This window comes from Amblyomma mixtum, chromosome 10 (genome assembly GCF_055824585.1).
Source record: "Amblyomma mixtum isolate Tamu chromosome 10, ASM5582458v1, whole genome shotgun sequence".
Lineage (NCBI taxonomy): Eukaryota > Metazoa > Arthropoda > Arachnida > Ixodida > Ixodidae > Amblyomma > Amblyomma mixtum.
In genome coordinates, this window is record NC_143021.1 from 19,480,163 (window position 1) to 19,552,251 (window position 72,089).

Here is a 72,089-nt window from a genome sequence, read left to right on the forward strand (position 1 = left end):
TAAGACAGGACGGCATGCTTACTCGGCCCGTCACAGAGTAAACCTATAAGCGACATCAATTCCACTGACGTTGGATCAACATTGATAAGCGCACGTTAACTAGTTCTAATATTAGCGCTACTCACTTCTAATCACAGGGCTGAACTATTCGCTTTCGAGCTGATGCTTTTCGAAGTATGCACTGGAATGGTATGCCACGTAAGTACTCCTCATGATTTTCAAGGAGTACGTAAGGATGGAAGTTTAATGCGCGGTAGTGAAACAGTTATGGAATAAATGTCCGCTGTTAATTAATTCCTCCCTCCTTTATAAAAAATATCTTTTCTTCAAATACCTAGATCAGTATTATTTCAGTGTTCCCTTGTGGCGTGGTGCGTGGTGGCGTGGTCCGGGCATCGCCCTCGCCTCCCCCTGATGCGGACTCCGACCTCAATCCGGCTTTTACCTTCAAGGAAATCATGCAATATTACCAATTCGGCCATGCAATCTTTCCTAAGCCCTGCAAAGGCCTCACGAAGGTGGGGGAACGCTTACGCCTTCGCCTTTATATTAAAACACTGCTGTGCCCGGCAGTCATCAAACATTTCGACCCTGCGTGAACAGGCGAGTGCCCGCACTGTAGAGAAAAAACTTCGGACATATACCACATGGTGTGGGGATGCCAATCAACCCCGTACCTTCCCCCTATCCCCACCACTACCCGGGAGGATTGGGGGGTGGCTCTGCTCGGTTCCTCTGACCTGGTGAGCCAAAAGGCCCTGGTAGGTCGCGCCCGAGCAGCAGCTACAGCCAATAGCTCCTGTAATGAGCAGCCCGCCAGCGTTTGTAATGAACGGCCCCTTAAGAATCGCTCCACTCGATCCCTGTGCATATTTTTGGTATAAAGTTTTTCAGTCAGTCAGGCACAACGTTGACAATGCCAACGCATGCAGCGCACGTCTGTCACTACCTCCAATTAGCTTAAAGCACGGTTGATGCCTCCACTGTTCCAAGAGGGCAGTTGTTAGCCTTCCCTCTGGTTCAGGTGTCCACCGAGACTCGCCGTCACCTCACGCTACATAAATCCTGGCATAATAGAGCTAAGCCACTGGCAATTTTTTACGTGGCCGTAACTACTTTCCAACAATAAGCTCTTGCCAGCAATTAGCTGGTGGTCAGAACCCGTCGCCAATGTACCACTCGACATCTTCAAATCAAATCAAATCAAATCAATTTATTTAGCATTTCTTTCAATACAGAAATAAATGCAAGGATAAGAACAAAAAGATGCTTCTCGAGCAGCTTGACAACGGTTCTTACCCCTTGTTTTCTCTTGGCAACGGATAACAGCAGAAATAATACAAAGCTGCGATTAAAATTGTACGAAGATAAGAGCATGCAGTATACATAGAAACTGTAAACACAAAATATATAGTAAACACAAAATACATAATATACATAGTAATTCCAAACAAAAATGCTGCATATTAGTAAAAAGTAATAATACCGGTTCAATGTAACTGATAGACATGGATTCAATAAGACGAATACTAATACTTAATCACCAATATTTTGCACACTGAAGAACATCTAACGGCGAAATTGATATATGGCTATACAGGACTAAAAACATTTCCTGCTACATTTGCAGGCATAGAAGCACAGACCACAGTTTTACCACAGACAGTGTAATGCAGCCACCATTAAAAATACGTGCACAAAAGGCTGCAATAATAAAACAAGATTTCAAAACATTGACGTTACCTCCCTAAATTGTGAGTGAACAAACACTTAAGGCGTTGTTTCGATAGTGTGTGGATGTCCGTGTTTGAATTATGATGGTTGTTAAGTAAAGTAGGCATAATGTATTGTAGTCTGTTGTGACCATGATTCGTGCGGGAAAACGGCACCAACCATACTTCTCTTGTTCTTATATTGTACGGCACCTCGGGTGGTTTTGTTAAATTGCATAATCGTAGAAAAGGCATCCGATTAAATTTCAGGGAATATTTGTATTTTAATAGGGCATTCAGCTCGTACATATGTGTCACAGGAACAACACCAAGTAAGGGGAACAGGTCACTTGTGTGAGCGTCGTATGGAACATCTGCTATGTGACGGAGAGCTCTTTTTTGTAAAAGAAGGAGTTTGTTGATGTTCGTTAGTGATGTAGTTCCCCATACAAGATTACAATAGTTTAGGTGAGGATTGAAAATAGCATTATAAAGTAGCAGCTTTATTTTGAGTGGAAGAACTTGTCTAAATCGGCAAAGTATCCCGCAAGCCCTGGCCAGACATTTAATCACACAGCCTACATGGATATCCCAGATCAAGTTCTCGTGAAAGGTGACACCGAGCGTTTTCACTTCCTTTGTTATTTCTATCTTCTCAGATCCTAAATAGAGATTAAGATTACGGTCAACAAATTTTTGTGATGGCGAGAAAATGACAGCCTTTGTTTTTTTATTGTTTATTGCTAAAGAATTAATTTTGCTCCATTCTGACAATTTATTCAGGGTAATATTTCCTAATTTCTCGAGTTCCGTCGTATCGTCACATTGAATGAAAAAGCTCGTGTCATCTGCATAAATTACCAAAGAGGCTTCTGGGGATACCCGTGTTATATCATTAATGTATATATTGAAGAGTACCGGTCCGAGGACACTGCCCTGTGGTACTCCGCATGTTATGCTTCGTAATGTGGACTGCTCTTCTCCGATAGAAACGCATTGTTTTCTGTTTTCTAAATAAGATCTTAGGAGAGCAAGGACAATGCCACGAAAACCGTAGTGCTCTAATTTAGCGAAAAGAGTTTGATGATTAATTCTGTCGAAAGCCTTTGAAAAGTCAACGTAAACACCTAATGTTATTTTTCTTTCTTCGAATCCTTTGATAATGAAATCTTTTTGGGTTAGAAGAGCCAGTTCCGTAGACATATTTTGGCGGAAACCAAACTGGCGCTCCGACAAAACATTATGCTTATTACAAAATGACATAATCCTTTTACAGATGACTTTTTCAAATCCCTTTGAGATAACTGGCAGCACCGAAACTGGGCGGTAGTTCGAAAGCTCATTTTTGTTTCCAGATTTGTACAGGACAGTCACTTTGGCCCTCTGCATGTTCAGTGGAAAGACACCAGTGGCTAGACACACATTGAAAATATGGGCAATAACGTCTACCAGGAGGTCGACAACAAACTTAATAGGCCTGATTTCCAGCCCGTCTATATCTCGTGCTTTGCTGTTTTTGCAGGACATAAAAACTGAGTGAATTTCCTGTGGTGTAATAGGTTCAAAAAAAAGCAGAGTTTGCAGAGTCATAGTAGAATGAAGGAAGGAAGGGAAAACTTTATTTACACTAATGGTTTTTCCTGCGGTTTGGGGGCATCTTCAGAGACGTCTTGGTTCTACCCCCAGGAGCCTTCTCTGTCGAAGTCGTCCGCCTCTAATCAGTGGTCGGTTGCCCTCAGTCCAAGGCTCCGCTGGCCACTGCCGCCCGTTGAGCTCGCTGTACCAGACCTTGTTGGTCTTCACAGCGGTCGCTGGACAGCAGAGTCTCCCACTGCTCCGCACTCGGGTTTTGTATTTTGGGGACCACGTCTATGTTTTGGCAGGCCCATGTGATGTGGTATAGAGTAGGTTTTTCGTCGCACCAGGGACATTTTTTCATGTATATCGTAGGGTGCATTTTGTTTAGTATATGTAGGTTTGGGAAAGAGCCTGTTAGTAATTGTCTCCAAGTGACAGCTTCCTCTCTGCTGAGAGATTTGTGCAGTGGGGGATATCGCATTCTTCTGCCTCTATAGTTTTGTGGTATGGCCGAGTATTCCCTGGGTGCTGGCGCGAGTTCCACGGTCTCGTCGGATGCTCGGAAAGTAATGTATCGTCGAGCTATCCTGTCGGCCTCTCAGTTCCCTGCCACCCCCGTGTGCCCCGGTACCCACACAATTTTGTGTCGGATCTTGTCGTTTTGTTCTTCCTGGTTTTTAATTCTGTCGCTCGCTGCGAGGAGTATACAGAGCGCGTGACGACCTATCCTGCCATTCATGTAATTTCAGCAGGCTGTTTGAGAGTCCGTGAGTATTGTTAGTGACCGCCGGGTTCTATAGCCCTCTGCCACCTCTAGAGCAACGGCTACTTCCTCGGACTCTGCAGCTGTGCAACCTCGGAGAGACGCGCTGGTCATTTCGCGTAAAGACGAATCGACCACCGCCGCTACAACGATTTTGGTATCTCCTCCTCTCCAAGACGCGTCTGTATACACGGTCGTGGCTTGAGGAGCGTATGTTTTCTCGATGAATTCGGCCCTCGCTTCTCTTCTGCCTCGATGGAGGTTGGGATCCATGTTTTTTGGTATTGGCGCTACCTTGAGGGTCTTGCGAAGCTCGTCGGGGATCGTTACCGTCCTCGACATTTCTCGCATCTGCTCGGGTATCCGAGCCTATGCAGGTGCGCTCTTCCTGTCGTTGCTTGCAACAGCCTGAGTTTTTGCGACTCAAGCTGCGCCTCTCGTAGCTCCTCAAAGGTGCTAAGTAATCCCAGGGCCATGAGTTTTTCTGTAGACATGTTGTGTAGTAGTCGGAGCGCTGTCTTATACGCTTTGCATAGCAGGGCATCCACTTGTTGTATTTAATTTTTGTTGAGGCACTGGTAGGGTAGTCTGTACGTGATTCGACTAACTACTAGGCTTCTGGCTAGTTTTAGTGTGTCCTCTTCACGCATGCCTTGTCGCCTGTTGGTGATGCGGGTGATCATGCGTGCGACTTGTAGCGTTGTTGCTTTCAGTAGGGTAAAAATGCGAGTACTGCGCTGGTTGGATTGAACCCACATGCCCAAAATTCTTATTGTTGTCTTTTCGGGTATGGGCGTCCCTTCTAGGTAGACGTTGAGTTTTAGGTTCTCGTTGGTTGGCACGGTCCGGTTTTGCTTGCCTCTCCAGACTCTAAGTAGTTCCGATTTCTAGGTCGAGCATGCGAGTCCTCTTTCTGCAAGGTATTGCTCTACACAAGAGGCCACTTGTTGTAGCCTTTCTTCCTTCTCTCCGAGACAGCCCGTGTTCGTCCAGACTGTTATATCGTCAGCATACATTGCATGGCTGATGCCTTCGATGTTCTCTAGTTTTCGAGCTAGGCCTATCATAGCTATATTGAAGAGTAGGGGTGAGATAACTGACCCTTGGGGTGTTCCCTTGTTTGGAGTGCGAATTTTGTCCGATCGAAGGTCTCCTATGCCGATGGTGGCAGTTCTATCGGACAGGAAGGCTTTGACGAAGCCGTGGATTCTGCGTCCGCAATCCAGGTTGTCTAGGCCCTAAAACTAAAGATAGGAGAAAGCGTCATACTAGAGAAAAATCTTTGTGGTCGCACTATACCGATGACAACGCCAGCTGTACCAACGGCCGGGTATAACCGTATAGTCAAAGGCTATCTAGCCAACGAATAGATCGCGGCCGATCGTCTCGGGAGCAAAAACCTCGCGCCGATCGACAACTAGAGTATCTCTCCTTCTCTTTTCCTATCCACATGAAAAATAAGCGATGAAAACGACGTACTGTACCCCATATTTTCGAACATGGACACTTACCAGCGGTAAACCCTTACCAGGTTTAAAATCAAAGTCGACACCGCCCCCTTCCTCGACGACGAGTAGGCATAGCCTGTCCGTAGTGTTCGTGAGTGCAACGTCGGCGATTGTAGACCGCGAATTCACAAATTTACCCAGACGAAACCAGTCAAATTTGACTTGGGAATGAAATTTGACGAAATGGCAGGCCAAACTGGGCGCCCGTCGTTTTGTGAAGGTCCGAAGCAGCAGCATTTACTTAGTGCCCCCGCCGCGATGGTAAATAAATTGAATATAACTGAATCGCACGTAGTTTGGGCAGGAGTGACCGGAAATCGACAGCAGCTAATATCGCAGATCGCACATATATTGTGTGTAGGGGTGCGTTTATTAGGCGTCCTCAAGAGACCGAACCGCCGTGCAGGATCTGGCAGCGTAGACGGGCGTAGCCAGCACCAAGAGAGCGGGGCCACTTCGTCGTCGTCAGGCGCAGCGTAGTGTCGGCGCATAACTTCGTCGTCGTCAGGTGCAGCGTAGTGTCGGCGCATGGCGGTAGCAGAACCTGTCACAGTTGGCATACTACATGTGTGAGGTTCGCCGAGCAGCAGTTGACATCGGTTATGGACAATAAATCATCTCATTTTCATTAAGACGAAGAGTTGACATAGAGACATGTAGATAAATCGATTCAAACTTGTGTAGCAGTAAGATAGGACAATGCGCACTACGTTCCACGCAAAAGCGAACAAGCAATGGGTGCCTAGATCTGCGCAATCAACAGTAGCGAAGAAGTGCAGTTGTCGTCATTGGCGCATTCTTGGTAGGCATCTCCCGATAGCATGGTAAATCTTTATTCGTGTAGTGGTACCGTTAGAAACGAATTCAGCGCATACACAAGCTGCTTCCTAACCAACAACGGGCAAAAAGCGAGCAGCTGATATAGAATTTAGCAGCTTCGCGCCGTCGATCCAGCTGGCGATCGTGGACGCGTCCTGTAAGTCCCTTTTGCAATGCAGCAGACAAAAATTCAAATGATTATTCGATCGCTCAGAAGAATTCATCAGCGAAAATTCATCATCTAATTCCGAAGACCCTTGTGTCTGTGCCCCTTAATGCACATCAGGCTTCCACACGCCGCCAGCCTCCCCAAATTCTGTGTTTTGTGGCGATATAGAGGGTTGTAAGAGAGGATCTGCAATATTTGGTTTTTATATGGCCGCGCATCTTTGTACTGTTTTCCTCTTTCACGCTCAAAGCCGCCGGCAGACAGCTTTAACATTTTGATTGCGACGTGATATTTTTTATCTGTTTCTCATTTCTTACCTAGAAGAATCCTTGCCAGCTTTAAACTGAGTGCGGCCAAGAACTGCGGAACATACTTGTTGCAATGCCGCCGGCGAGTCATTAAGTTCTTTCAGGGTGCAGCTTGGACCAATGAACCCCTTCCTTTTAGAATCCCTTTCCGCTGTCTTTCTGACTGCTGTCACCATTATGTGATATTTGGTGGAGGTACTAACGAATGTCCTTGTCACCCCCATCCACTAGGAGCCGCCAAAGCAGCCCGAGCCGTCTCGAAGAAGCATATCACGAGGAAGGAAAAGAAGCCGTCCCAACAGAAGACGAACTGCGAAGCAGGCGTCGTCTCCAAAGGCGTTCACATGAAAACGACTACCCGACTACACGTGAGTAAAGAAGGTCCTCTTCATCGGCGCCAACCATCGCGACTACACCAGCCTCCATTATTTTGCAGCAGCCCGCACAGCTGCCCCCGGTCAACGGTTCACTGGGCAAGGATCCTGAACAATGGGTGGACCAGCTTGAGCGTGCTAGCGTCTTCAACATTTGGGATAACCAGACGGAAGTGAGGCACGTTTTCTTTGCCCTGGAAGGGCCAGAATGAATATGGTTCGAAAACCACGAAGCTTCTTTGCTGATGTGGGAATTATTCAAGCGAAAGTTCCTCAAGGCATTCATAAGCTTCCTCAGGAAAGAAAGAGCTCAGCAGATTCTACACTACCGCATCCAGCACCCGAATGAGACAGTGACCGAGAGAGAGAGAGAGCTCTTTAATTAAAACCACAGATTTTAGCCGTCGTGAATATTCGTTGATATGCTCTGCATAGAGGAGTGCATAGGGTAGTAAAGAGGGCAGAAGGGCGGTAGAAAAGAGCGCGGTCATTGCAGAGCTCTGAAACACAATAGTTCACTGCCTGATGGCTTCTTTGGATGAGAAAGAAATCAAGTTCTGTGCATGTACAGCGTGTTGATCAAGTGTTCGGGCAATTTAGAGTTTATATAAAACATCCATAGCGTGTAATAGTCAAATAAGAGTATCATTGCACGTAGCTGCTGTCCGTAGCAGACTAAAGGACCTAGTATAGAGTCCACTGTGAATGCACTTCGGTGATGGACCGCATGCATTGTTCATAGTGCGCACGTTCGTTAGCGTACGCTGTACATTCGAAGAGAATATGAAGTGCAGTCTCCATTGAGCCGCACTTTTCACTATAGGGACTGTCTGCTTGCTTGAAACGGTATCGTAAACTCTTCGTAAATGCTACATTAAGACGAAGGCGATGATAAGTTGTTTCTAGCTGGCACGGAAGGCCGATTGGCAGTCTTGGTTGGACCTGTGGGTCGTTGGATGGAGAAAGGGTAATGATGAGTTCGAGAGTTTCAGAGGCTGATCTTTTCATCCTGGGTGTATCGTTTGGCGTGTTGGGACGCATCTGATTTTGTGAAGAAGATGCGCTTGTAGTTACGGTGCTGTAACCTTTACGGCCGCTTCGTCTGCTCTCGCGTTGGCCAGAATGACCCGGTGAGCTGGAATCCATTGAAAATTATACAGTGGCCTTCAGCAACAGCAAATTGGTGCAGGTATCCAATGTTATGAGAAATTGGCTGCTGATTTGTTGTCTTCACTACGCTGAACAAGGTTTGTAGCGCTCATTTACCCAGCGTCAAAGATTACCCAGCGTCCTGGGTTATGGCATAGGATATAGGGGACAGCTTCTTTTATTCAGTACATCTTTTCTGCGGAGAGGGATGTCATACGCTGTAGTCGCCATGAAAGCATTTGGCCTGATGAGATCACATCAAGGCCACGTGATGAGGAGACGTGAGAAGTTGAGCGATCAGTGAAGATGTGTGTGTCTTGGGAATACTGCTAAGCTATGTAGCTCAGAGCAGCTTGTAGCAGCGCATCTTGCGGCATGCTGTTCTTCGCAGGACACCCGGTAGGAACTGTTTGGTTTTAATAGGAAGGACAGGGGCTTGCGACAGCTATTGATGTTTGCCGCCTTTTGACCATTATATGCGACGTTACGCTCACTATCGTGCGCCGCCTCCTCCTTTATAAGTCATATGAATTGCCACGTGCCTGCACGTATGACATTTATTTATCTATTTTTATTTGAACGTAGCGCTGGTCCCATTCAGACTGTTACAGGAGTGCATTTACAGGCAAGGAAGATGCAAATTAACAAATTATAATACAAAAGCCAGCGATAAGGTTTAAAAAGACAAGAAAACAAAGTATTCTTAAGTGGGCACATCGTGTGCGGAACTTAGAAGACAGGACATAATCACAACCCTGTTCTTCAAAGCATGCGTTCAGCACGTCTCAAAACATTCCTTCATTCAGCCATACACCGGGTACACATTGAGCAAGCAACAACATAAAACCAATGCAAACTGAGAGTGGTCATCAAGTCTGGCTTGTTGACAGGACTGATGAGGTTGCGAGATCAACAAACTTTTCCAAGGAATTCTGTGAAGATATAGATTTATATAGGGCGTGCCATTCCCCTACTGCTCGGAGGAAGAAGCGAAAATAATGTGTTGTTAGCGCAAGAGTATTCGTTAACCGTAAAGTCATGCTTGTGACGTGTTTCTATAGAACAGTTAAAACTAATGTAAGTAGCAGGATCCATATTGAATGCTTTACGAATTAATTTATATAAAAACTTGAGTCTATGCAGTGTTACGGGGCTTGATAATGTGCCGAAGCCTGCACTGGAAAGCACCTCCTCGGGACAGTCAGTGCGCCGGTATCTGTAGTGGATAAAGCGAACCACTTTTCACTGAACTGATTCGAGCGGTTACCTGAAGCAGCACACTTCGTAGCATGCTTGCCTCTGTGTTTCTACTTGAGATAGCCCCAGCTCTCACCCGTGTTAGCGTCGAATAGTTGGAGCTCAGTCTGTGAAGGCTTACTGCAAGCGTTTCGGCCATCTCAGAAGGACGGGTGCCCAATACAGCGTAGCATGGTGGCCGCTTCAATGCCGCCGCCGTTTGAATCCCGTAACAGTTCGCTAATCCGCGCCTGCATGACAAAGCGCCTGTCATATAATTCGATCAAGTGCCAAAGCAGCTGCGTGCCAGCAGGGATGGCTGCGAAGCACATATAACGGTAAAAGGCACGCCACTGCCGCTCTTTTGCAACTACAGGTCCGTCACAAACAACCTGAAGCGTATGCAGCACTCTTCCGTTTCTATGGCAATGGATTTGTGTTCACGAAGGTTGCCAGTTTTGTACAGCAGCGAAGCGCTCAGTTAGTCAAAGCTACACGATCCCGATGATTCTTTCGGGCTTTCCTTCAACGGAATGCGCGGAGCTTAGGGAGAACGTTTGCAAACAAACTGGCATACCGTACACGATTAATTTATTATACTTTTCTTGTAAAGAAACTTCACCAGCTTCGTATGACCACCTTCTCGTCGTTGTGCTCTTGAGAAGAACTTCAAGCCGTCCACGAGCTTCTTACTTAAGAGCCGCTCCCAGCTCTCTCTAAAGACCGAGGAACTTTTGGACAGCGATTAACATAGCTGTCAAGGGCCAACATGAGCGGCGGCCCGCTTGGGAGACCAGATGCACCAAGAGAGCTTTCGTCGCCGTTCACTGATATCCCCGAAGAACCAAGGGAAACCAAAGAAAAAACCATGACGGCGACAAACCTGGAACCTGAGGACAGCTCAGCAGACCTATCAGACGACACTGCCGATGAAAAGGACCTCTTGACTAGTTTTGTTCCGTTACTCATCAGCATGAAGATATTTGGTATCGGACTGTCGCTGCCTGAGGACTACTTTCCACTCGACATGAAGAAACATAAGCCTTGCTCATTCACACTGTACCGCGTTTGGAAGCTATTGATAGCTTCGGTGAGGCTCACCTACGTGGGTCACTTCGCCGTCAAAGAGGTGGTGTCGAGCAGCAACGACCGTCAGTGGGTTTTGTCGCTGGACACAGCCAGCAACGTGATCACCATGGCGTCGGCACTTGTCGTATACACCTCGATGCACAGGGCCTACAACACCTTGGGCCGCATGCTTCGAAAGCTGACCGAAGACACGGAGGAGTTTTTCGCAGCACACGCTCGCGAGACAAAGGATTCTCCGCCACCACCGAGGATACCAAGCAGGAGTGGTTCGAAAATTTTTTTCTTGACCTTCGGCACCTGGGCGATGCAGGGTCTCACGGTCATCTCCAAGCTGGCCCGGTGCTACTCGGATCATTCAGCGGGGCACAGCGACAGCGTGATCGACGATGGTGCCGACTCAATGGCGGCTGCAGACTGTCTCCGTGGTAACGGAACTCTCTGTTCCAACCCTGCAGCCGTAGTGAACTTCACCCAGGTTGCCGTACGGTACGGGCTGCTTCGAGGCAGCGTCTGGATGAGCATGCTGCTGGCCCACTACTCGCTGGTCAGCATCGAAGCCAAGTTGAAAAGCATCAACGCCAACCTATTTCTGCTTCCGCCTCCGAAACTCAGCAGCGAGGCTCTCCGGACGTTCCGCAGAGCGCACAGCGTCCTTTGCCGAGCTCTAAAAGTGGTGGACGCCTCTTTCAGCGTCTGCAGCGTCGCTTGGTACGCGCACTGCATGGTGGAGACCCTGGCGAGCGTCGACCAGTTCATCGTCTTCGCCCCCGGGGTTCTGTGGTGCCCGCCTTCCCGCGTGAGCGTCGCCCTCAACGCGGTGTGCCTGTTGGCACTCGTGCTGGGCACATCCGAAGTGGCGCACTCCGCCAGCAAGAAGGCTCGGGACTCGGTCGTCGTGCTGGCGCAGAGGTCGGCCGAGATGCCCATCCACCAGCCGGACATGTACGAGGAGATCAACGCGACGCTGAACTCATTCCGAAAGAGAAATGGAGCGAAGTCAAAAAGACAACGCAAAATTAAACAATGAACAAATAGCGCTAATATCAGCCGAAATAGAAGAAGTAATCGAGAAACGCCCCATGGAAAAGTGGGATTATAATCAATTAGAACTGCTCATCGCTACAAAAATGAAACAAGTGAAAGGAGTAAACCGCTGGAGAGGAAAGAGGAAGCCACGAAGCTGGTGGAATATGGAAATTAAGGAGGCCATCGAACAACGACGGGTGGCTTCAAGGGAACACAGAGAAGCAAAAAAGGCGCAGTTATCTGAAGACGAAATAGGCGAAAAAATGGGAATCATATTGACAAAGGAAACAGCAACTTCAGGTCCTAGTCCAGGCTAAAATGAAGCAGTCCTCTGATAAATGGCTGGCTGAAGTTCGCGAGGCAAATAAAGGGGGGACAAGAAAATTCTGGAACCATATAAGCTGGTTGGGAAAAACAAATCAAAGAACGCAGGAACAGATTATAGATGCTGAGGGAAAATATTTAGAGGGAGACGATGCTGTGAACTACATTACGGCATTTATAGCTGCGTCTTTTAGCAACGATAATGGGGTAATCTCCCCAAGTGAGGCGGCAACACAGGACAGCACAATAGAGAACAGCTTAGAACTGACTAGTCTTAACTGGGAAAAGGCGGAAGCGAATATTCCTAACACTACATCCGCAGGGATAGACGAAATTCCAATTAAGCTGATTAATGAACTTGGCCCAAGAAGCAAGGAAGCGCTGATAAAAGCATTGGAGACAATCATAACAAATCAGCAAATTCCACACAGCTGGAGACAGAGTAAAATGAATTTGATTTATAAAGAGAAAGGAGATAAGATGACCATCAAATCCTTCTGTCCGATTACGATAACGTCTGTTATGTACAGGCTGGCAATGCAGGCGGTGAAATTAAAAATGCAGTCATGGGTAGAAGGTAATCGGATACTCGGAGAACTTCAGAATGGGTTCAGAAGGGGTAGGCGTTTAGATGATAGCCTGTTCGTGCTTACCCAATGCATAGAAATAGCTAAGGCGGAAAACAGACCTCTGTTTTTAGCCTTTCTGGACATAAGCGATGCATAGGATAACGTCAACAGGGAACTCCTGTGGAGCATATTGAAAGATTTAGGTATCGGGCATGAGGTAATTGATTTTCTACAGGAAATCTACCGAGATAATGAATTAGAAATTACATGGGGAGGGAAAAAAGTACCACAACTGTGGGGGTGCACAAAGGATTAAGGCAAGGTTGTCCTCTATCACCGCTGCTGTTCATGCTTTACGTGATAAATATGGAAAAAAGGCTAGAAGAAAGTAATCTAGGTTATAATCTGTCGTACAGATTAGGCGGAAATGTAGCTGAGCAGCGAATCCCGGGTTTAATGTATGCGGACGATATTGTACTGTTAGCAGATAGCCAGGAAGATTTACAAATTTTGGTTTACAACGAAGCAGACGCTCTAGGATTCAGTTTTAGCGCAACTAAATCAGGTGTGATGATTTTTAACAATGTAACTGACCAGGTGCTTACAATACAAGGCCACGAAATACCCAAAGTGGCCGAATACAAATACCTCGGGATGTGGCTAAACGAAGGGCAGATATACACGGAAAAGCACGAACAGGCTCTTAGGGCAAAAGGACGAAGAGTCGCCGGGATAATGAAACATAGGGCATTATGGGGGTACAACAAATATGAAGTACTAAGAGGTATTTGGAAAGGAATAATGGTGCCGGGACTTACTTTCGGCAATGCGGTTCTGTGCTTAAGGGCAGAAGTTCAGTCGATATTAGACTGAAGATTAACACTAGGTGCCCACGGCAAAACCACAAGCGAGGCAGTATCAGGGGATATGGGCTGGGCATCGTTCGAAGCACGGGAAGCTAAGAGTAAAATACTATATGAAGAACGCCCGGGGAAATTGGACGATAACAGGTGGACAGCTAAGGTATTCAAATATTTATACAGAAAGAGCGTTGACTCACAGTGGCGGAAAAGAACTTGAAAACTAACCAGTAAGTATCCCGGTCATGAGGACGGAGAAAGAAAGAGCATTAAACGACAGGTTAAAAACGCGGAAGTTAAAAATTGGATGAATTCAATGTAAAAGAAACATAGTGTAGAACTATATCGATACTGGAAAAGGAAGATCAGGAAGAATTTTTCGATGATAACTGAAGAGGCAGTGCCCTACTTTTTGAAGCTAGGTCAGGGTGTCTTAGAACGCGCAGCTACAAAAAAAAATTTAACGAAGAAGATGACACATGTGCAGCGTGTGGTAGATCTGTGGAAACAATTGAACACCTCATAGTAAAATGTGATGGTATCCATCCGGGTGTCGATGCAGGCGCAGTCACTCTTCCTGCGGCCCTAGGGTTTAAAGATAACATTGGTCATGTAAATAAATCTGCAGTGGAAGTTAGCAAAAAGCGATTGGAGGATTGGTGGCTGAAAAGCAGAGATGTGGCATAAGGTTAGAATTGTAGGAAACCGTAGGTAAATATGATGGCAATTCTTAATGAGAATTGCCAACAGTGTAAACAAAAAATAATAAAGAAAGAAAAGCTCAGCATGGTGGAAATTGCCACCACCCCGTTTCAAAGGGGGCGATGCCATCCATCCATCCATCCATCCATCCATCCATCCATCCATCCATCCATCCATCCATCCATCCATCCATCCATCCATCCATCCATCCATCCACCCACCCACCCACCCACCCACCCACCCATCCATCCATCCATCCATCCATCCACCCACCCACCCACCCGCCCACCCACCCACCCACCCACCCACCCATCCATCCATCCATCCATCCATCCATCCATCCATCCATCCATCCATCCATCCATCCATCCATCCATCCATCCATCCATCCACCCCCCCCCCCCCACACACACACACACAAATACATACATACATACATACGTCCGTCTCCGTCCCTCCGTCCGTCCGTCCATCCATCCATCCATCCATCCATCCATCCAGTTATTTCGAATGAATAGGATCTACGTAAAGCACCGAAACCACATACATCACGAAGGATCGCCTGCAGCAAAGGCAAGTAAAAGCAACGCTGTATATCAAAGAGGCCTGTACTCCCTTTGGACGGTGGAAGCGCCACCTTCCTTTTCTTTCTATCTTTTTGCGATGATGTAGCTGTTGATTCAAATAAAGAAACTGTGGACACCATTTCCGAAGAGAAAAGCCGCCCATCATCACTGTCATCATCATACGCAATATCCCGCACTGTGGGTTTCACGCATCCTCCCACGCGTCGGTCAGCCATAAAAAAGAAGAGGAAAAGCGAAGAAGCGGCTTATATGAGACCAACCCTGCCCAATTCCCCGCCGTTGATATGTGTCATTAAGCCTGACGACATCAACATCATCATCAATTCTGGATTACGGTTGCGTCCTGTTCTCTAGTAGCGCAAACTACAAGCTGCTGCCCTTAGCCTTACTGGAAAGGCGTGCCCTACGACCATGCCTCGGGCTTTCAAAATCAGCTACAAATGCTCTCCTTTATCTGAAAGCCCGTATCCCCGATATATATTCCCGCTTCCAACTACTGACGGTGATTGCTTTCCTCAGGTCCTTTGACCCAGCCCCTGGTGTTAATACTCCCATTTTTCTATCCCATCCACACCTTTTTTTCTCTAATCATTGGCCACGTTATCAGCTTCCGCAAGTTAAGTTCACGCAGAACCTGTTAGCGCCGCTACAGGTCGATCTGACCTACTTCCAACAAGTTGCTGACACGCAGGCTGATCCCGTCTTCTTTTATGAGCATATCTTTCCGTCCCATGCAAAACACATGCCCGCAATTATAGTAAATGCTCTTCTTGCTGAACACTTAAAGCATTTTCCTCATCATGCTGTCCTCTCTACTGATGCTTCCGGGAACTGTGAGAAGGCGGCGACGGGAATATATTCACGTGATCTTGCTGTCAGCTATTCCTTTCGTATCCCTGATTATACCCCTGTATTCTTTGCAGGGTTTGCTAGGGGTGTGCGAATATAAAATTTTTCGAATACGAATCGATTACGAATACTTTGTTCCAAATATCGAATCGAATATCGAATAATCAATGGGAGACGCATTAACCACTGCAAAGTATTTATTTAAGCCTCGAAGATAAGGTTAGGACTGCCTTTGTCTCTAACAGTTCTTCTGTCGTTTGGTGCGAGCGCCACGGTATTCTCGTTATGCACTATTTGCGGCCACATTCATGATTACATTATTGCAACTGGTCGCTTGCCCTGTTAACTCCGTATAAATTTCCACCGCATGTCCAAAAAGTGTATTTTATTTTATTCCTGGTATTTCAATTTGTTTAATTTACTTAAAATTTCAACAATTAATATATTCTTGTAGTTTCAGTCGTTTCATTATTCTACATACTTTTTTTGTGCGTGTTTTTCTCGCAAAAATCATTCCTTGGCCCTCATCGCCGTACCAAGGCAAATCCCCCCGCGTGGGTATACATATGCCATGTTTACTGAGGATGGGATTACTGTGTGTATGTTGAAGATTCGTTAACGCGTCATTGGAAAAAAATGTGGATTCCTGAGAGTTTTAAGATTGCGAAAACAATTTTGCTTTTGAAGAATGCAGAGAATGGATTTCAATTAGACAATATACGAGCAATTGCTTTAACCTCAAATTTAGTCAATTTGATCGAAAGAGTAGTACACAGTCGCCTCACAAAGCATGTTAATGCCATAAACGGCCTCAGCTCTGCGCAGATTGGCTTTCATCGCGGTTGTTCCATATAGACCGGGCATGCGGATCTAGAAAGTCGAATCAGACTTTCAATGCGCAAGAGGGAAGTATCGGCCTTGGTGACACTTGAGGTTGCTAAGGCTTATGGCAGCGTAGAACACACGGTACTTCTTAACAAACTTGCACAGCTACATCTACCGCACTACATTTATGCCTGGATGTGTGAATTTTTAAAAGACAGATTGTTCTTCTGTACAGACGGATCTTTCTGTTCTAATACCTATGTCCAATCCAGAGGTGTGCCACTAGGATCTGTTCTGTCACCGCAGCTTTTTAACATATTGGTTCGGGATGTCCCCATTCTTCCCAACATTACAGTTTTTGTATACGCAGATGATATAGCTTTTTCTCCTCAGAAAAGAATAGTCATGCTCTTTACAAGTGTTTGCAGGCATACGTGACTGCTCTTGAAGATTGGGTGGATGAAATTAATTTATCACTTAATGTCAGCAAGTGTGACGTGCTGGTATTTCCTCAGACACCCCTTTGTACATCTCGCTAGTCTACGGTTCCACCCCAATTCCGCAGGTGGAGTCGGTTAAATAAATAGGTGTTATTTACGACCTTAGTTTGGACTGGCACCGGCTTATAAGAATAATGTTATTAAAGGCGAACGTGCTCTAGGCCGGCTGACACGGGTAGGCAATAAAAATTTTGGCATGCGTCGCGACACCTTACTCTTTCTTTATAAGGTTTATATGAGACCAATTCTGGAATTCGGTTGCGTCCTGTTCTCTAGTAGCGCAAACTACAAGCTGCAGCCCTTAGCCTTACTCGAAAGGCGTGCCCTACGGCCATGCCTCGGGCTCTCAAAATCAGCTACAAATGCTCTCCTTTATCTGAAAGCCCGTATCCCCGATATATATTCCCGCTTCCAACTACTGACGGTGATTGCTTTCCTCAGGTCCTTTGACCCGGCCCCTGGTGTTAATACTCCCATTTTTCTATCCCATCCCCACCTGTTTTTCTTTAATCATTGGCCACGTTATCAGCTTCCGCAAGTTAGGTTCACGCAGAACCTGTTAGCCCCGCTACAGGTCGATCTGACCTACTTCCAACAAGTTGCTGACACGCAGGCTGATCCCGTCTCCTTTTATGAGCATATCTTTCCGTCCCATGCAAAACACATGCCCGCAATTATATAAAATGCTCTTCTTGCTGAACACTTAAAGCATTTTCCTCAGCATGCTGTTCTCTCCACTGATGCTTCCGGGAGCTGTGAGAAGGCGGCGATTGGGATATATTCACAGGATCTGGCTTTCAGCTATTCTGTTCGTATCCCGGATTACACTCCCGTATTCTTTGCAGAGGTTTTGGCTCTTGGTTTGGCTCTTCTTAAAATTCTGACGCATGTAGCAGGGGTAGTAATCCTTGCAACTGGTCGCTTACCTTGTTAAATTCACATAAAGTTCCACCGCACGTCCAAAAAGCAAATTTTATTTTTTTCCTGGTATATCTAATTTGCTTATTTATTGAAGAATTATAACAATTCATACATATTTTATAATTTCAATAATTCTACTATTCTACTGTTTTTTTCCCCCGCACATATACCTCCTTGGCATTCACCACCATACCTTGGCCAATCCCCCCGCGTGGGTATGTGCCATTTTCATGGGGAGAAGGAGAAGAAGAAGAAGAAGAAGAAGAAGAAGAAGAAGAAGAAGAAGACGTCTGCCTGTGAAGGCGGCTCAGAGCTTCTCCATTGGCCCAGCGTCCGGGAGCTCTAGCCCACGGCCTCTCAATGATGGAACTCAGGCTGGCCAGTGAAGTGAGCCAAGCGCACAAAGCCCTCGACTTGCAGTGGCACCCTGACAAGAATGAGCGCAACGAAAGGCCTGAGGGCATATTCCGCTTTGTCTCAGAAGCTCACAACGCCGCGAGTAACAAGTCGTCGTGCCAGTGGTGCTACGTCCTCGACTTGCAGTGGCACCCTGACAAGAACGAGCGCAACGAGAAGACCAAGGGCATATTCCGCTGTGTCTCAGAAGCTCACAACGCCGCGAGTAACAAGTCGTCGTGCCAGTGGTGCTACGCCCTCGACTTGCAGTGGCACCCTGACAAGAACGAGCGCAACGAGAAGACCAAGGGCATATTCCACTGTGTCTCAGAAGCTCACAACGCCGCGAGTAACAAGTCGTCGTGCCAGTGGTGCTACGCCCTCGACTTGCAGTGGCACCCTGACAAGAACGAGCGCAACGAGAAGACCAAGGGCATATTCCGCTGTGTCTCAGAAGCTCACAACGCCGCGAGTAACAAGTCGTCGTGCCAGTCGTATTATGCCCAGATCGGAAGAACATCAGTTCAGTGGCGCACAACGACCAGGCTTCGAGCCTTTTGTTACATCCTGCCCTCTCATCACAGGGAGAGCAGCGAGGAGCCATCGTCTGCGTACATGCACTACGGTGCTTACTCATCCACAGTGCTCTATGATCACCACCTTGGACCCGATGCAGAGCACCTGCGATCGACCGAGCCATCCGACATGCTCAGTCCCGGGACACCTGCCCTGAGTACCCCACGAACAACACCTACCGTCTGACGTCATGTACTCACCTTTAATTTCCCCAGTGTAGCGCGAGTCCCGTGATCATCTACCCCTAAAACTCAGTGAGGATCCTGTGCCGCACAACGTCGTCCGTCCGCCATTCGGAAAAAGATACATCTTTACTTGAAGTCAGCAAACCTCCGTACTCTTACACCTTGGTACTCCTACACCGTACCGCTCTCTGACTAACCTAGCGAAATTAACTGCGTCGTTTAAAACATACGTGCCCACCGTTTTCGTGCGCTGATGCCTGCATCGAAGTATTCTTGTCATATACTATAGACCTCTAAGATGTTCAGAACACGAACTGGTTCTCTGTGTACCTGCGCACTTGAAGAGACACGACTCCACCTTGGCGTCAACGGGCAAGGGGTACAGAACAGAAAATCAGGTTGAATGCGCTTTTTCTCTAGCGTGGCCTCAATCAAACGCGCAGATGGGCACACTGGGAAGATTATGTCCAATCGATGTTCCCGTGGTGATCGTCTTGGTGCTGCACACCGCTCTTTTGCCGCACGAATATGTACGTCTCTTATTGCAGAAGGGGTTGCAGGCGGTTCTTTCGCCTACACTTTAACACGCGCCGTTATATTTGTTTGGTTGAGTCGTTATAAAAGGCCTGCTATTACTGAATGCCACTATTGCGTGCTTTGTCTACTGTGTTTGAGAAGGCATTAATCTTTAGATTTACGACTGCTACTTTGGGCAATGAAATGCAACCGTATATCTAGTACGCGTAAGAAATCTTGGTTATGAGCTTCGTTGTGTCGTAATTAGCATGAAACATTTGTTAACTATAAATATTTAATATGTGATATATTTAACGGATCTCTAGTTGAGCAATGTTACACCTATTGACTTTCAAAAGTACCTCGCTTGGCTACACATGCTTTGCAAGGTGTAGCCTTCTAATTTCGCTGACCGAATCTCATCTGTTGTGAAGAAGTGAAGCACGCCGGGCGTATACTATGTCTGACAACTTGGACATGGTGAACCACTACTGTGTGGTCGGCCGACTAGTGCGATAAGTGCAACGCCTTTATGAGAAGCGCTACCCAGAAACAGTAGCATTCAGATAACAGCGCAACATATAGATAAGCGCTAATTCCAACACCCAAGCTTCACTTTAACTGTATGAAGTGAGAGCGTTGACAGTTTTTTGCTGCTTTCTTAATTAGTGCCTCTATAATTACACGCACTCACTCCAACACATCAACAGGCATAATTGACCACATGATACACCTCAAGGCGCACAACGCCTCCGTGGAACCAAGTCTAAAGAATGTGCGACAATGATCCAGAGGTAGAGTGTGGGAAGGGTAGCCTGTAACTTACAGCGCGAAAGAGAAGAACCGAAGTAGAGCCGAAAAACTGCGGCGATAATAAAGTGGCTCGAGCGCGCAAGCGAGAGCAACCAACGTGTGCCTGTACTAATGTATGCGCTACTTCTTCGTCTACAATGGCTTGTATCAATATTAACAGGGCTTTTTCGAACACAAACTGCGAGCAGAGAACGTCAGTGTGCCTGCAAGTTTGTGGGTTAACAAAAAACTGTGTACTCTTTGCTACAAGTGGCATGATGACAATTACAGGGTGCAATAGTCATGTAAATAAGTCTGTATTTGATTTTCCTACTCAAATCGAAACACTCCTAACATATCTTGCGCTTTAAATAGTAACCGGTTACCGCAGTTTAAAGGTTGTTTGCAGTGCAGTTCATATTAGCACGACAAAAGTATGCGGGCCATAATCGGCTTCGTGTATTTTCACCCTGTCCACTATCAAAACACCAGATTTCCCCTTTAACAAGGCGTACATGGATTGAAAAAGTTGGGAACCCTGAAAAACTGTCCATTATTCGAGTTGTCATATTACAGGGTGGATAATAGCGAGGCATGACTGTATACACAAAAATTTGACAAAGTTTTTAGTTCTGATAATGTTACAAGCATCATATCATTGTTGCTTAACTACCTGAGACAGGTAATAAATTAATTTTTGGCAAAATATGCGAACTGATTAGAATTAAGGTTTTTATGGCAAAGAAGTTTAGTGGTTAAAATTAATCGTCTGCTTTAGCTGACACCATCATTTTAAAACAGCAGGTTGAAATATGAGCCCTCTCGGGCTTGTAAGACGGCGCAAGGGAAGAACGACCTGGTCCTTAGATTTTCAGATTTAGTGGTGCAGTATGATTGGCCAGTTGATGATCACGTGGCGTTGATGACGTCATGACCCTGTCGACCAATCATTGAATTTCGTGGCAGAGAAGCCGGGAATTTGTTGCTAGACGACAATATAAATGCTTTCGCATTAAAATATTAGAGGCGCAATAGACGGTGAGCCGTCAAGCCCTGCAGCTTCATAAACATACGGCCGCTGCAGCATTGCCTTTCTTTATTGAATAGCAACTCAGCGCTACTTATTTCAGAGAGCGCATCACCAGCTAGCCTCACAACGTGTTTTGTGAGGCGAACTGTCGTTATTCGCTGATCAGTCAGTTTTTTTATCTAGCAGAAATTTATTTGTTTAGTATACACGGCAACCCCTGATGAGGGACCAAGCAGGACAAGCATATGTCGATAAGAGCATTAGAAAGGCGCAGAAAATAATCAAACGAAATGTGTGTAAAAATGTTCTAAGTGTTACTAAACTAAGACAACGGCATAACGTGATTCCAGTCTGATAATGTCCGCTGGAAAAAGCGAATATTTAAAGCAGTCAGTTATCGAAAAATACAGCAGCAGTGACTAAATTACAGAGGTCGAGTATGTCGGCAGGATAGAGGGAATAAGTAAACAGAAGGATCCAAAGTCAACTATTGGTTAAGCAAAAATTAAAGTCAAGACAGTATTTCCTTCGTTGCGTTTGAAGTAATTCAGTATTATTAGCCGCTATAAAGGCCATAAAGCCGTAGAAGGCAGGTGCTGATTGCCTCACACTGTGGCGATTCCGTACGCTTGGCGCGCCAATACAGTGGGTACGTAGGCATCAGTGTAGTGTACGGTGACACCGGAAAAACCGGCCGCTTCTATCAGCTTCGCAGAGTCCCTGTTGAGGTGGCAATTGCAACAAGTGAGTCTCCAGAGCGGAGTCATGAGGTCTTGGAGGAGCCGCTGCCAAGTTCCTTTCGGGTAAGCCACGTGCTCTAGGAAGATAAGGTGCCCGCCCTGAAAAAAGAAACGCGCTCGTGTCAACGAAAGCCGGTTTTGTACGCACATCTCTAAGAAAAGAAAACCGGCGAAAATAAAGACGCAGGACAAGAAGGCACACGCACACACTGTCGCGAGACTTACAACCGATTTATTTCTATTTCATCGACCTATTTAAAACCATTTTCTTGCGCAAGGGCACATGCAAAGATCAAATGCGTAAGGGAGACTGAAAACACCAAGTAAAAATCAAATTTTTGGGAAACTCTTTTCATCCCGTGGGAAATTTTGTGGAAGTATGGCACCACGTCAATGTTTTTTTGTCGCTTCTCTTGGCCTGGCGAAATTGGCTGCGAGCTTCATTTTTCTTCGGTGTGCCAAATTCGAAATTAGGCCACTTTGCAGAAATATCGAAATGGGCGTTATTCCCTATTTGGCATATCGAATACTTCAGCATAGCAATTATCTAGAAGCTGCCGCGTCCCGTATGAACTCCCGCCCACACGGGTCTCGAGGGCAACGAAGCGGCCGGCGCCGCTGCCAGCGCGCTCACTCTCCGGACATCACCGTCGCCTCCCCCCGATGCGGTCTTCGACCACAAGCCGGCTGTTACCTTCAAGGAAATCATCGAATATTACCAATTCTCCCATGCAATCTTTCCGAAGCCCTGCAAGGGCCTCACGAATGCGGAGGAACGCCTACTCCTTCGCCTTTACACTAAAACACTGCTGTGCCCGGCAGTCATCAAACATTTCGACCCTGCGTGCATAGGGCAATGCCTGCACTGTAGGGAAAAGTCTTCGGACATTTACCACATGGTGTGGGCATGCCAATCAACCCCAAAATTTCCCCCTGTCCCCAACCCTACCCGGGAGGACTGGGAGGCTGCCCTGCTCGGCTGCTCTGACCAGGCGAGCCAAAAGGCCCTGATCGGGCGCACCTGAGCAGCAGCTACAGCCAATGGGCTCGAGTAATGAGCAGCCAACCTAATGCTTGTAAGTAACGGCCCCTTAAGGACCGCTCCACTCGCTCCCTGTACAGGAAGTAAAGAATGGTGGTACATTCTTAAAACAGCTAGCGAATCTACAAAACAACACCCCAAGTCATGCCACTCGTTACAGCGAATACTGGACGGTAAGAACATACCGCACAACATATGGTCATCAAACATTGCAAATTCAGTTGCCTAGGTTATTGAATAGATTAAATAAAGAAAATGTACAATTACAAATATATCCATTTAAAGAAATCAGAAAATACTACATGTCCAAATGATCATGCCTGATTGTCCCTGACAATCCGCAGTTAGACTTCTTTTTCTGTTTCTTAATACTTGAGTTTGTTTCTACACCCTATCCATTTCAACTGAATAATTTCTCCTTACACTAAGTGACCATGTTTACCTACCGCATTTTTATTTTATTTTTATCGTATTGTATCCATGCTATTTGCTCCTGTCGAGTGAACTGTAATCTTGACTATCTTTTCTTGCCTACAACCGCCTGTGTATTTTGTTCTTATGAGTTCATAGAACTGATCTGTCATTGTTTCATGCCTTAAGCCACGGTAATTTTATGTTCTATCCATCATGTTGTATGTTCTATTCTATGTTCTTTCTATTAATTTATGCCGTATATCACAAAATTTTGTGTTGTATTCTGTAAAGAAAATAGAATTTATTTATCAGGGTGTACTGTGAGCTGTACTGTGTATAGCATCTTTTTTTTGCATATAAGCATTCCCACTGTACTGCTGCCAAGTGCATGGGGGCCTGCGGCTCTGTCAAGCTGTCGTTTCTGACAGCTTTTACTGCCGGCCTCCAGTGTCGACTGTGTACCCTACGACACAAATAAAGAGATTATTATTATTATTATTATTATTATTATTATTATTATTATTATTATTATTATTATATTTTCAACACAAAGTTTTTCAGTCAGTCAGTCAGTCAGTTGCCAAAGTTTCAGCAGCGGCCAACAAGAAAGAGGACGAGAAACCGCAAGTTTTTGGCGGAGCATCAGCTCTACATGGCTTTGCTGCATAACATGTGGGCTGTTTCTTTTCGAGCATTCGCGAAAAACAGGTATGCAATGCTGCGTTTAACCAATTCAGAGCGTACTGATTCGTGAGACAACAGTGCCTTTTGAGACCTTGGAGCATAGTTTCAACGCACGTGTCCGTCAGATAAAAACTGTAGTTTGGATTCAAGGAACATTATAGATTTGGCAGAGGGAAACTATTTGGAAAAGGGCTTGTTTTAGAACAAGCGCTAAATCCTTTAATTCTAATCTACTGGATACATTTTTCCTGAGGGATATTGGTAAACTGCAATTCATGTTCGGAGAGAACCTGCCATATGCGCTTTATCCCGTTCTTATTCTTCTAGTTATTTCCCGCTCATGATCCGGATCAGCGGCAACTACCCTCCCTAAGTCGACATATTTCCTTACCACTTCCAGCATCTCGCTACCAAATGTGAACTGCTGTTCCCTTGGTCGACTGCTGAAGATTACTTATGGTTTTCTGCAGGTTAATTTTAAGACCTACTGTTCTGCTCGACCTCTCCAACTCATTAATCAAGCTTTGCAGTTCACTTCATGAATGGCTTAACAAGGCAGTGTCATCAACGAATCGCAAATTGCTCATGTATGCTCCATTAGCGGTTATTCCCAACTGTGCCCAGTCCAGGCCTCGGTACACCTCGTGTAGTGCATAGCATTTGCGAGATCCTATCTCCCTGACTGAGTCCTTTCCTCATTGGAATTTTATTGCTGACTTTATGAAGGACCATGATAGCTGCGCAGTCGTTATGATATATTGCAGTATTTTGATATCAGATCCTTTTACACCCTGATTCCACAATGCCTGCATGTCTGCTGAGATTTCCACTTAGTGAAATGCTTTCTCGTAAACAATGAACGCTATATTGTCACGCGTGGTTCAGTACGGTTGGCACGGTTTGGTACGTCCAAAATATGCGGCTGCAGCGGACGCCGGTACCAGCCCAAAAGCGGAGCATTCGCTTGCCCCCACACTTCGGCTTCTTTTCGCAAGGCGAGCTCGCGCGCATTCCATGAGAACGATGACGATGAATGGCGGTGTCATTACTCCCCGGCAAAAAGAAGCATCGTCCCGATGCTGGGAGTGAGTGGAGTGGTCGGAAGAAAGAATGAACGGGATTAGCGGGCGAGGCTACCGCTCGTGATAAGGCTTCAGGTGGACCACGTGAACCACTTCAGGGCACGGAGACCGTCAGGACTTTTGAAATCCATCGGGAATGACCTCGTAGTTGAGGTCGCCCAATGAACTGACCACGCGGTATGGTCCGAAGCAGCGATGGAGGAGTTTTTCGCTCAGTCCTCGTCGCCGAATGGGGAACCACACCCACACACGGTCGCCAGGCGCATAATGGACATCATGACGGCGCCGATTGTAGCGATCTGCATCTCGAAGTTGTTGGTCCTGAATTCGAATTTTGGCCAGTTGGCGAGCCTCTCCGGCGCGTTCCAGGAACGTGTAAGTATCAGTGTGAAGGCTAGAGTCGCCCAGATGTGGTAACATTGCGTCGAGCATCGTCGTCACTGCACGGCCGTAAACGAGGTGGAATGGGGACATCTGCGTTGTTTCTTGCATGGCCGTATTGTAGGCGAAGGTGACATAAGGAAGCACTTCGTCCCACGTTTTGTGTTCAATATCGACGTACATGGAAATCATGTCAGGAAGGGTTCGGTTCAGTCTTTCAGTCAACCCGTTTGTTTGAGGGTGGTACGACGTTCGGCGGTGGTCGGTATGACTGTAAAACAAGATCTCCTGCAGCAGCTCAGCCATGAACGCAGGGCCTCTGTCAGTGATCAGCACTTCAGGTGTCCCATGGCGGAGTACGATATGATGCACGAAGAAATTGGCGACTTCTAAAGCGGTGCCGCTGGGTAGAGCTGACGTTTCTGCATAGCGGGTAAGGTAGTCCGTCCCGACAATTATCCATTTGTTGCCAGAGTTCGAACGTGGGAACGGACCCAGCATGTCCATTCCTATTTGTTGGAAGGGCCTTGTGGGTGGTCTAATGGGCCTCAAGAACCCAGCTTGTTTGGTTGACGGCGCCTTGCGACGCTGACAGGCTCGGCACGTTCTGACGTAGTGAGTGACATAAGCACGGAGACGAGGCCAGTAGTAATTCTCTTGGATTCGGGCTAGCGTACGGGCTATGCCCAAATGTCCAGAAGTGGGTTCGTCATGGGAGGCTTGGAGGATTTCATTGCGCAGGCTAGCCGGCAGGACGATTAGGTATTGCGTATTGTTTAGAGCGAAATTTTTCGTGACTAGAATACCATTGCGGATGCATAAAGATGGCAACACGCGCCTGAAATCGCGCGGGGCCGTCTTGTTGCTGCCGTTGAGAAATTCCATTACATCTCGAAGTTCGAGGTCGGCGCATTGTTGGTCAGCGAGGCAGGAGGCGCCGAGAGCACTCAGTAAGATGTCGTCATCATCACAGGCGTCGGTAGAAGGATCTACTGTGGCGCGGGACAGACAATCGGCGTCAGAGTGCTTGCGCCCGGATTTGTACACGACAGTCATGTCGTATTCCTGGAGCCGCAGACTCCATCGGACGAGGCGAGCGGACGGGTCTTTGAGGCTTGGGAGCCAGCATAAGGCGTGATGATCGGTCACCACCTTGAAAGTTTTGGCGTAGAGGTACGGTCGGAATTTCGAAGTGGCCCATACAATGGCAAAGCATTCTTTCTCGGTAGCAGAATAGTTTGATTCGGCTGGTGACAAACACCGACTTGCGTAAGCGATGACCGGTTCTTGACCTGCTTGGATCTGGACCAGGACAGCACCTAAGCCGATGTTGCTAGCATCAGTATGGAGCTCCGTGTCGGCGTTTACGTCGAAGTGAGCCAGAACGGGAGGCGCCTGGAGGAGGCTTTCAAGGCTACGGAATGCATTTTCTTGCGCTGCTTCCCATCTGAAAGGTGTGCCTGTCCTTGTTAGGCGCGTCAGCGGCTCGGCAATGCGAGAAAAATCTTTCACGAAGCGACGGTAATATGCGCACAATCCAAGAAAACGGCGGACAGCTTTCAGGTCTTGCGGCGGTGGAAAATGGGCAATAGCTGTTGTTTTTTCAGGATCAGGCTGAACACCGGCTTGATTCACAACGTGCCGTAAGAACTTCAGCTCTGTATACGCAAAGTGGCATTTCTCATTTTTGAGCGTGAGTCCAGAAGACCTTATTGCTTGTAGGACCGATTCGAGGCGGTGAAGATGCTCCTGGAAAGTCGAGGCGAAGAGGACAACATCGTCAAGATAGACGAGACACGTCTGCCATTTTAAATCGGCAAGGACGGTATCCATGAGGCGTTGGAAAGTTGCCGGTGCAGAGCACAGTCCAAAGGGCACGGCCGTAAATTCATACAGGCTGTATCGAAGTCATGACACGTCGAATGCCAGGGGGCAAAAAGACCCAGCTTTATTGAGCAGCGCGTATTTATACCCCGAGTAGAGTGAGGGGGCAAGCGCAGCGCTTCGGTTCATAACGCTTATCAGTTGCCCGTTTCAGCCGGCCTTGCGCACGCTGCCCGTCACACATACGATACATCTTTCTTCTTTCATAACAAAGAACAACGGACGAAGGGAAGTTCGTAAGCACAGGATCAGCTCACTGCGCAAGGAATAGCTCAAGACACTTGTTCAAAGTTCCCGCCGTATGCCAAACGACGCGGGGGTACCCGCTGTCTCTGCGATCGTCTTAACACCGGGGCGCTTGAAACTGCACCACCATCAGACGTTACTGGTTGCAGCGGCGGTTGCTGTTGGTGGTGGTGGTGGTAGTGCGGCTGCTGCTGCTGCTGCCGCTGCTGCGATGCGCTGTTTCACAAGGTGTCCTCGCTGTCGTCATCAAGGTCACGCTGAAAGATTTCTTTCGTAGGCACCAAATGCTTTCGGTTGCGACGCAGGAGTCTTCCGTCCTCTGTGACAACATTGTATGAGCTGGGTTCTGCACAGCGCTGCACGACCATTGCCTTTTTGTCCCAGAATAACTTCTTCACACGCACGATGTCCCCTTGGTGCAGAGGTGGTAGTGCTTGCCGTTTGTTCGTTGTCTGACGATGCTTGACAACATGTAGACCAGGACCATCTTGAATGCTTGGAAGCGTTGTACGGAGCTTTCTGCCCTCAAGGATCTCTGCTGGTGACTCGGCTCCTTCCAGCGGAGTTGTCCTGTATGCCAGCAAACCGAGCCAGAAATCTTGATTGGTTTCAGTGGTCTTCTTTAATATTCGTTTTACCACTTGCACCCTCTTTTCTGCGAGGCCATTTGAATGAAGGTACCTAGGGCTTGAAGTAATGTGGTGAAAATCGTAATGTTTTGCAAATGTGGCAAACTGGTGGCTTGAAAATGGCGGTCCATTGTCTGAACACACTTTTCTTTTTGAAGTTTGAAAAGTATTTATTTCAAGTGTTTCATACACTTCAGGAAGGAGGCCAAAAGGCCGTAGGTATGCCGTACCTCGCGAAGATGGCGCTAGTTACTTGAATGACAGTGTCAGCAGAAGCACCTTGAAGAAGTTCCACCTCTGGAAAGTTGGACAGCGCGTCGTAAACGCAGAGGTAAGGCCTGCTGCCGTAGTGGAGGTGGAGGTCCCTAGGTGGAGGTCCCTAGTTCGGGACCCCAGTGGCATCGGCCGCCGCCCAGGCTCGCGCGACCAAGGCCCGTTGGGCCTGCAGGTCAGAGCAGCCGAGCAGGGTCGCCTCCCAGTCCTCCCGGGTTGGGTTGGGGTGAGGGGGGATAGCAGGGTTGGATGGGCAGGCCCACACCATGTGGTAGATGTCCGAAGACTTCTCCGCACAGTGCAGACAGCTGCCCGAGAAAGAAGGGTCGAAGTGTTTCAGAGCTGTCGGGCAGAGCAAAGTATTAGTATACAGGCGGAGCAGAAACCGCTCCTCCGCCTTTGAGAGACCTTTACACGGGCGGGGATAAAGACCGTAGCCAGATTGATAGAGTGAAACGATGTCTTTGAAGGTGTAAGCTGGAATAAATTCGAGTTCCTGATCGTCAGGTTCGGAGGGGAATGTCCGGTGAGAGAGCGCGCGGGCGGCGGCGTCAGGTGCCTCATTTCCCTCAAGGCCCATGTGAGCGGGAGCCCAAACGATACGCGGGTCGCGGGGTCACCGGTGTAGACGCTGTTTTGAAGAATGCGGTAGGCTAGATACGGTACCCAGCCCTGCTCGACGTTCCGACATGCCCCTCGCGAGTCGGAAATAATTGTTTTTGAATTGGAATCAGATGCAGCCAACGCAATGGCGACCTCCTCCGCGTGTGTTATATCATGGGCTCGGAAAGTAAGGCCGTTCACTGTTTTGGATTGGTGGACGACTGCGGCTGTGTACCATCCCCCATGGTGGGGGCCTGAGGCATCCACGTTGAATACGCCGGGTTTCGATCCATAGTGGCGGGCCACGGCTTCCGCCCGCGCCAGGCGCCGGCCATTATGGTCTTCACGGTTCATGTTCGCGGGAAGAGGGCGCACGTGGAGGGCGCATCTCCACTGGGATGGAATACGTACGCGCTCTTCCATGAGAGTGGTGTGTTGGATGTGTAGTCGGGCAAGGAGGCGGCGACCCGACGATGTCTTCGAGAGACGTGTGTATTGGTTAGTCAAGTGGGCTTCCCGGAGCTCCCGAAATGTGTTCACCATGCCTAGCCCCAGGAGGCGCTTGTTGAAGTTGGTCACGGGGAGGCCTAGAGCCCGCTTAATAATTTTGCGGAGGATGACTTCGAGTGAATCCTCGTCTTGCTTACGCAGGTGGAGGTATATGGAGTCGAGTTTGGAATTCGACTGGTTACAAATGCATGCGCCAGCCGCAAGGCGTCCTTACATCGTAAGCCCCCGCGCTTGTTAGAAACCCGGCGGACCAAGCCGCCCACCTGGTCCCCCACCTGACGGAGTTTGGCCAATGTTGTTTCTGACCGTCTGTCTTGATGTATAAAGAGCCCCAGTACCCGGACTTCGATATTTTCAGGGATTGGACCTGTCTCGAGAGACAATGAAATTTTGGCTGTGCACTTTGGTGAGGGGCGTATGTGCACAAATTCAGACTTTTGGGTGGAGCATTGGAGGCCGCAGCGGCGAGCATAACGGTCCACTATGGTCGCCGCCTCCTGCAGGTTAGCCTCAATGTCTGCAAGGGAACCCTGCGTGGCCCACAGGGTGATGTCATCAGCGCACAGCGCATGCTGCACACCGGCGACAGCGCCCAGCTGGGCCGGTAGGCGTATCATAGCCAAATTGAATAAGAGGGGAGAGAGCACCGCGCCCTGGGGTGTACCCCTGGTTCCTAAATGAAGAGGGCCATGTTATTTATCCTGTATCCGAATGTAAGATTGTCTGTCGGTTAAAAATTGCCGAATGTATTGAAAGGCATTTCTGCCGCAGTTAGTTTGAGAGAGGTGGGTGAGAATGATCTCGTGGGTAACGTTGTCGAATGCACCCTTCAAATCCAAGGCGAGTACGACCTTGTCATTGTGAGGGCATTTCACGGGGTCGAGGACAGCCCGATTGAGTTGTAGCAGGACATCTTGTGCAGATCTGTGTGGGCGAAACCCGAACATGGTGTCTGCGAAAAGGTGTTTGGATTCCATGAACTCGGACAACCTGTCACGTACCATCGTCTCCATCAGTTTGCCCACACAGGAAGTCAGAGAGATGGGGCGGAGGTTGTCAGTGTTGATGGCCTTGCCAGCTTTAGGAATGAAGGTGACTAGGGCGGTCTTCCACTCGATGGGTAGTGGCACTTCCCCATGCCAGATTGAGTTAATGTAATTCAATAAAGACAGGTATGCTGGGTCGGGGAGGTTGGCTAACAATTTGACTGTAATTTTGTCCCGACCCGGAGAGGTGCCGCGTTTCATTTTTGCCACGGCCGCCTTCAGGTCGTGGAGCTGGAACGGTTGATCCAGCTCAACGTTCTCAGAACCTGCATAAGAGTACGCCGGCCCGCGGTAGTCCTGGGTGGTGCATAAGTACTGGTCCCGGAGCTTGTGCGCCAATTCATTTGTGTTGCCCTGAAAGCTGTGTATTGCTCTTTGGAGGTGTTTTTGAGTTTCCGTGCGTGTTTGGGTTGGGTCAATTAGGGCGCGAAAGAGTCGCCACGTGTTCCGGCTGGACATTTGCCGCGCGGCCGTATTGCATCGGGCCACCCAGTTGGAGTCGGCGAGTTGGGCCGCATACTCAGTCGCTCGTTGAGTGAGCTCGGCGATGCGAGCTTTAAGTTTCCGGTTGTGCTTTTGCCGGCGCCACCGACGGACGAGGCAATGCCGTGCCTCCCAGAGATGGAGCAGGTGGTTGTCCACATCCGAGACCGCCTCTGAGAGCTGAATCTGAGTTTCGGAGGAGCGAAGGCCAGAGACCAATTGTTGTGACCAAGGCTGGTAGCCCTGCTCATGTATGGGTGTGACATTGTTATAATTCTGCCTGAACTTGGTCCAATCTGAGAGTCGGGCTTGTGTTGTTGGTCGCGCGAAAGGATGGGTCCTAATCGGAGTATTCAGGAGGCAGTGGTCGCTGCCGAGGGTTTCCTCGGTGTTGACCCAGTCTGCATATTGAATGTTGCGGGTGAAGGTCAAGTCCGGACATGTATCTCTAGTCACGGAGTTGCCTATACGAGTTGGGTGGACTGGGTCAGTGTGAAGAGTGAGGCCCAGCTTTGACGCAAGCTCCGCCAACTTGCGTCCCTGCTTCTCTTCACGGCAGTAACCCCACATCCGAGCGGGAGCGTTGAAATCGCCCACAATCAGGAGGAGGTCTCGACCCGCAACTCTCAGTGCGCGGCTAAAGAGGTCAGCAAATGATACATTCGGCAATTTCGGATTGCAGTATACATTGAGTATGTGTAGCGGTGGGTCCTGTTTGCGGAGTGGGAGGAGGGTCACCATCACATAGGAGTATTCAAGCTGCATGTCTAAGTCGACCTGGTTGGCTGTATAATTTCTATGGAGTAATAGACAAGACGAGGGGTCCTGCTGGAACGTCGTATAATTTGTTAGTACGGCGCCTTTCCCTGGCTCTTGGAGGGCAACTACGGCAGGCGAATGCTAAAAAGTTGATAGGAAAAGTCGGAGGTCGGCCCGCTTGGAACGGGACCGGAGCCCCCGACAGTTTCATTTCATTTCATTTCATTTCGCTTTATTTTTCGAGAATGTAAGTTACATCCTAGAGAGATGCAAGGGCTAAAAGCTGCTAAAAAGCAGCTTGACGGGGCCCAAGCACCTCAAATGGCAGTACACGACAGAACGCAAAAAAAAGGTTTACAAAGATATATAGGTTAGAACAAACAAACACAACGAAACAAGTGACATATTGATTCAATACAATGAAAACAATGGCAGTTTACAGACGCATGAAAACAAAGAGAGGACCCCCCCCCCCCAAAAAAAAAAAAACACTCATTGTGCATACATGGCACCGGCAGACAAACAGAGGCACATAAAATGCAACCTGGCTATATATTAACAAAATACATTTTTAACTCACTTTGTTTAACACCAGCCAAAACTTTGTACTTATTAAGAGTGGTCGGTAAATTGTGTTCAAGCGTTTGAAGTTTATAATTATTTCGAAAATATGGAATATACCAGGGATCGGTGTTTCGGGTGTGGGTTCGATTCGAAGCGGTCCTTAAATGGGCAATATGTACGAGGAAATTTCTATAAGCAGGAGAAGAATGATAAAAAAACCTCAAAATGCGAAAAACATACATATGTTCAAAACGAATTATTTTATAATTAATAAAGGCACTTCGTGATGGAGAGAGATAAGGAAGGTTTGCAATGTAGCGGATCATTTTCTTCTGCAGAACCTGTATTTTTATCACATTTGTTTTTGTGGTGGTTGCCCAAACAGAGTTACAGTAATTCAAAACGGAACCGAAAAGAGCATGATAAATTTGAATTTTCACATGAGTGGGAAGAAGCCATCGACATCGTGATAGAACACCTGCTACTGAAGAGAGCTTTTTACAAATATTTTCCACATGCTGATCCCAGCTGAGATGCGACGAGAAAGTAACTCCAAGGATTTTGTGGTTGTCAACAATTTTAATTTCTTGACCTGCGTATATAGGAGCGCGTTGTAGTTCGAATGGCTTGTTCCTTGCACGGAAAATTATTATTTTAGTCTTTGTAGGGTTTATTTGGAGGCAATTAGAAGAGGACCAGTTTTCTAGTTTCGTAAGGATTACATTGCACTCTTCTATTCCATTGAGTAATCGTAATGAGGCAAGCCGATTTGGAAAGAGGGGAGCGCCTACACCGGTGGTGTCCCGCCATGCTCAGATTTAGAGGTGAGAGGTGGAAGTGAGGCTGCCCCCGAGCCAGATACCAGGGGCTGAAGCTCAGCAACTGGAAGGGGGCAGCTGTCTTCGTCATCGTCAAGGTCATTTACTCGGCGGGACAATCTGGAGGGCCGACCAGACACGTCCTTAAGAGGACCGGTTCTGCGAGAAAGGCGGGTGTTAGTCGCGACGTGTTTGGCGATCATAGAGGGGATGGCCTCCATGACTCTAGCGATGAGGCGTTCCATCGCAGTTTCCAACAGGGTGTCAAATTTGGCATTAAGACGGGCTTCGAGTTCGGCAAGGGAAGGTTCCATAGTCGGCGTCGCCGCCGTCTCGCTCGCCATAGCGTCCGTATCGGAGGGACTAGGGGGAGGGGGAGTTGTTTTAGCCTCTAAGGCTTCAATTTTTGCAAGTAGCATCTCGTTTTGTGCACGGAGAGAAGCTGCAAGGTTGTTGAGCTCAGCGTTAGCCGCCGAGCGAGAGGGAGGGGAGAGGGGGTGGGAGGAGGAGGCAACCCTGCCTGAACCGCTCACCTGTTTGCCATTTTTCACGGCGTTGGCCCAGGAACCGGCAGCGCCATTGTTGTCTTGGGAGCGGGCTTGCTTCTTCTGGCCGCCGTGTGGGGGCGGTGGTTGCACTGGACAGCTCTTGACGTCCTTCCCGCTAGTAGGCGTCTGTCGTTTTGAAGCATCGCTGCTTGGGTGACGTGGCTGCCTGCCCGTCCCGCTGGATTTCCCGCCCTTAGGGGCAGCTGGCTTGGTATGCCGATATTTAGCACTGCAGTCCCGTGAGTTCGTGGCATGGCCACCACCACAAACCGCACATTTTGGCATACACTGGTGAGGGGCCCGCACCCCCTCTTGTATGGGTGCCTGCTGTCCACACAGGCCACACTTCTCTTGTGTTGGGTTGCGACAAGAGTCCGCCCGATGGCCGACAGTTCCACACAAACTGCAGGCCGGAATAGTGCGCTAATATTGGTGCACTGTGACAATCTCAGAGTTGTAGTGTACGTATCGAGGCCTCACCGTGCCGGCAAAAGTGAGCCGAGCCTTGTTTGAGGTGCCGAATTTGCGGATATCGAGTAAAGTGCCGCTCCTCAACTGCACGCAAGGTTTGAGAGACTCAGACGTCTCTTGGTTGGCCACCGTAATGACCCCATAGCAGACGTCCGCTTCGTGTTCTTTGAGATGGCCGGCGAGAGGCACATCTCCTTTGGTCGATTTGATAGAAAAGTCGCCTAGCAGGCGGTCTGCGACGTGAGCGTTCCGGGTGGTGGCGAGGATCAAATTTTGTTCCTTGCTTAAAAGGAGGCTCAACTCGGCTGCCTGAGGCGCCCCGAGAAAAGCGCCGAACGCGGCACCGAGCTCGCCGTGTTCAAAGGCGTCCCGGATGGCCAACGATTTCCGGGGCTTGATCACGATGACAAAGTCGTCCTTTTGAAACTTCGGTAAAGGCTTGGGCCTCCACTTGGTCACTGGGTTGCGGCCCTTACCGCCGGAGTCCTTCGCCGCTTGCGAGGCGGGAGCTTGGCGGGTAGCATTTTCGGCGGTTGCCGAGGCGTCCGCCGCTATTTTGGCCTCTCGTCTGGAGCGACGCTCAAGTAGACGGAGGAGAGATTCATTGCGGATCGGGTCCGCGGGTGCCACAGTGACGGGAACGGTCGACCAAGACATGGCGTCCGGGCTGTCTGAACGGGAGACCCTCAATATGACAAATGCACTAATCATTAGCCGCATTATATACCACCTCCCATTCCACATACTCACTCAGCGGCAAACACAACAGGCAGACATCCTAATACGCACGGCTGTCACCTCCGCCCTACGTCTTCCACGGACGGTTAGCACGAAGCGTCTCCTGGCCACTGGTACCCACAATACAGTGACCGAATTAATAGAGGCTCAACGCACCAGCCAGTTATTCCGCCTGAGTCGCACAGAAACAGGACAACGCATACTGCGACAGCTACGTCTCAATCCACCCATTTCCACCCCAACAAGTCCTACACCTTACATGATCTCTCTGCACACTCAGGATCACATATATCAGAAGCCCCTACCGCGCAATATGAGCGCTAGTCTCCATCAGGGTAGGCGGCAGGCACGAGCGAGCTATTACAAGAAAACATACAGCGACCGCTCCGATATCCTTTATGTCGACGCGGCACAAAATTCGAAAGCAGGATATTTCACGGCAGTCGCAGCCTATGAAGACGGCACAGTGGGGGCCGCCGCCACTATCCGGACTAATTCGCCTGCAGAAGCGGAAGGAGCCGCCATCGCACTTGCTCTGGCCCACTCCACCATTGACAAAAACGTAACCGAAATTTGCACAGATTCCCAGGCCGCGTGCCGCCACTACCTAAAGGGCGTGGCGACGCCGGCAACATATTGTATTCTTGCCACAGTCACCTCTTTGCACCGAATGGTTACTCTGTCGTGGGTCCCTGGGCGTGCCTCGATCCCCGGTAATGAGCGCGTTCATGCGCTGGCCCGAGAACTCTCCTCCCGGACCCCGGATGATCAGGCACCCAACCCTGCGAAAGAGGCTACATCGGTCCTGTATACATATAATCAAATTACAACATTCTACAAACTCAGCCGCATGACACTGCCACCACCCCACAGTACCTTGTCGCCCTCATCCAGCGCTACATGGCGACAATTACAGACAGGCTGTTTTATTTCCCCCCCACCGTCTCTGATGCTTTCACCCCACCTTTCCTCCTGATTGTACCACCTGTGGCGTGCCCAGATCTACACTTTTCCACTACCTTTGGGAATGTCCTTCCCCAAAGGCAGTACCCCCCATCCCCAATCCCACTCATTCTTCCTGGGAGGCTGCTTTACGGACCGCTCAGCCCGCCGGCCAGAAATGGCTAGTGGATCGGGCTTTACGTGAAGCGCAAGCCCGTGGAGTCCTGAACCAGTAGGGGACCACCCTGGAAGATTTTTTTTTTGGTGTAATAAAGTTGTTTCCATCCATCCATCCCTAGCAGCCGAACGTCGGCGCAGCCGTTAGGCTTAGCGTCGGCGCCGGAGGTGGGAAGGAAAACCCGCTTTAAAATATGAAAAACTGGGCCCGCCTGAATGAAATTGGTGTCCTCGGATGCCGATCAGCTTGCCGAATCCAAAGTGAGCAAAATTGATGAGGTCCGACGACTTGAGTCGTGGCTCCTGTCAAAAAATGACGGAGACGAAGCGCCACACGTCTAACAGACGCGATACGCTGCAGCGTTCCTCCACCACCCGTTCGGCGCGATGCGTTGCCCTTTGAACGCAACGCTTTTTAAGGAAGGGAAATGGCGCTGTAATTCTCTCTGATCGCGGTGGACAGCTGAACCACACCGTACAGGAGGGGAAGTAGTGCAGTGAAAGAAGAAAGATAAAGAGTGGCCGTAATGAGGAAAATAAAAATTTTATTTGAGGAAAGGAAATTAAGTAGTGACTGTCTCACATATCTCGGTGGATATCAGTCGAAAATTGTATTTGAGGAAAGGAAATTGCGCAGTAAGTGTCTCACATATTTCGGTGGACACCTCTCAAAATTCGCGCGCAGTGACGTCACGACCATTTCGACCAATCTGAAACGCGGACAAATTTTCTAACACGTCTTGGCCACGACAGTATGAGCAATTAAAGGCTTTCGCCTTAAGTATAGGAAGACGCTTAAGCTTCGCCTTTAGGAGTTGAACTCGACAGCGTGTTACAGTGCTGCCAGGGAGTTCACCGATCGCCATCGCCCGTTCAGCGCGGCGGTTTGCCTGTTGGAAACAACCTTGAACGCACCGCATTTTTGAGGAAGGGAGAGATCAGTAATTGGCCCACATCTCGGTGGACACCTGAACCCCGCCATAAGGAAAGGGAGATAGACGGGAATGAAAGAACAGAAATAGAGAAAGAGGAGCCGTAATGAAGGAAACGAAAATTGGATTGAGGAAAAGAAGTTGCAGTAACTGTCTCACACATCTCGGTGGACACCCGCAGCCCCGATTATAGGTCGCTGGTTGTTGTTGTGACTGAGAGAAGGATGAAAAGGAAATTGCACGGGCCTGCCTACTGGCTCGAGCCAAGCCACCACCGCTGCCACTTGCAGAGAGAGGAGAGTTTAAAAGATCAGAGGAAAGAGAAAAAGGAAAGAAAAGACGCGCGTCGCAGCAACAACTACGTCCGCCGGATTGGACGCTGCTGAAAAAACAGATAAGCGGTCGAAGCCGCGCTCGCCGAAGCGAGAACAGATACGCTTTGGAATTCCTGCCGGAAGCTCTCTAACTTTAGGGAGTTTAGGCTGCTCGAAACGCTGAATTGTATTGCACCATCTGGAACTTTCTGCGGCAAACGGTTGGCCTGACACACTTTTTTCCGATGCGCGGAGCCGTAACTACAACTACAAGGCCGCCGACTTTCCGACCGAAAGAGCTGTATCCGCTGGTGCGTAAACGACTATGTGCGGGATACTACTGCAAAGAGCGGCACATAACTACACAGATAAGAGGTCACGCTCATATTTTCTACCACAACATATCGCATTAACAGCTGTCGCTGAATATCGTGTTGACACGTGGTGACCGTCATGTCATTTGTTGTTTTTCTAACTTGAACCCCAGAGTATGAGATGTGCGGGTTGTGAGGCATCACACAGGAGCGTGGGGTGTTAGCCTTCCGTCGCAAGGATGCAGATGAGCAGTGGAAGAAGAAATTAAACCATGGCCGGGGTACTCACGTGTGTTCTACATCATGGCTCAGGGGCGCGAGTGTATAGAAGCAACTGGTTGAAGCACCAGTGCGAAGTTTGTACGGTTAGAAACTTCCTTCTGTCAATAGGTATGCTATCCTGTTGTACATCGCCCGCGAGCAATTCCTGTTTTTGGTACCTCTTTAATTGGCACGCCCTACATGCTTACTGTCATGTGTTCTTGTAAATGTCAATGTATCTGGTAACCTTGGCATGTGTACATATCTAAATAAAAATTTTTCTAAACAACGGAAGGTTGCGCCCGGCGAACGTGGCAGCCACATGACAAGTTTTGTATACGGCAGAGCGTCCTGGTAGTCAGGGCACTAGATCAGGTAAAATCTTGTAGACTAATCCAAACTATGACCCGAAATACTTTTATTTATTAATGCTTTTGGGATTTTTCGCTCACGGTTAGCGTCGCCGACGCCGGCGACGACACCGGCTTTTCTGCCACTAGGGGCCCTTGACGCTATCGCGTTGAAATATACGTACCTGACGCCGGCAATCACGGTTTAGAGAGCGTATCAAGCATTTATATCAACCATGGAAGCTCTTTCTCTAGTCAAGCACACTATTCATGGCGGTAGGGAATGTAGGCACAAATTGCAAGATGAAGTGAAAAAACTGTGTCGTTGCTTCTAATATTTTTAACATCATACGTCTGTTTTCATGTTGTTATGATCGAGTGTTAACTGTGCATTATCCCCCGCGTATCTTTTTGCCGGCTTGTTGAAAGGCGGTGCTAGAAGTCTAAAAAGTGAAAATAATCGCTGACAACTGCGCCTTGGGTTTGTAGCGCTGGCATAAAAAACATGTATGTGCATCCTACATTCAGTTTAAAGGAATGACATTACACAGCTGGCCGAGGGTCGCATGTGACTGACTGCACTGTAGCGCACGCAGCTGCTAATAACTCTGTTTACGAAAGTTTTCAGTGCCACAGAAGTTGCTCCAGTTCAAAGCACACCTGCACGAAGTACAAAATAACCGCTCACTACCGTTCCAGGTGAAATTTCGTCCACGTGAAAATAAAACACCGAAGATAAATCGATGCTTGAACGATGCTAAAATGCGAGGATCAAAAAGAAAAGGGCCCAGAGTTCTACTTTCCGGCTCACTGCATAGTGCCTATTCTCATCTTCAGCGCCAATCCCGAGAAAGATCAAGCAAAGCCGAGGACACGATAGAAGAATACCACTGCGACTAAAGGATAATAAAGGATCTACATTTCATAAACGAGGAACGGTACAGTGAGCGCAACGCTTGTAACTTGTTTTTTTCTCCATTCTGGCCTCGAGATTCCAAACAGCGTCCCCATCAGAAAGCAAGCACGGCAAACGATGCACCATCTAGACCACACCAAAATGGCGACCTGAAGCTGTGGTCGCGGTGTTGCCAAACGGCCATGCAGTATCGTATATGGTCTGTTCTGCGAAAGCAATTCGAGTTACTCTCGATGATTACTTTGATGCTTTCATTGTAATGAGGGGGTTTTGCTCCATGGCAACGCTTCGCAGATACGACACAATTTTTCTGGAGGGCGAAGTTGAATCCCTCTAGATAAACGTGCGGGGTGCGGAGGTGGCTGATGCTCTGGAGGGCAGTTCGCTATCCCACTGCGTGACTGAAATGCCTGCTCCGCCGGTTTTTCGCTCCGGTGCTGCGTGACCTTCTAGTGGGTGAAGTTATGGAGGGGGTGGGGGGGCGCTTCTGAAGTGGACATTAAGGTGATGCGAGGTGTACGACGCTTGTAGGTGTGGGGAAGTGGGTCGAGTATGGTGGTTGGGGAGAACGCTTAGGTTTCGAAAGGCAGTGTGAACTTTGTAGGCGTTCTTTTCTCACTTAAGTTAGATTTGCTTTCCAAACCAGACAGTCCTCTGTCGAATGCTTTCTGTTAAACAGAAATGTCAACATGAAACGGAACCTACTTTGACGAGCACTCGCTTGGCTTCTTCAAGGACCTTCTTCCCGCTGTTGGCTGAACACAACAGGTAGGTGAAAATAACTACGTCGTAGTGGCCGTTCTGAAGCTTCCTCATGTCTTCGCCATATGCGTGTAGCCAGCGCTCCAATTCAACCTGAAGAGAACAAAATAAACAAAAAAACAAAACTTAGTGTAAATACAGTGACCATAAAGAAAATACACTGAAACCAGGTTTTTCTTCTAATTTCCTGCGGTACGCCACGAAGTCCTACTTAGTCCCCTCTATCAGGAATGAAATGCATGACGACCTCAACTCTGACAGCATGCACGTAGAAAGTAAGGAGGCACTGGAATCGGCAGCATCTAATTTTGTCTCTGAAACTAGCTTTGTGTAAAATTTTACCTTTCCGCACCTCCAAGAGAGTAACTTAAGGTTAATGAGCACCTCATAAGAGTAGTTAGAGGCTAATTTTGCTTCAGATCTTTGTTCTACTTATTGCACTATGTCATAGTTGATTCTGGATAAAAAGTTTGTCTACCTAACGAAAATCTATTTCTTGTCGTCTATGCCTACGCTGCTGATGCAAATACTGTATCGCTAGGTAATAAAAGAATTCGTCATCGCTTCGTTGATCTTTAATTTCTTCTGCCGCATGATACTCGATTAAATTTAAGTTATACCGCTATCTGCAGCTGATTTCAGAATGGTGGCTGCCTTTAATGAAACATGTCCTTACACCAGTGCCATGCGCAGCCATCTATATAAGCTTCTTGTTAGTTTTTGCTCCTACTCGCGAAACCGCCAAAGTAAGAAACAGCAACTTTTATTATGCAGATACCTGTACCAATCAACACTCAGGTTAGCCATCAAAAATTACACTAGAAACCACACACTTGAAGCAAAATTAGGAATTTAGATCAATTGAACAAGAAGGGCGTTCGGCTCGAGTGCATCTGTGGTCTGGCAACGCATTTGCTTTCAACACCTCACCTATTAACCCGATTTTGAAGTTTTAATCCTGGTACGAATAAGAAAGAAAAAATTAGCAGATGCACAGTGGCAAGGCTTGGATCTCAGTGCAGACATGCATCTGGAAGGAGTTCCCACTGCAGCACCTATATATAATCTACCGAGACTATTCTCTTCGTAAGCCGCAAATCATCTTCTTCATGTTCGACCTCTTTGAAAGTCGTATGGATAACACGAATGACGCTTCCTACTATGCAGGAAGGTACGGATATAGCCCAAGATTACACAGACAGACGCACTTTAGTGTATACAAAGTGAGCTCCGCACAGCCAGTGATAAACTGCCACCATATACGCTGGCGCGAGAGTTCTGTTTCAAATTACAAACGTTAAAGAGAGTGAAAAATTTACAACGAATCCCTCTTATGATGATGTATTTTGATGCATTTTCGAGTGTAATCTTCATTACAATATGGCGAACAGGTACAGCGGGATGTTTACGCTATTGATTCATGCAGTTGCGATCTGTACAAAGCATGGTTCCACCCTTATAAAAATTTCTATAGAAAGTCCATAGACTGTCTATAGACTTTAGTCCATGAAGTCTATAGACTGTCTATAGACAAATCCTTTAGACTGGTCTATAGACAGTCTATAGATTTATGGCCATACACTTTTAGTAGACTTTTGTCTATAGACAGTCTATAGACAAATGTCTACTGAAAGTCTATAGGTCTATAGGAAGTCTATAGACACATGTCTATAGACAGTCTATAGACGATCTATAGACTTATGGTCATACATTTCCTATAGAGTTGTCTATAGACCGTCTATAGACACTTGTCTATAGACGGACTATAGACGACCTATAGACTTATGGCCATGGACTTCCTGTAGATTACTGTCTATAGACAGTCTACAGACAAAAGTCTACTGGTCCAGTAGACATATGTCTATAGACTGTCTATAGACATTCCATAGGTGTGTGGCCTGGCAGTGCTATAGACCTTTGTCTATAGACAGTCTATAGACCTCTGTCTACTAAACTATTAGTAGACCATTATCTATAAACTGCCTATAGACAGTCTACAACCACTGAAAAAAGTCACCAGAGTTCACAAATGACACAATCAATATACTTACAAATTTAGTTTTATTTCCAAGCTATCCAGGCCGGGAATATGCAATACATGGACCATAAGAATGCACAATAACATAAATGTTGAAAGTAACAGTCCCGCTAGTTTCCTCAGAAGCATTCTTGCGGCCTGTTGTCTGCAGTCAATCATCCGGGAATGTTCACCTGTACAGCACAAAGGAAAAAAATAACAGAGGAACTGAAAAAAAAATTCCCGTACCATCTCTACACATGTGCTTTACAATGAAAGGCATATCCTGGCTATGCCATTCTAGAAAAACAATCTTGATCTTATGGTTTGGTTTTATGGGGTTCAAAGACCCAAGGCGACACAAGCTACAAGACGCTGAAGTGAAAGGCTGCGGAATAATTTCGGCCAACTCTGCAGAGTACACAAGCCTTTAGCATTTTGCCTCTATTAAAATGCGACCGCATAGGCCGGAATCGAACCTGCATCTTTCAGGTCGCCAGACGAACATGATAGCCACTGAGCTATCACGCCGGCGCAATCATTTCAGTAAATACACGACAGATTATAAGTGTCGTCGTAAAACATTGTAACAAAGACACGTAATCCCTGGAGCACTCTACTCTGAATCCAGTACTGATACTGATTTCTGTATGGCAATCCTTTTACATTATTTGTAACCGAAGACATTGAACAATTGTGCCACATATCTGCATTGACTCGCAAGGAGGTGTTAAGAATGCCACCTCCATAAAATACAGATTCAGGGCACCTTACACAGGGATCCAAAAAGAAGAATATTGCAGCATTTATTCTTATAACCGCTATAGAAGAAGCGCTTCAAAATACCCTGCGTGAAGCCTGGTATACCCGGCCAAATTTTTAACTGGCTCTGGTGTTGCATCGCTAAATGCACCTTGTAAAAAAGGTGCCTTTTAGCTACACTGCTGGCATATTCATGCTGTAATTTGACGAGTGAAATGTCATTTCGTGGTTCCTTTTTGTTCATATATTGTTTGAGTGCAGCACTTTCGTGTTTAGATCAACGTTATCAGAAATATTCGTCTGCCACTACAACAGCTGAAACAAGCGGCAGACGCAGCAATGAATCTGGTCCATATGGCCTCATCCTCTGGGTAAACTACCACTCCTTTCATGGCGGACAAGTCGTTTACCTAGAGTAAGTGCAAATGCGCCACGAGAACCATTGGTGCGTATTCCGCTTGTTTCGGCTGTTCGTAGCAGCAGACGATGAATATTTCTGATAACTTTGATCGAAACACGCAAGTACTCCACTCAAACGTTATATTAACAAAAAGAAACTATGAAATGCCATCTCACGTGTCAAATTACAACATGAATATGCCAGCAGTGTAGCCAAAAGGCACCTTTTCTACAAGGTTCATTTATCGATGCAACACCAGAGCCAGTTAAAGATTTGGCCGGGTGTACGTAAGTCGATACACAAACGGGCACAAGCTATACAAAACCGGCAGGCAGAAGCGACCAGTTCACCACAGATTTGCGCCTATAACTTGAAGCACAAAGATGGAACAGCATACTCATACATCTGCGCGCGCTCTTAGAAACAAGCGGGTTGCAGCGCTTCCATGCCGCGCTCATTATTCAGAAAACCCATACTGCACACAGAGGCTGCAGCTGCGTCGTTTCAAAAGCAGTCGCGAGTTTAAGACGAATTACTGTCACGATAAAATACCGTCTGAAATTCAATTAGTCTTTCCTTCAAGTGCAGCCCCAACAGCGCCGTAAGGAGGTGTGTTTCTTGCATGGAGGTAGCCTAACCCAACGCTGCTAGAAAAATCAACGAAAGCATTGAACGCGCTCAAAGTACGAAGTATTTAAATGAAGCAATTAACGCTTTCAAGAGGTGCAGCTATAGTAACACGAGAGCTTAATTTAATTTTAGGCGCAAATAAGCGGCGAATTACATCGGCGTTTTCGTAAGTTAGCAGTCTGAAATCAGTAACACATACTTTGCCTCTCGCGCAAATGGTATTAGAGAAATCTGTGCACGCGTGAGCGGGATTCATGAACGAACCACTCGGAAAGAAATGTAAGCCACCTCTTGTCGAGCCGACCTTTACCCCGCTTTCAAAATGAAGTGCCCGCAGGCGAGCGGGGGCGGCCAACGGCTCTGATGACAGACATGGAGGAATCCGTACGTGTGCAACGACGGGGAGACGGGATGGAGCTCGTGCGTTCTTCGCGGTGTTTGAGCACGCCGGCCAATCGCGCGGGCAATGAATTTTATACCATCACACTAAAAGAATTCCTTCAGCGCTGCTTAACTACAACTTTGACAAACGTCTCGCGCTCCAGTCTGTGGCGTTACAAGACACCTTTGCTGAAACGTCGGCGCCCACGACGCGCACCGAGCGAGCGTCCATATACGTAGGAAGGAAATGCACACCTCAAAAAGAACAGCACTCCAAGGTCCAGACAAGCGATAACACAAAGATTAGAAAATAAATGTAATCCACCACAGAACGAGAGTGTATGTAAGTACGTTTTCGGAGGTGCAAAGTAAATTGAGCTCACACGGCGCTAACTACCGCACAGTTCCATTTCGGCCGTCATTCACAGGCTAAACGACATTTCTGGCCGCGCGTCTAACTTGAAACACGAAAACTCTAGTAGACAGCTCGCAAGGAGCGGCTTATCATCAAGGGCATCGCACAGACTGCCTTTCCGCGCGTTAGTAAAGACAGCGGCACAGAGATAAGCGGCATTAGTCGAGAACCCGATGGCTTCCGCCTTAGAAACGAAGATAGGACGTTTGTCACTGCGCACATAATCTGTTCTGCACACACAGCTCTGCTTAGAGTGGTTTAGGAGACCAAATGAATAAAATATAAACGTATAGACTTACCGTAAGCGGACGATGCAGCTGGATTTTGAAGAAAACGTAATCCGCGAAAAAAACGCCGACTCCACCGATGCAGCCACGCACAGGGTTGTTTGCAGCCCGAATGATTTTCCGCCGTCTCGTGGTAAAACGGTAAAACGTGAAACAGAAACCCGTTTCACGGTCGTATCTTTATCGCTCGCACTCTTTCCGTGTGGAGCTTGATCTGATATCCAAGACCACAGAAGGTAACTGGTTTATAAGCGTGAATTCTTCGCATACCCTCTAAAAACCTTATTGTTTTCGTGAAAAGAGAACCGAAATCTAACTGCTTGACTGTATACGCGCCGCATCTCCCACCGAATAGTATGTGGTACAATTCGCAAATAATAATTATAATGTTGCATAGCATAACGTCTTTTTTGCGTGTGTTCGTGTTTAGAAAACTGATATGCTCGACATCAGCGTGTCATCGGCTCCGAAGCAACAGGTTCAAGGGTACGAACGAAAAAATAATGGCTTTCTGATTGTTGCGTCGGTGAACTTATTCACGTGAATACAAACTGCAAAGGTATAAATGGGAGATGTTAATCGCACAGAGGACCAGGCTCTTTGAGACTATTCTGAGGTGTTTCTAAGCGATGGGCGCTTCCTTGAATTCTCACACCCGTCTTTCCCCCTTTATTTTCAGGACGTTTTAAAGAGAAATGTAGAAGCGTTGATGAAATGTGTCTGATTTCAGCGCGTTGGACAGTAACGATCGAAAGATGGAATGGAACTGTGTCGAGCGATTCCTTTAAGGGACAGCGTATTCATTCGATGTAGTACAGTTTGCGGCGCCTTTACTTCAAGAACGGCTGCCTTTCCGCGGCTTACTTGTTAGCATTAAATATTTAACTGTATTGACAATATACGTCACGATATAACGAAAAGGAGCTTGTCAAGGCTCCTGAAAATATACAGGTGGGTGTTGTAATGTCCTCACGCAATACTTTTTTAATTTCCGTAATAGCGAAGGAGGTGGAGGACTCCCGACATAGTTGCGGTCACCAGATGCAGGTCCCCGCAGCATGCAGTGCAAAAATAAATTGGCATTGTTCTATACTTAGTCGAAAGTCAGTGTATCGAACATTGTTAGATAAAATTAGGATTGTTATAGACTGGTCTATAGACAGCAGACTATCTATAGTGTACAGTGCATAGACGAAAGGAAATTGAGGTATTTGTAGACTGTAGTCTATAGAGAGTCTATAGACCGACTATAGGCGAAAGGAAATCGAAGCAGCTATAGACCGTAGTCTATAGAGAGTCTATAGACTGTCTACAGACGAAAGCAAATTGAGGCTGTAGACCTTAGTCGATAGACAGTCTATAGACCATCTATAGACGAAAGAAAATTGAGCCAGCTATAGACTTTAGTCTATAGAACGTCTATAGACAAAAATAAATTGAGGCAACTACAGACCTTGGTCTATAGAGAGTCTATAGACCGTCTATAGACAAAAGGAGATTGTGACAGCTATAGACCTTAGTCTATATCGAGTCTATAGACCGTCTATAGACAAAAGGAAATTGAAGCAATTATAGACTTTAGTCTATAGAGAGTCTATAGACAAAAGGAAATTGAGGCAGCTATAGACCTTAGGCTATAGCGAGTCTATAGACTGTCTATAGACGAAAGGAAATTGAGGTAGTTATAGACCTAAGTCTATAGGGAGTCTATAGACCGTCTATAGACGAAAGGAAATTGAGACAGCTATAGACCTTAGTCTATAGGGAGTCTATAGACCGTCTATAGACGAAAGGAAATTAAGACAGCTATAGACCTTAGTCTATAGATAGTCTATAGACCGTCTATAGACAAAGGGAAATTGAGGTAGTTATAGACTTAAGTCTATAGAGAATCTATAGACCGTCTATAGACTAAAGGAAATTGAGGCTGCTATAGACTTTAGTCTATAGAGAGTCTATAGATAGTCTATGGACAAAAGGAAATTGAGACAGCTATAGACTTTAGTCTATAGATTTTCTATAGACTGTCTATAGACAAAAGTAAAAGTCTATAGGGTGTCTATAGAGTCTATAAAAAGTCTATAGAAAGTCTATAGACCATTTTTATAAGGGCAGGGTGAAGGAAAGAAGGAAGGTAGGTAGTTCAGTAGTTAAGTAGTAGGTATGTAGTTAGGTGGGTAGGTACGTGGACAGGTAGGTGCGTAGGTAGGTAGGTGGGTAGGTGGTAGGTGCGTACGTAGGTAGGTGGCTAGGTGGGTAGGCAGGTAGGTATAGTGAGCCCAACGAACCCTGCACACTGTTTGCCACAGCACTGCAAAAAAGATGGCGCAAGTCATTTGGCTGGACGCTCTCGCCATAACTCGAACAAGATAACCTAAATGTTCCTTTTTAACCTTACGCGTACTTTTGGCCAGTTTAGCACACAGACGAGGCGGAAAATATTCCTTGTGCTTGAATTCAATGCATCAACCATGGTCGACCTATCGCCCCAGGCGATCTTATTGCACCGACCGAAACTGATTAGAAGCCTAACCTTCGGGAATCTGAGGGCCTTCATCTAAAGCTGCGAACGAACGGTGTATTCGGAGCTTGCACGGCCGTCGAAGTGGCCGCCAATTTATGCTGTATAGAGCATGGCGAAGGGCGTCGCGCATGTCTAATTGGTTTGTACCCAGCGCCTCCAACCTGCACCACTGACGCTGCTCGGTTTGCCACAAATTGACGCCTGTGACATCACGTGAATACTTTTTGATGATGATTAACATATTTATCGCGCAAGGGATCGACGGGAAAAGAGCACCATGACACAAGTGGCTCAAACAAACATGCATTTGGCTTACATTTTGATAGCTTGTTAATACTTGGTTTTAGAGGACTTCACAATAATTGCTGTACTTTTTAATAAAGTCTCACCGCTGAGGCATGCCCGTCCCCTCCTTGCCAATCAAACCAATCCGAATTCCTCATGAGTTCTTGCGATTCTGCCTTCGCCGACTATGCGTGGGGTAGTATAAGAGTGTCTTATGTGGGCTTTCGAGAATAGACACATCCTTACCTTTGGGTAAAGTTTAAGCTCCTTCAAGAAGGCGGCCCCAAACTCCCGGTTGGGATCCACGTTAGTGTACTTGATGGAGCGCGCCATGTGCTGGAAGTTGCCTCCGAGTCCCGCACCAATCTCGAGCACCCGGAGTGCGCCCCGTTTCCGCAGCGTGGGATCATGGGACACAAGCGACTGGAGTGGCTCCAGTGCAGCACGTCGCATCGTTGCCATAGCTTCCTCGTAGATGACGGAGACAACCCGAAAGAAGGCGACAAAGTAGAGCTCTTGAAACTTGCGAGAGAGTAGCAATGGCAGCAGGAGGATAAGGCCAAATGCCTGCATTGACAGTATCCACAGAAGACCCAGAAAATGCACGAGTAATCGCTTCATGTTCCACACCTGTACTGTCGGGGACGTGTGCGCCGTGCTGTAGGTAGCAGCGCAGCGGCCAACACCATTGAATCACGTGTGTACATAATGGAAGACACATGCAGGTGGTGCCCGACAGGGACTATGCAGCTGGTTTTATGGCCTTCACATCCCACCGCAGAGAGTTGCTAGCACGCGATAGTGCGTTTGATGTTGGAATGTGTTTACCAGTTATACTGTTTTTTTATACTTCGACGGGAAGAGGAGGATCAGCCACAGCTTCTCACTTTACTGCGCAATTTTCAGTTTTTATTTTGCATTCCATGAATACCTAGCATCCGGCCGATTTGGTCCAAGCGATGGCCAAGGTATCTTAGTGCCTGTAGTTTCAAGTTCAAGTTCAAGTTTATTTTCCTTTATTACAGAGGAGGAGCAGGAATAAACGCTGTGGTAACAGCTTGAGTGAAGGTTCCGACTCCTTGAGACAGTGGCAGTACAGAAGGAAGGCAAGGGTCACATCATTTACATCAATTAATAATGCCATGGGTATGCGATGCAGATCCACATTTACGCGAAGCTCGAACACACATGCAAAACGAAAATCGCAATACACACATGTACTCAAAGCAAATGTTATACATAACTAGAATATACAGGATAGATGTCTCAAACTTCGGACAAAAAAAAATCATGTCTGCTTCTTTCACAGATTGAAATTGTCTCAGAAGTAGTCGCGGATATTGTGTTTTGAATTTCTGGTAATATCAAAATTGTCATGGATTAGTTTGTTTAGCAAGACGGGAAGGTTGTAACTTAAGGACTGGTACATAGAGTAAGTTCTTGGTGTTGGAGTGATCCAAGTTTCTTTGTATCTAGTGTTACGGCAGCTGTTATTTTCTTTCAGTTGTCCAAGTACAATGAAGGGATTATCACGTTGCAGTGAAGAGTATTTATAGCATAATAGAAGCCTGTAAAAGTATAACGCGAAGATTGGAAGGATATCATACTTTATAAAGATATTTCTTGTGTGGAAAAGGAATGACACATTTGCTATGGACCCGACGGCTTCTTTCTGTAGCAAATGCAATCTGTGAAGATTTGTTACCCCTGTTGTTCCCCAAACCAAGCTGCAGTATTGGATATGTTAGGAGAAGGTAAGTGACGCCAACCAAGTAAAATACAGGAAAAACACGACGTTTCGGGACCGGCTCGGCCCCTTCTTCACGGTGTGACTACGGGCGAGCGCAGCTTGGCTTTTTAAGCCCCTGTGTGGAGGACCTGCGGGTCAATGGCCGCAGCCCATGGACGTAGGATGAGGGGAGAGTCCCCAGGGAACGATTAACATTCTCTCGTGTTTGCTGTATGTGCCACGACTCGAGTAGAAGCCTCCTGCGTGGGTTAGCTTCCGTTTCCAATACAATGGTGCTGTCGAAGTCAATTGGGTGGTCACACCCTTCACAGTGTTCGGCCACGGCGCTGCGTTGACGATTCATGTGACGGACGTCCGCTTTGTGTTGGTTCATCCTTTCCGCGAAGTTCTTCGTTTCCCCTATGTACGACGCCGGGCAGACGGAACACGGAATTTTGTACACGACGCCCTGGGCCTTTTCTCTGGGCTGCCGGTTTTTTGGGAGAAAAGGCCCAGGGCGTCGTGTACAAAATTCCGTGTTCCGTCTGCCCGGCGTCGTACATAGGGGAAACGAAGAACTTCGCGGAAAGGATGAACCAACACAAAGCGGACGTCCGTCACATGAATCGTCAACGCAGCGCCGTGGCCGAACACTGTGAAGGGTGTGACCACCCAATTGACTTCGACAGCACCATTGTATTGGAAACGGAAGCTAACCCACGCAGGAGGCTTCTACTCGAGTCGTGGCACATACAGCAAACACGAGAGAATGTTAATCGTTCCCTGGGGACTCTCCCCTCATCCTACGTCCATGGGCTGCGGCCATTGACCCGCAGGTCCTCCACACAGGGGCTTAAAAAGCCAAGCTGCGCTCGCCCGTAGTCACACCGTGAAGAAGGGGCCGAGCCGGTCCCGAAACGTCGTGTTTTTCCTGTATTTTACTTGGTTGGCGTCACTTACCTTCTCCTAACATTAAATTTCCCAACCAGACAGACTTCTGTCGAATGTTTTCTTTTGAGTATTGGATATGAGTTAGTACTAACGCGTTGTAGAGCAACATCTTTACCCTTACTGGAAAAATATGTCTGAAGCGACCAAGTATACCTAGAGATGAGGAAACTTTCGAACAAATGTGTTCTATGTGCGCATTCCAAGTTAGGTTGTGAGAAAAGATAACTCCCAGTGTTTTTACAGAATTCACAAGCTTTATTGGTTGGCTGTTTAAGGCTATTTTGAGAGGCCTAGATATTTTCTTTCCCTTAGGGAGGTATAACAGAATTTGTGTTTTTGACGGATTTATGCGCAAGGTGCCCATGAGTGCAGTTTATTAAGGGCTTCGCTTGTTTTGCGTTCAACCTCGGCCTGGGAAATACCTGTGACAAAAAAAAGTTGTGTCATCCGCAAATGACATAACCTGAACATCACTAGCGTTGTAGACGATGTCATTTATATAAACTGAAAATAGCAAAGGCCCAAGAATGCTTCCTTTTTGGCACTCCGCATGTTATATGGAGGGTAGGAGAGGATGCTGTGTTTATATCTACGTATTGGGTTCTGTGAGATAAGTAAGATTGTAATAGGGTTAGCGCTAGGCCCCGCACACCATACCTTTCTAACTTAAAAAGAAGAATATCGTGATTTATGAGGTTAAAGCCCTTAGTAAAATCGATGTAAATACCCATGGTGAGCTTGTTTTCACTGAACGCCTTAAGTATAATTATAATAATAATCATAACATATAATTAATATAATATATATACAATATATATATATATATATATATATATATATATATATAGTTGCAGCAGGTCTTGTCGTTCAATGGGCCAGGAATACTTGTAGAAGAAGGGGTCACAACATTGCAATTACCTTCATTTAATACCGACAGTTTCGAACGGAGGACCGTCCTTCCTCAGGATATACACACGACGGGTATACCTCAGGGTATACCCTGACGAAGGACGGTCCTCCGTTCGCAACTGTCGGTATTAAATGAAGATAACTGCAATGTTGGGACCCCTTCGTCTATATATATATATATATATATATATATACTTTTAAACCTTTTTGGCCGGCTGCTGTGCAATATGCGGTGTGGTCACCAATACCGAATTCAATTTGTTCATTTAATAGCAGAGTCTGCATTCATTTGTTAACGCTAACATGCTCGTATATGCGGATATTTTTGCAGCTGCTTCAAGCATGCGAGACCGAACTCCTGGTTGGGGTCCACGTTGGTGTACTTCACGGGGCGCGTCATGTGCTCGAAGTTGTCTCCGATGCCCGCACCGATCTCAAGCACCCGGAGCGCGCCTCGCTCCCGGAGTGCGTCGTCGCCGTGGATGACGACAACCTGGCGATAGATGAAGACGAAGTAGAGCTCTCAGAGCTTCCGAGACAGCAGCAATGGCAGGAGAAAGAGTAGTCCAAAGAACAACATTTCCAAGATGAGGAAAAGGCCCGAAATATGACTTAATCGCCGCACCATGTTCTTCGACGTGGTCGTGCGGCGCGTGCCCTACTATAGTTCAGCCAACACAAGAGCAGCTGGAACAACAGAATACTGTGTCTGAGGAAAGGCGCCAGGTTCGGCACGTGGCAATTAACAAGGAATCTTTGTGTGGGTTTTGTGGCCTTCATACCCCACTTTAGTGAGGTGTCAGTAGGCCAGCAGAGCAGGCGCTTTCTGTTCGGTGTCGCATTTGTTCAAGCAATTAGGCTTCGTGTACATGCTGCGAATAGCGGGGGAAAGTCGGCCGCAGCTGAGGACGCTGCAGGGAAGTTACCGGCGATCCCTGTAACGTGCAACGCTTATGTAGAAAATTGAACTGCAACTGCCAAGGATCCTTTGTGCTTACAGAGAAGACAAACTGATAATTGAGACTCTAAAACGGCGAAAAATTTCTTTAGTGAAGAAAGTTCTACTTCATAGAAAACGACTCCTTTATCACAAAAGTGGACCACAAACGCACAAGGGACGTGGACGAGCGTTAATTGCGATAATTGCTTAAAGTACTTATTGTAGTACCGCTACACTGGAACAAAAGTATTAGGGCAGATGAATTGCAGTGGGGAGGTATCGTTTAACTTCCTATTACTTTTGCCGCCTGGATTTCGTCTCTGCGCGTCTTGTAAGCGCGTTTATTTTAGTTCACTTGTACTGCTCTCAATTCTCCTCTTACAATAATATCGTCGAGGAGATGCAGGTTGAGCATTAGAGAATTCCAGGCTGTGCAGTCGGCGCTATTGTCGATGATGAAGTCAGCACAATTCAACGCCTCGCTATTGTCGGCGATCAAGTCGGCACAATTTATGATAAGAATGCTGACACTCCGGTTACAGCCACAACTCTTCGAACACCACTTTTTTGTGAAAAAATGTAGCCCACTGACAACTTTCTGAGGCCAAACCAATGATGTTTGGTTGGATTTATGGGGTTTAACGTCCCAAAGCTGCCCAGTACATGAAGGACGCCGTAGCGGAGGGCTCCGGGTGATTTCAACGACTTGGGAATTTTTAACGTGCACTGACATTGCACAGTACACGGGTCTCTAGCCCTCCATCGAAATGCGAAATCTGTTCCCGGTTTGGAGCCTGCGTCTTTGGGGTCAGCTGCCGAGCACTATAAACACTGAGTCACCGCCATGAGTCACTGCTCTCCAGTTAAGAATCTAAGAAGGAAAATCAGGGGTCGACATTCCTTATTGACAAAAAAGTGTAAGAGATTTTCGCAATACTTTTGCGCGCAGTCATTGCTGCGCACGTGAGCACCACGTACACGATCAAAACACTACGTGAAGTATACGATACATACGCGAGGCGCACATGATTGCGTAACCCCACGTCGCAAAACTGAATCAGGTAATGCTGCAGAGCTATGTGCTTTGAACCGCTGTAGACTTCTACACCCGCGATTTACTGCAAGAATAAATACTAAAATAGATACGCATGACGCCCCATTCATCGGTATGCACGAGGCGTCATGTGAAGTCCCACTTAATTTCGCTTAAAGGCCGCCATTATGTATAATTGGTGTAATCCACTTGTCGCCGCATACACCAACGTTCACCTTTCCAAGTTTCGATAGCCACATTAGGAATGCGCACGGTCTTTCGCTGTGCAAGATTAACCAATCTCACGGTTACAGAGCGAACCTCACGGAACGGAAGTCGTACGTCACATTATACGTGGCTCCATGCATGGCCGATGGTCCGTCTTGTGAATCTGCCTTACCCTTTTTGTATTTGAATCAATGATGGTTTGCAAGTCTGCATCGTGACATTGTTCTACCACAGGTGCGGAAGGGAGTTGCTGCTATAAAGTTTAGCCTGGGCGATTCCAGTGCTTGCTAGATCATCATCCTTTAGCGGGTTTAAGGACCCAAAGCGATTCAGGCTATGAGGAACGCCACAGTGGAGGGTTTCGAATAATTTTTATTGTTACGTGAGGTGCGTCCCGACTTATCTCGATTGATCATGGCCACGCGCAACTGCTTCGATATTTTTACACATTTTTGAGCTGTTTCTGGTTTATTACCTCGGAGAATCCTTACCAGGTTTAAACTGAGCGTGGCCAAGAACTGCCGAAGATACTTATTGCAATGCCACCGGCGAGTCGTTTAGTTCTTTGTGGGCGCATGTTGGACCAAAAAACCTTTCCATTTAGAATCCCTTTCCGCTGTCTTTCTGACTGCCGTCACCATTACGGGGCATTTGGTGGACGTGCTAACGGATGTCCTTGTCACCCCCACCCGATGGGAGCCTCCAAAGCAGCCCGAGCCGTCCCGAAGAAACATATCACGAGGAAGGAAAAGAAACCGTCCCAACCGAAGACGAACTGCGAAGCAGTCGTCTTCTCCAGAGGCGTTCACATGAATACGACTACCGGACCGCACGCGAGTAGAGAAGGTCCTCTTCGCCGACGTGAACCGTCGTGACAGCACCAGGCTCCATTATTTTGCACGAGCTCAGACTGCCACCAACGTTCAACGGTTCCCTGGGCGAAGATCCTGAAGACTGGCTGGACCAGTCGGAGCGTGCTGCATTTTCAGCAGTTGGGATCACCAGACGAAAGTGAAGCACGTTTTCTTCGCCCTGGAAGGCCCAGCCAGAATTTTATTCGAAAACCAAGAATCTTCGCTGCCGACTTTGGAATCATTGAAGCGATAATTCTTCAAGGCATTCACAAGCATCCCCAGGAAAGAAAAAGCACAGAAACTTCTACACTCACCCATCCAGCACCTGAATGAGACAGCGACTGATACAGAGAGCTTTTTAATGAAAACAGAGATTTTACGGCGTGAATATTGGCTGACATGCTCTTTTTAGTGGAGGGAATAGGACAGTAAAGATCTAGGAAGAGTGGTAGAAATGAGTGCGGTCATTGAAGAGGTCTGCAGCGCTATATTTCACTGCTGATGGCTTCTTTTATGAGACAGAAATCAAGTTCTGTGCATGTACGGCGGGGTGATCAAGGGTTCGGGCAATTTAGAGTTTGTATAAAACACCCATAGCGTCTAATAGGCAAATAAGAATATCACTGCACGTCGCTGCTGTCCGTAGCACACAAAAGGACCTAGTATACAGTCCACTGTGAATGTCACTTGGGTGACGGACCGCATGCATTGTTCATAGTGCGCACGTTCGTTAGAGTACTCTGTACAGTGGAAAAGAATATGAAGTACAGTCTCTATTGAGCCGCATTTGTCACTATACGGACTCTGCTTGCTTGAAACGGTTTCGTAAACTGTTCGTAAATGTACATAAAGACGAAGACGATGATAAATGGTTTCTAGTTGACACGGAAGACCGGTTGGTAGTCTTTATTTGAACTGTGGGTCGATAGAATGGAGAATGAGTAAAGACGACTTCGCGAGTTTCAGAGGCGGTTTTTTTTATTCTGGGTATATCGTTTGGCGTGTTGGGATGCATATGATTTTGTGAAGAAGATGCGCTTGTAGTTACGGTGCTGTAGAGCCGTACGGGTAACTTCGTCTGCTATTTCGTTGGCCCGAATGCCGCAGTGTGCTGGAATCTAGTGAAAAGTTATAGAGTGGCCTTCAGTAACAGCCAAGTGGCGCAGGTATCCTCATTGAACACCTTAAAACTTCATCGTCGGCCGGCGTCGACGAAATTAACTCAAAATACTGCGCAACACTAAGAATATTTCTGCAATGTACTTATTGTTATTGTTTTCACAGTCGCTTTCCACAGGTTCCATTCCGGATGACTGGAAAGTGGGAAAGGTCATTTCCGTCTTTAAGTCCGGTAACAAAGATACTCTGTTAAATTACCGTGCGATATCGTTAACCAGCATACCTTGCAAAATCATGGAACACGTCATCTATTCTCAAATCATGGACTTTCTTGACGCTAACAACTTCTTTCATCCCTCACAACACGGGTTTCGCAAGGGTTTGTCATGTGAAACTCAACTGGCCGTCTTTCTTCATGACGTTCACTGCAACCTCGACCTAAATTTACAAACTGACGCTATTTTTCTAGACTTTGCTAAAGCATTTGATAAAGTTCCCCACAGGCGTTTACTGCTAAAACTAACTATGCTAAAACTGCATCCTAACGTCTTATTGTGGATCGAAAAATTCCTTTCTAACCACTCCCAGTTTGGTCTCGTTAACAGCCAGAGTTCCAACCCTCTTCCAGTAACATCAGGCGTACCCCAAGGTTCTGTACTTGCTCCCCTCCTATTCTTAATATATATAAACGACTTACCCTCAAACCTGGTTTGCAATGTTCGTCTGTTTGCAGACGACTGCGTTATTTACCACACGATTTCCAACACCTGTGACCAATCACAGCTCCAAAACGACATTGACACAGTGCATGCCTGGTGCGATGACTGGTTAATGTCGCTTAATCCTAATAAATGTAAACTCGTATCTTTTCACCGCCGGCGTAACCCCCATATTTTCCCTTACTCCGTTGCTAACGTTCCACTAGAATCTGTATACTCATACAAGTACCTAGGTGTCACCTTGTGCCAGGATCTCTCCTGGCGCTCTCATGTAACGAACATCGTCGCATCAGCTAACCGGTCATTGGGTTTTTTGAAACGTCATCTACGGCACGCCCCTCAGAGTATGAAACTTCTCGCCTACCAATCACTCATTCGACCAAAACTAGAATACGCATCTGCTATCTGGAGCCCGCAACAAGCATATCTCATCAGTTCACTAGAATCTGTCTAAAATCGCGCCACGATGTTCATTCATTCTGCCGATTCATACGACATCAGTGTATCGTCACTTAAACGACAATCAGGTTTATCAACTCTTGCCCATCGTCGTCGCATTGCTTCTCTTAGTCTGTTTCATATGTTTTTTTACAGTTCCCTCGGACAACCACCCTACATCACACCGCCCGCTCGCATATCTCATCGCACCGGCCATCCACAAGTGTCATGCCAACGCGCCCGCACCGTCACTTTTTCCGCATCATTTTTTCTTCGCACTGATAAAGACTGGAATGGCCTTCCCCACGACGTTGATGCCATCACCTGCCAATCAAGTTTTGTGAACAATTTAAATATGCATTTCATAAACATCATGTAAGCAATCATATTCAACCTATGTTTGTACTCCCACCCCTTATGTAATACCCCCAAAGTGGGATCTTTAAGGTAATAAAGTGAAGTGAAGTGAAGTATCCAATCTTATGGGAAATTGGTTGGTGAATTCTTGTCTTCCGTAGAAGGTTTGTAGCGCTCCTTGCGAGTCAGTAATGATTACCAATCGTCATGGGTTATGGCGGAGAATATAGAAGACAGCTTCATTTATTCCGCAGAGCTCTGCTGCGGTGAAGGATGTCCTACGCTGTGGTCGCCATGAAAGCATTTGGACTGATGGGGGCACATATAGGCCGCATGATGAGGAGACGTGATAAGTTGAGCCATCAGTGAAGATGTGTGTTGTCTTGGGAATGCTGCTGCGCTATGTTGTTCAGAGCAGCTTGTAGCAGCGCAGCCTGTGGCATGCCATTCTTTGCAGTGACAGCCGGTATGAACTGTTTGATTACAAGCGGTGCGAGTGTGCATGGATTAAAAATTGGAGCCAGTAGTTTACGTGGCTTACTGATGGCAGGAAGACGCAATAGCGGGACAGCTTGACCAAAGCCAGAATTGCTGTGGGTTGTATAGACTAGGTGCAGGAAATGTTTATTCCCTTGAAGTACACTAAATAGATGGGTTAGAATCGTTATATGTGCGGTGACGCCTTGGAACGGTCGACATCCTGCTTCCGCAACTTCGGGAGGCCAAGACAGATCCGCAGGCAGGTGTTTCGCGCGGCCTCCAGCGTCCTAATATGTTGGCGACATTCTCTGAAAAATCGATTAAACTATAACGCAAAAGACCATCAATGTAGGCCTTAGGAAGGAGAACCATAAAGCGACAACTGCAGTCCCAACGTGTTCCTGCCATGAACTTAAAGATTTGATATGCTGCTGGTATTCTCGCACGGAGTTTTTTAACATGCGGCTAGTGTATACATGTCATCATCATCATGAGCCTGAATATGCCTACTGCAGGGAAAAGGTCGCTCCCATGTCTCTACAATTAATCATGTGTTTTACTAGCTGCGGCCACCGTATCCCCGCAAACTTCCTGATCACATCCGCGCACTACCTTTCTGGCGCCCACTGCTACGCTTGCCAGTTCTTAGAATACATTCCGTTAGCCATCAAGTCAAGCGGTTATCTTGCCTCCGTGTTACATACCATGCCCAAGCCCATTTATTCCTCCTGATTCCCACTATGACATCATTAACCAGCGTCTGCTCCCTCACCCGCCATGGCCACATCCGGTATTATAATGTTTCACCTACCAATTTTCCTTCCATAGCTCATTGTGTTGTCCTTAACTTAAGCTGAACCCTTTTCGTCAGCCTCCACGTTTCCGTCCTACAGGCAAGTAGCGTTAAGGTACAGTTGTATACTTCTCTCTTGAGGGATATTGGTAAACTGTCATTCAAGATCTGAGAGAACGCCTCATGCTCTTCACCCCATTCTTATTCTTCTAGTTATTTCCCTCTCATGATCCGGATCAGCGGCTACTACTTTCCCCAGGTAGACATATTCTCTTACCACTTCCAGCAACGCATTAACAACTGTGCACTGCGGTCTCTTGCGAGACAGTTGAACATTTCTCTAATTTTATGCATGTTAATTTTAAGACCTACCGTTCTGCTCTGCCAGTCTAACTCATTGACCATGCTTTGCAGCTCACCTCCTGTGTGACTTAGCAAGGCAACGTCAACGAATCGCGAATTACTTAGGTATTCTCTATTAACTCTTACCACAACTGTTCCCAATTCAGACCTCGGAACACCTCCCGTAAAGAGGCAATGAATCGCATTGGCGCGATAGTCTCCTCCCTGCCTGACACCAGGCGCGTAGCCAGGGGGGAGGGGGGTGCTTATGGAACTTCAGCCCCCCCCCCCCTCGAAATTTTTTTGAACTGGCACGCACCGCTGAGCGAAACAACCATCGGCGCCGGAAGTCGTTCTGCATTTTGTCACCTACAATGTCTTTTTCAGACTAGAAAAGACATTTTGACGCGAACATTGCTAACTCGAGCCGGATTTCGTGGCTAAGCCAATGCACCTGGAGTCACGTAAAGCAAGCTTCAGTTAGCATCACGATCAAAATTACCATGCGAATACGAAAATTTTGAGTACATCACTAACCGATCTTGACTGACCTTGCTTACTGAAAGTCCTGCCCACGCGGCGTTTCGCAACATACACCCTGGGATATTGGTTATTTCAACTTGCGGCATCATTCGTGGCTTTCGTTTGTCCTTCTCTATTCTTTTTATCTAACTGCTTTCATTTTTTTTTTGAACCAAAGGAATACCCTTCTGTAATCATGGATGCAGAATAATGTCGCCGTGCAGGCAGTTAAAAAATACGTACATTCGTATCGATTTCTATATTCCACTATTATTATAACCATATGGTGCTGTCGAGACTGCAGCATGGCCCAAGTACATATCGCGACTTCTGCTATAATAGTTTTGTTCTTGCCTAGATCGTCTGTCTTTCCTCGTGTAAAGTTTACTATCTGTGATAGCGCAAGATGTTTATTAGCCGTGTTTGATGCATTATATAGATTGTCTTTTGCTTAGACACGTAGCTTTAATGGAGACATACGTGTATTTAAATATCTTGTTGCGAGGTTTTGTGTATACATAGAGTGACTTTGTTTCCATTTACACTTTTTTGTCCTTTATCAAGTTGTATCTTCGCATTTCTGATACTTCACTTTATCATCGAACTTCTAACGCATATTTTGCGAAGCTCCTCGCTTATACATGTGCTCGTTGTGGCGACTAAAATTTCGGTGCAATTACTCGCAATACATGACCGGTGACAGCTGCTGCTGCGCAGTACACTGGAACGATGGAAAGCGTCGTTGAAATTTTTTCCTGGACGTTGCGTATTGTAACGTAGTGGTGACTGAAGTCCGGCGAGCAGGAACACAGCGAGAATGTTTTCGAAACGAAACTCCTTAATCAGGCTGACTTGCGTCCGCAAAGGACTGAATAACTCGGCGGTGGCGTAGCAACAAGCGTGCTCGGCGGTCGTCGAACAGAATGCCCGCCGCTGTCGGCCGTGATCTTTTTAAATCTGATAGCGAACATTCGAGGTCAAGCTTGGAAAGTTACTAGAACATTCTGGCACAAAGTAGAATCGACTCCGCCTGGATGCGATCAATCGAGATAAATCTAGGCGCGTCTTGCGTCACAAACGAAGCGATAAAGCTGCGTGCCGGAAGCCTTGAAGCATGAACAAATAAACATAATAAACAAACGCTACAAAGATTCGCGGCATTACTACGCTCTCAAAGCAGCATCGCGTCAATTCTTTAGAACGTAATGCGGCTATAAACAATGAAAAACGGATTGTGCAAAAATTAACACCGAATGTGGAAACACGGCGTCCTTTAGCGTGCATGATAGGGCTTTAGGCGTACGACATGGACTACTTCTGGTCGTACGCGGCGTCGCTGGGATGCAGTCATATGGTCAGGGACGACTTCATAGTCCAATTCTCCTAGCCGACGAAGAACCTTGTACGTGCCGAAATAGCGGCGCAAAAGCTTTTCACTCAATCCTCGGCGGCGAATGGGCGTCCAAACGGAGACTCGGTCTTCTGGCTTGTATTCCCCGTTGCGTCTTCGTAGGTTGTAGTGTGTGGCGTCGGTCCGCTGGTGGTCTTTGATCCTTAATCGGACAAGTCTTCGGCTTCTTCTCCGCGTTGTAGGTAGGCGGCGACGTCGACGTTATCTTCCTCGGTAACGTTCGGCAGCATGATGTCCAGTGTGGTCGTGACCTCTCTGCCATGGACGAGCTTAAAAGGCGTCATCTGGGTGGTCTCTGCAGTGCGGTGTTGCAGGCGAAGACTACGTAAGGGAAGATGACGTCCCAGGTCTTGCGTTCGGCATCGACATCCACGGCGAGCATATCGACGATGGTTTTGTTGAGGTGCTTGGTCAGTCCGTTGGTCTGCGGGTGGTATGCAGTTGTTCTCCGGTGGCTGGTTTGGCTGTAATGGAGGATGGCTTGCGTCAGTTCCGCCGTGAATGCTGTTCCACTGTCAGTGATGAGCATATCGGGGGCGCCGTGTCGCAGAAGAATGTTCTCCACGAAAATTTTGCTGCTGCTGTTCTGCTGCTGCTGTTCCGTTCGGTAGGGCTTTTGCCTCGGCGTAGCGGGTCAGGTCCACTTATTATGGGTCAGGTCCACTTATGACCCGTTAGTGGGTCAGGTCCACTTATGATCCACTTATTTCCAGATGTTGATTTCGAGAAAGGGCTAAGTAAGTCCATGCCGATCTGCTGAAAGGGCCTTGATGGGGGTTCAATGGGGTTCAGAAATCCTGCTGGTCGGGTTGGAGGGGTCTTTCGTCGCTGACAATCTCGGCAGGTTTTCACATAATGTGAGACATCGGCAGACAGTCGGGGCCAGTAATACTTTTCTTGAATGCGGCGGAGGGTGCGAGAAATCCCGAGATGTCCAGCTGTCGGCTCGTAGTGTGAGGCCTGAAGAACTTCTCCGCGCAGACTTACAAGTACGACAAGGAGGTAGGCTGTTTTCTTTGCTGCAAAGTTCTTCACGAGGACATCATTCTGTAAACAGAAGGAAGATAGTCCTCTCTTGACCGAGGCGGCTGGGTGAGCAAACCTTACCTTCCAAGTACTCGATGAGGCATTTTAGGGCGGGGTCCAAGCGTTGCTGTTGTGCAAAGGAGCTGGAGCTGATGGGTCCCAGAAAGGCGTCCTCATCGTCGTCCGGCGGCGGTGCATCTACAGGGGCTCCTGACAGGCAGTCGGCGTCAGAGTGCTTGCGTCCGGACTTGTAAAAGACGGCTTCATCAAACTCGTGGAGCCGCAGGCTGCATCGAGCGAGGCGGCCGGAGGGGTCCTTCAAATTGGCGAGCCAGCACAGTGTGTGGTGACCGCTGACCACCTTTAACGGTCGTCCGTACAGGTAGGGGCTGAATTTGGACGTAGCCCAGATGATGGCAAGGCACTCCTTCTCAGTTGTTGAATAATTAGCTTCGGCTTTGGACAGGGAACGGCTAGCGTACGCGATGACCTTCTCCACTCCGTCAATTTTCTCAACGAGGACAGCGCCTAGGCCCACACTACTTGCGTCGGTATGAATATCAGTCTCGGCGTCTTCATCGAAGTGCGCGAGTATCGGTGGGGACTGTACACGACGCTGAAGTTCCTTGAAGGCTTCCACTTCTGGCGCTTCTCATTTAAATGGCATGTCTGCCTTTGTCAGGTGAGTCAGTGGCTCGGCGATGCGCCGAGTTCTTCACAATTCTTCACAAAGTTCTTCACAAATCGTACGTACGCGCACAGTACAAGGAATATGCGCACAGCTTTCTTATCGGCCGGTGTTGGAAACTTCGCGATAGCAGCGGTTTTCTGCGGGTCTGGCCGTACTCCCTCCCTGCTAACGATGTGGCCTAGAAACAGCAGCTCTTCATAGGCAAAGTGGCACTTCTCTGCTTTCAAAGTTACGCCGGACGATTTGATTGCGCCTAGTACTGTTTGAAGCCTTTTTAGGTGTTACTCAAAGTTGGAGGCGAAGACAACGACTTCATCCAAATATACCAGACAAATCTGCCACTTCAGGCCTGCCACAACTGTATCCATTACTCGCTGAAATGTGGCTGGTGCGGAACAGAGACCAAATGGCATCACCTTGAACTCGAAGAGGCCATCTGGAGTGATGAATGCGGTCTTCTCGCGATCTCTTTCATCGACCTCAATTTGCCAGTAGCCGCTCTTGAGGTCGATCGATTAGAAATACCTGGCATTGCAGAGCCGGTCCAGTGTGTCGTCGATGCGAGGGAGGGGGTAGACGTCCTTCTTTCTGATGTTGTTCAAGCGCCAGTAATCGACGCAGAATTGAAGTGTACCGTATGTCTTTCTCACTAGAACAACAGGTGCCGCCCAGGGGCTCTTTGAGGGCTCAATAACGTCGTCACGCAGCATTTCTTCCACTTGGTCCCGGATGGCTTGTCGTTCTGGCGGCGACACTCGGTAGGGGCTCTGGCGAAGAGGGCGGGCTTGCTGGTCGGTTAGAATGCGATGTTTGGCAATCGGCGTTTGTCGGACCTTCGGCGATGACGAGTAGCACTCGCTGTAGCTTCGAAGGAGATTGCGGATCTGGTCTTGTTTGTTCCGGGGCAGGGCTGGGGTTCTGTCAAAAGAGCGCGAATTCTCTTGTTCAGGAGAATCTTCTACGGATGGGTTGGAGAGCGCGAAGAAGTGTCGTACGTCGGATACTTCGTCGAGGAATGCAATCGTCGTTCCTCTGTTAACATGCCGGTATTCTTCGCTGAAGTTAGTCAGCAGTGCTTCGGCTTGTTTTTTGCGGAAATGTGCGGTGCCTCTGGCGATGCCGATTCCTCGGTCGAGAAGCAACTGCCTGTTCCCCTCGACAATAGCTTCAGTGTTATTCGCTTCCGTGGCGCCTACGGTCATGATGACGCTTGAGCGGGGTGGGACACTCACTTGTTCCTCCAGGACACTAAGCGCAGCGTGATGTTCCGGCGTTCTCATCGACGGGATTTCCTCGTCCGTGGAAAGTGCGATCATCTTGGACCGCAGGTCGGTGATCGCTTGATGCTGATTAAGGAAATCCATGCCCAATATCACTTCGCGGGAACATTGCCGTAGCACTACGAAGGTCGCGGGATAGGTATGTCCCTTTAGAGTCACTCGCGCTGTACATCGTCCTGATGGCGTAATGAGGTGGCCCCCTGCGTTGCGAATTTGTGGGCCGTCCCAAGCGGTCGTTACTTTCCTCAGCCGCGCAGCGAATGGTCCGCTCATCACCGAATAATCAGCTCCTGTGTCGACTAGAGCGGTGACTTTCCGGTCGTCGATAACCACTTCTAAGTCGGATGTCCTGGCTCTGGAGTTGCACGTCGTCTTCGCCGTCGGGTTACGGCTTGGTCGGGTATGTGAATCGTGGGTGGGGCGTGTGGTCGGAGCTTTCCTTGGTGGCGGCGTAGTTTTGATGGCGGTTCGCGGAGTGGTCGAGGTTGTTGTTCTATGCGTCGTTGGCGTAGTAGGTTTGGCGTCTTCATATGTCGTGGTCGCTGGAGGATCTTCCTCGTTTCCTCGGCAAGCAGCTGACCTCCACAGGTTGCTTTATTTAGTTTCCCTTAGGAGGGCTAGGGGACCTTCCTCGGACGCGGTGATGCAAATCGTGCGGTGGAATGCGACGGGGAGCGGGAATAACGGCTTGAAGACACGTACTCCCCTCTACGCAGGTAGTCGTCAATTTCCCGTGGTCGCTGGCCGGGGAGCGGTCGAGCGGCGTCGATGGCAAAACCTCGCGTCTGCACGGGCAGTGACGAAGTATGTGCCCCGCATGGCCACAATGGAAATATAGTGGGCGGTTGTCGGGAGTACTCCAGTGGCCGCATTTCCTGGTTCCGTTGCTTCGCTCATAAGGTGGGCGGGTAGGAGTTAGGTTACGTCATTCTTGTAGAGCTGGTGCCCGTCAAAGAGGGCTTGGGGGTTCTCGTCGAGGCGGAGGACTACATAGTGCTGCGGTGTAGGTCATAGATGTAGCTTCCGTTGGTGTCGTTGGTCACGGGGAGCCAAGTGCATGATGCACTTCTTCACGGATAATGTCTGAGCGACGCCACCTGAGGCTTCTTCGTCTGCTGCGTTGGGGATGGCAGCAACCGACGGAGTTCTTCGCGAACAATCTCGAGTATTAAATCTCGCAGGTTATCCCCGCTTGCAAGGACATCTCCCGGGGGGCTTGTCGGCAGCACTTGAAGGGGTCGGTTGTAGTGCCGGGTCCGGGCGTCCAGGGTTTTTTTGGATGGTTGAAGCTTCAGCTTCAAACTCGGCGACGGTTTGTGAAGGATCCCGGATCAGGCCGGCGAAAAGTTGCTCCTTCACGCCACGCACCAGGAAGAACAGCTTCTTTTCTTCAGTCATGTCGGGGTTGGCGCGCCTGAAAAGGCGTTTCATGTCTTCCACATACGCAGTCACGGTCTTGTTTGGGCATTGAATTCTTGTCTGCAGCAGGACCTCCGCTCTTTCCTTATGCACGACGCTGGTAAACGTACCCACTAGCTGCTTCTTGATGGTCGCCCAGGTCGTGAGAGAAGATTCGTGGTTTTCAAACCACGTTCTGGCAGGACCGTCCAATGTAAAATAAACAATTCGAAGCTTATCGCTGTCGTCCGAGGTGTTGAGCACTGCCACACGGTCGTACAAGTCCAGCCAATCTTCCACATCTTCGTGTGGTTCTCCACGGAAAGTCGGTGGCTCACGGGGCTGCGAAGCACGACGGGTGTTGGCTGGGCTCCAGGTTCCATCGTGAGGGGCATAGCTGGATAGCAGATCAGCACCTCCACCAGATGTCACGTAGTGGTGACTGAAGTCCGGTGAACAGGAACACAGCGAGAATGTCTTCGAAACGAAACTCTTTAATAGGGCTGACTTGTGCCCGCAAAGAACTGAATCACTCGGCGGCGGCGTAGAAAGAGAAGTTTATTTTTTTCTAATGTCAACAAAAAAATACAAAGCAAAACTGCTGAACTCAATGCTCTGATTAGTCAACCACATGCGCAGTGACGCAGCACGGAACACGTCAGTAAGGCAGTAAGAATGCCGACACTCGACCGCCGCGCAGGACGATACAGTATGTCGACCATTTGCGCAAGAACTCAGCCTCACTCATTGTCAGTGCGTCCACGCATGCTTGCTCAAAGAGGCGCGTGCTGAGGCGCTGCAACATTGGAAACATTGCTCTTTGCGGACGCCCATTTAAGGAAGCCGCTCCACGCTGCCGCCACAAAACGAACATGCCGACACACAAGAGCATATTTGTAAACAGTTCGCGTGAACTAGAGCGCGCTTCGAGGCGGGTTACGAACATTCGTGACACTAGAACCCAAAAGGTGCGCGCCACTACACAGTCGAACATTGCGTGCCGCAATGTTTCTAAGAGACCGCATTGCGGGCATCGGGCGGAGGGCGCCACGCCCCACGCCGCAAGGCGGTCTCTTGTGGGCAGGACCCGCCAGCCTCGCAGCCAGCCGAAGTCCCTGACATCTGCAGGAAGCGCAGCTGAGGTCAGTTGGCGCCAGCGTGCCCGTCTCGTTTTCTGGAGTTGTTCGCGGGTCGGGTCAGCTCAGCGACCGTTAGTGCTTCACACATCCTGGAGGGCGGGGTTTCATCAACATCCAGATCGGGCGCGCTGGCAGTCAACGACGCCAATGTGCGACGCACGTTAACGAAAAATGCCGGCGGCTGCTCGGCTGTAGGGCCAACCACGTGTTGTGTAAAAAACACGTTACGCGCTGTACCCAGAAAGTATGTGAGGAGTGTTCTCCCGGGATAGTCTGGGTTGCGTACAAGATCTCGTACTCCTCGCAAGGCGAGCACATTGCACATGGTACGGATACAAGGTATACCAAACCCACCCATGTACGATGGAAGGCGCATGAACATTCGTGACACGAGTTCGGTTTTGCCCGCCCAAACGAAAGAGCCGCAGGCCGAGGTTAGCCTGCGAGCAAACGTGCGCGGTGGGTTTGCGACGCGGGCGACAAAAAAACATGCGGCTAGGATTGTAGACTTAACTATATAGCAGCGCTCTGCCATTGAAAGGCGGAAAGTTGACGCCACCGAGAGGCGTTTCTCAGCCTTCGTGCGGAGGTTAGTCCAGGTTTCGCGGGCTACTTCTCCGCTGGCGAGGAATACTACTCCCAGGACTTTCACTCCCTGCACCCACTCCACCTCGCCCGCAAGGTTCGGTGTGAAGGTGCCAAACCTTAGTGCCTTGCTTTTTCTCCTGTTCAATAGGGCCCCCGATATCTCGCTGTACTCGAGAAACAGCCACGAAAAAGCGGCGTAGCTATCCTCGTCCTTGAGGAAAAGCGACACGTCGTCGGCGTAGGCTGAAACCTTGATTTGACCCTGGCCAGGCAGAGGGAAGCCGCGTATGGAAGGGCTGTTGTTAATGCGCCGGATGAGTGGATCCAGGCATAACACGAAGAACGTTGGGGAGAGAGGGCATCCTTGCCTTATGCCCCGCGTGACTGAGAAGGGAGCGCTCTGGTGGCCGTTTACGGAGAGACAAGCATTCAGGTCTGCGTAAAGTAAGCGCAGCCTGCTGACAATTTGCAGTGGGAATCCGAAGGCTTCGAGGACTCCGAACAGATACGAGTGTTCCACTCGATCGAATGCTTTCGCCTGATCAAGCGAAACAAAGCACCCGCTGAAGCCCGTCCTGCTGGCAAATGTGAACAGGTCTCTTGTGAGTGTCAGTGCATCAAACACAGAGCGGTCAGGCACGCTGCTGGTTTGAGCCCGGTGAATTAGGTGAGGCAGAATCGACCGCATTCTTTTGTTTAGTAAAGATGCGACGATTTTATAGTCTGCGTTTAGGAGGCTTATGGGCCGCCATGCTTGCGGGTCGGAGGGGTCACCGCCCGCTTTCGGAATGAGTATGATGCGACATTCGCGGAAAGAGTTCGGACGTAACCCATCCGCGGGAAAGCCGTTGACCATTTTCAGCAGTGCTCCTTGGATATGGTAAAAACGTTCAATAAAAACTTGTTGGAATGCCGTCTGGACCGGGGGCAGAGGCTGCATTCATACTCTGCAGGATGGCGTGCAGCTCTTGGCTTGTGGCTGGTGCGCAAAGGTTTTCGTGCAGCTCTTCAGCTACTCGTGGCAAGTTTCCAAAAAAGCTTTGTAGAAGCCCGTCATAACCATCTTGAAGATTTAGCCAACTGTACGTAGAGAACAGGTTCGAGAAGTGACTTGCAAAGATCGTGCAGATATCGGACGCGGTTTTGCTTTGGGTGCCGTCTGGGAGTGTCACGAAAGGCACAGTAGCGGGAGCGAATTCCTCTGCCGTGCCTGCGCGTACGTGTCGTAGCACAGCCGGGCCGTGTCTGATATCGGCCGCCCGAGCTGGTGTGCACGACTAGCTGCCCGTGATGACTGGCAGAGCAACACGTGGTAACGTGCTTTAAGTAGACTCAGGTAATCGCTCATAGCAAAGGTTAAGGGTGCTCCCCTTTGCACTATACGGATGCGTTTGAGGGTGTCATTCAGTGCATGAGTTACCCGGCGGCTGCGGTCTTGACCGGCCGCCACCAGAGTTGCCTGCCAACGAGCCTTGAGTGTGTCCCATGAATCAGTCGCAACGAAGCTCTTGCACGATGCGCCCAACGCCGTACGCAGCGACGCCACGCTTTCCGGGTCCGCCAGTAGGCCCGTGTCCATGCGCCACGTAACAGTACGTGGGGTGTCCTCACCAAAGTCGAGCCTGACTGACAAGGGGTGGTGATCGGAAATCACCGGCGTGCCTGCAGGGAACGCGAGAACTTCGCAGCTAACGACAAAAGAAGCGAGCTCTGGTGGAAAATAGAATTTGTCTATCCGACTCGCTGACTGTGCTCTCTCCCACGTCGCTCCAAAGGCATCCCCGTGAAGCTGCACCCACGCGTCAGACAAGCGGAACTGAGTCACGAGATCGCGGAGCGCGGGGGCACCGCAATAACGGCGACCGTGAACCTGTCCGCGGACGTCACGGTCGATGTTAAGTACACAATTGAAGTCACCGACGATGAAAGTAGGGTAGGGATCAAGGAGGAATGAGTCGAGGCGCTCAAAAAAAATCAGAACTATTAGTCTGCCGTGCTGGCGCATATACAACCAACGCACGTACCCGCCGCTGGTTTAGTGTGAAGTCGACCGCAAGAGTGCGGCCGTCCAGCCCGAAAGTGCAATGAGCACCCGCGCGCAGGCAAGGGGTTACAAAAACGACACCAACACCGCACATATGAAAATCAGTCAACGAAAAATAAGCAAAAACAGAAAACCGGGTGGTGAAATTTAGCACATCAAGTGAAGTACGGAAGTTGCATTCCTGTAAAAACAGGATGTCGACGCCCCTAGCCCTGGCAAAGTGCATCACCTCTCTCTGTCTGTCTACGGATTGAAATCCCCGAACATTCAGGGAGAGGAGATGCACAACCGCCATGACTGCCAAGAGCACCGACGGCATAACATACAACCTAAAGAGCGCTGCCATGGGCGGCGCTTGACGCGCGCGGCACTTTCTTACTACAACGTTCGTTAACTGTCCCTTCAGATTCCGATGATTGGGGGTGGGCACGTTTGAAGTCTGGTCGGGAAAAGTCCATGTTTTCGGGGTCGTCGGCGCTTGTGGCCTCGCTCACCGGTTGCTGCGTGGTCTTGGCGACGCTCGCAGCTGAAGCCGATGCCGACGCCAGGGTCGCCGATGGGAGGGTGTGGCTGGCTGGTGACGGGAAGCGCGCGTCGTCCGTACCTCCAGGAGTCGTCTGTCCTGACACCTGGCCGCACGTCAAGTCGCCTGTCAGGCGAAGCGGCGTGACTTTGTCCGGTACGTCCTCCAGGTCGCCCGACGCCACGCTCGACTCATCGCCGCTGCTGCTCTCGGTGTTGAAGGAAGCTGTGCGGGGTAGCGGCGGCAAGGGTGCCGCGAAAACTGCAGCGAACGGCTCCACCTCGTTTGAAGGTGACCCCTCGTGGTGCTGCTCTTTCTCAGGCACCTCCGTCGCGGGGGTGGGTTCGGGCTCCCTCGGGCGGCTGGTCGTTGGGTGCTCGTCGGCAACAGGCGTCCGGACGGTTGGTGGGCTCCGCGTTTCTGCGGCCACGTTGTCCTTACTCGGTTCCTTCCTCGAGGCGGCGGCCGCCGCATAGGACCGCGGCCGCAGGCAGTCCGCTGTGGCGTGGCTTCCACCGCAGCGCCTGCAAGCCGCTCCGCATCCGGCCGTGTCGTGGCCGAACACCTCGCAGCGAGCGCACCGCGGCGTTCGACACGCCGCGCCGATGTGGCCGTCCTGCCCGCAGCGGGAACACACCTTCCGGACGCCTCGGTAGTCAAACATGACGCGGTGGCCCTGGATGGTCGAGAAGTTCGGCACCGCCTGCTTCATCTCGATCCGGACCACGCGCGTCCCGTTGCCGACGTGACGACGGCCCTTGAGGACGGGATGGGTGATGTCAAGCACCTTGCCGTAGGAGCTCAGTGCCGCTGCCAGCGCCGCGTCTCCCACGAACAGCGGCACACGAAAAGCCGTCACGTGGACCACGGCAGGACCCACGCAGGCTACTGGGACGGAAGTGCCGTTCACGTTGAAGGCGCCTTCCACGAGCATCTTCTCCGCCGCCGCAGCCGAGGCCATGGCGACGCAGAACTTCATGCCTCCATGGTGCTGGAGGCTCTCTAGCCCTTTCGGGCCGACAACCGACTCGATGCCGTCGACGATGTCGTCAGCAGTCGCGTCGGAAGTAACTGAAAACTGGAAACAGTGCGCCTTTGGGGGCGGCGCACGGAACACCGGAGGGGCAGCAGGTCCCGGGCCTCCCATGACGTCACGGGCAGCCGACTGGGCTGCTGCTTGAAGGTCTCGAAGTTGCCCGAGCACCGGCAAAGGCACGGCGCCTGGGCTGGGAGGCTGGTTGCGGAACCTCGGGGTCGCAGTGGATCCGAGGCCCGCCTGCACTTGTCAAAATTTCTCAGCAAGCCAGCGCCGAAAAATCTTCGCTTGGTCTGGACGAGCTCGGGCGACAGCAACAAGCGTGCTCGGCGGTCGTCGAACAGAATGCCCGCTGCTGACGGCCGTTCTCTTTTTAAAGCTCATAGCGATCATTCGAGATAAAGCTTGGAAAGTTACTAGAACATTCTGGCACAAAGTAGAATCGACTCCGCCTGGATGCGATCAATCGAGATAAATCTAGGAGCGTCTTGCGTCACAAACGAAGCGATAAAGCGGCGTGCCGGCCGCCTTGAAGCATGAGCAAATAAACACAACAAACAAACGCTAGAAAGATTCGCGGCAATATGTACAAAAATTTAAAGGTTCTTGAACCACAAAGCTTTATTAAAATATTTGTCCTCTATACTTGTTAATTTCATGGCTTTTACGTTTTTCATATCAGCGGCATGCAGTGCTTTGCTGGTTTCAGATGAGTAGAGTTCTAGACTTCGTGTGATATTTTATTTACTTTAAAGGTCTTTTACTACTACTACTACTACTTTCCTTACTTTGTAAATACGCAAAAGCATGGAAGTATTGGCATCAGTTATGTCTGCCATGGTTTTTATGACCTACGAATACATTCTTTTCTTTAAAAAAATACATAGTTCGCTTGTCTGGACAGTGCGTAGCGTTATCTAATACACAATGGCATTGCCAATATGACAATGCAGTTATTAGTCTTGCGTTTGATCCCTCCACAAATTCTGTGACGAGGCCGGGCTGTAACATGAGCCTCCGCCCCCCCGCCCCCCCCCCCCCCCGAATAAAATTTCTGGCTACGCCACTGCCTGACACCCTTATTGGAATTTTATTGCAGACTTTATTAAGTAGTGTGGTAACTCTGCAGGCGTTATGGATATCTTGCTGTTTTTTCACACGACTCTGCTAGACCCTGATTCCGCATTACCTGCATGACTGCTGAGGTTTCCACTGAGTCAAATGCTTTCTCGTAATCAATGAATGATATATATTGTAGGGTCCGCTCGTGGGCCCACTCAACTCCCGCGCCGCTCACCGCCGGTAGCCTCTGCAACCCTTCCTCCCGAGTGGTGGGGCGGGGGGAATAAGGCTACGCGAGGGGAGCCTACTTAAGGAAGGCGCGACCGCCGAGGATCTCTCTCTTGACACCGGCTCTCGACACCTGCCCTGCCTGAGGACCACCTGACCCTGCTGCCTCAACGACGCCCGACCCCCCTGCCGCGACAGAATGTGAGATTAAATCACTTTTTCAGAAAGACCTGCCTCTAGTCCCTGCCTGTGCGTCCTCGCGCAGAGGAATCGCCCACAAATAATGGCGCCCAACGTGCTGC

At 48.4% G+C, this 72,089-nt stretch overlaps 1 protein-coding gene across 2 annotated transcripts; it reads right to left on the reverse strand.

Annotated features, from left to right (window-relative positions):
* Window positions 1-21,894: 21,894 nt before the first annotated feature.
* LOC149325287 (thiol S-methyltransferase TMT1B-like) lies at window positions 21,895-48,583 on the reverse strand. 2 transcript variants are annotated; one of them, XM_089565143.1, is made up of 3 exons: window positions 48,194-48,583; window positions 40,190-40,339; window positions 21,895-22,202 (listed from the first exon to the last, which is right to left on the reverse strand). In XM_089565143.1, exons 1-3 carry the CDS (start codon window positions 48,566-48,568, stop codon window positions 21,969-21,971), a joined length of 759 nt encoding a protein of 252 aa, XP_089421269.1. In that variant the 5' UTR covers window positions 48,569-48,583; the 3' UTR covers window positions 21,895-21,968. The 2 variants fall into 2 exon arrangements, with proteins under 2 accessions (XP_089421269.1, XP_089421270.1); XM_089565144.1 differs by lacking the exon at window positions 21,895-22,202 and adding an exon at window positions 33,474-35,207.
* Between the last annotated feature and the right edge of the window lie 23,506 nt (window positions 48,584-72,089).

Coding starts and splice junctions, on each gene's coding strand:
- LOC149325287 (XM_089565143.1), bottom strand. CDS start 48,568: ATGAAGCGATTACTCGTGCATTTTCTGGGTCTTCTGTGGATACTGTCA. Junction 40,340..48,193: donor AGCTTAAACTTTACCCAAAG/GTAAGGATGTGT, acceptor TGTTCTCTTCAG/GTTGAATTGGAGCGCTGGCT. Junction 22,203..40,189: donor CCAAGCGAGTGCTCGTCAAA/GTAGGTTCCGTT, acceptor TTCTTTTTTCAG/GGCGGGCACCTTATCTTCCT.